The sequence below is a fragment of the Haliotis rubra genome, unplaced genomic scaffold (genome assembly GCF_003918875.1).
Source record: "Haliotis rubra isolate DU_JTF1 unplaced genomic scaffold, ASM391887v1 Scf231, whole genome shotgun sequence".
In the NCBI taxonomy this organism is placed as follows: domain Eukaryota; kingdom Metazoa; phylum Mollusca; class Gastropoda; order Lepetellida; family Haliotidae; genus Haliotis; species Haliotis rubra.
Genome location: NW_025766348.1, coordinates 407,188 through 479,276, shown reverse-complemented (window position 1 = coordinate 479,276; position 72,089 = coordinate 407,188). Strand labels below are relative to the sequence as shown.

The 72,089-nt window shown below is 39.5% G+C and overlaps 1 protein-coding gene across 3 annotated transcripts; it reads right to left on the bottom strand.

The window, feature by feature from the left end:
• Positions 1–13,575: 13,575 nt before the first annotated feature.
• On the bottom strand, positions 13,576–57,033 carry LOC124278108 (protein odd-skipped-related 2-like). 3 transcript variants are annotated; one of them, XM_046713854.1, is made up of 7 exons: positions 56,685–57,033; positions 50,766–51,046; positions 49,944–50,094; positions 32,123–32,215; positions 31,844–31,999; positions 15,370–15,469; positions 13,576–14,808 (listed from the first exon to the last, which is right to left on the bottom strand). In XM_046713854.1, the coding sequence occupies exons 2-7, from the start codon at positions 51,025–51,027 to the stop codon at positions 14,623–14,625; spliced, it is 948 nt and encodes a 315-aa protein (XP_046569810.1). In that variant the 5' UTR covers positions 51,028–51,046; positions 56,685–57,033; the 3' UTR covers positions 13,576–14,622. The 3 variants fall into 3 exon arrangements, with proteins under 3 accessions (XP_046569810.1, XP_046569811.1, XP_046569812.1); XM_046713855.1 differs by having other exon boundaries at positions 32,123–32,203; XM_046713856.1 differs by having other exon boundaries at positions 50,766–51,020.
• Between the last annotated feature and the right edge of the window lie 15,056 nt (positions 57,034–72,089).

Here is a 72,089-nt window from a genome sequence, read left to right as displayed (position 1 = left end):
CTTTTACAGCAACTTGACCGATTCCAATATCTCTCAAGACGATTACACGCACGCGATTAATGTGTGGGACAAACTAGGCTGCAAGAATTTGGGCGATTTCCACGACCTGTACTTGAATACGGACGTGCTGCTGCTGGCCGACATGTTTGAGATATTCAGAAAAACGTGCTCGAAACAGTACGACCTGGACCTGGACCCCGCGTGGTATTTCTCCTCCCCCGGTTTCTCTTGGGACGCCCTGTTGAAAAAGACCGGCGTGGAGCTGAAACTACTGACGGATTATGACATGCACCTGTTCGTGGAGAAAGGCTTGCGAGGCGGGATTTCCATGACCTCCAAACGATATGCCAAAACCAACAACAAGTATGTTCCCGGTCACGACCCAGGCAAACCGACCAAACACATACTCAATCTCGACGCCAACAACCTGTACACCTGGGCAATGAGTCAGTATCTCCCCACCGGGGGATTCGAATGGGTCTCCTCGCCCAAGATGATTGATGTTAATAGCATCACACTGGATTCGAACAAAGGCTACGTGCTCGAAGTGGACTTGGACTATCCCACGAAGGGCACAACAGCTATCCGCTAGCTCCCGAATGATTGACGGTGAACACGGACTGGATGTCCGAATATCAAAGAAACTTGCTGGGAGACAACAAGCTGGCTAACGTCCAAAAACTCGTGCCGAACTTGATGAACAAGTCAAAATACGTCGTTCACTATCGCAATCTGCAGCAGTACTTGTCGCTGGGAATGAAACTCATGAAAATACACAGTGTGCTCCAGTTCGATCAAAGTAGATGGATGGAACCTTACATTCGGTTGAACACGAATCTGCGAAATCAAGCCACGGGCGACTTTGAATTTTTTTTTACAAGTTTATGAACAACATGGTGTTTGGCAAGACGATGGAGAATTTGAGAAAACGCGTTAACGTTAAATTAGTCAGATCCAGCGATGAAAAAAACCTCAGGAAACTTATAGCCAGTCGAAGCAAGATATTCGAAGACGACTTGGCAGCACTGCACATGAACAAAAGCCACATCAGATTCAACTGGGCCGTTTACGTGGGCATGAGCATCCTCGACTTATCCAAACACTTGATGTACGATTTCTACTACAACGAGCTGAAAAAGCAGTACGGCGACAGGTGCGAAGTGCTGTACACGGACACAGATTCCCTGCTGATTGAAATTCACACCGAGGACGTGTACGAGGACATGAAGAACAACATGCACCTGTACGACACCAGCGACTACCCTAAAGATCACCCTATGCACAGCCAAGTCAACGAAAATGTGATCGCTGAGTACGTCGGCTTGAGACCCAAGATGTATTCCATCAAGAAAGCTGATGACGATGAAATCCGAAAGGCGAAAGGCGTGAAAAAACATGTGGTGAAAAAACACATCAAGCACGCCAGATTCAAGGAAGCCCTGTTCAAGAATAAAACGTTCAAACGCCAAATGAACATGCTGAGTAGCGACGGACACAGGATATACGGAATCAACGAGACCTCGCTGTCTCCCATGGACATGAAACGATGGATCGCCATCGATGGAGTCACCACTTACGCGTACGGGCACAAACGCGTATAGAAAAATTGAACGCTTACTCACGCATGCGTACATATATCATGGAGAAAATGTATTACAGCCCGCTCGGGTACTGGAAAGGCGCGGACGCCATCCCGAAACTTGCCAAAGCCGCTCACGTCTCGGAAAAGAAAGCCAAAGCCTGGCTTAAAAAACAAGCCATCTGGCAAGTCTACCTGCCGGCGCCTGGATTCATCCTGAGAAGAAAATTCGACATTTCAACGCCGAATCGCGTCCACCAAGCGACCTCCTGTTTCTCCCTCACAACAGGGTGAGCCGCAAAACCTACAAGTATGCCCTGACCGTCGTCGACGTCGCCAGTCGCTACAAGGGAGCCGAGCCATTGACGACCAAAGATTCGAATGAAGTCGCCAAAGCCTTTGAACGCATATACAAACGCAGTCGCTTGACCTGGCCTGCCGTATTGCAAGTCGATCCCGGACGTGAGTTCATGGGAGCTGTGTCGCAGCTGCTGGCCAAGCATGACGTCCAGGTGAGACGAGGTATAGCGGGAGCTCACCGTAGCCAAGCCATCGTTGAGAGATTCAATCGCACCCTAACCGAACGCCTGTTCTCTCACCAATACTCGCAGGATTTAATCGATCCCGGAAACAGAAACACGGAATGGGTTATACGCTTGCCACGAGTGGTGGATGTCATGAACAACACAGTCACCAGACTCGTGGGCAAAAGACCCATCGAAGCCATCAAAATGAAATCAGTCAAATTGCCACCAGCGGCGGCACGTCGCGATAAAACAGAGAAAACATTACCGGACCGTGTCAGCGTTAGGTACTTATACCAGCCGGTCGAATACGAGGGAGACAGCAGAAAATGCGCCACCGATCCGATATGGTACATGAAAACGTACAACATCGACCTGGTCGACATCAAAGACGGGGACCCATTGTGTATATTACTCAATCGGAACATTCCTGAAACCCACATTTCCGGACTGGTCTATGAGACAAACCATCAGCATTGCCATGCTTAGTGCCTGCACGATATTGGATCCGGAACCTATACGTTTCAATGACGCTTAACCACCTCGCCAAAATTCCCTATGGATCCTTAAAGTTATTCAACCAGATAAGTGGAGCATGATCTGTTCGGACCAAGAACTGCCTACCATACAAGTAGTGTCGGAATGTTTTCAGAAACGTAACTACTGCTAGCAATTCCCTCTTTGTAGTGCAATAATTCCTCTGTGCCGGACCCAGAGTTTTACTGGCATATGCTAAGACTTTTTCTGTCCCATCGTGCATTTGCGAGAGAACAGCTCCCATACCATAAGCACTGGCATCTGTATCCAGGATAAATAAGCCTTCTTCCCTTGGAAATGACAAAACTGGCGCATCTATAAGACACTGCTTTAATGGGCTAAATGCTCTATCACACTCCTCTGTCCACAAGAAAGCAACACCTTTCCGAGTCAGCCGATTCAAAGGAAAAGCTATTTGGGAAAAATCTGATATGAAGTGCCTGTAGTACCCTACAAGTCCGAGAAAACTACAAACCTCAGTACGATTTCCAGGAATTGGCCAAGTTTTGATGGAACTGATTTTATCAGGATTACATCTGATCCCTTCTTCTGACACGATGTGACCTAGATAAGCTACCTCTGTTTGAAAGAGTGTCACTAAGCAAACTGGAGCCGACCACGGACTATCACTAGGCTCTATGACACCATGATCCAACATTTTGTCAATTTCATCCTCTATCACCTGTTTCCTACTTAAAGGCAATCTTCTAGCAGGAAACTTAATGGGAACTGCTCCAGGAGTGACTATCCTATGAGTTTCCACACTGGTTTTCCCCAACTTCCCGTCCTCACCAACAAAAATATCCTCAAACTCAGAAACTAAATGGGTCAAAGCCTGTCTCTGTTCAACCGAAAGAGTATCTGAACTTTTATCAATCAAGGGCTGCAAGTGAGGAGGAAACTCCTGCTTGACTGTTTCAAGTTCTTGATCTTGACACTCAACCACCTGTCTAATAGCACTGATGTTACCAACTAATGATGAGCTGTTCAATGATACACCCTTATTACTGAGGTTTAAGACTGAAACCACAACCTTATCATTCTTAGGTCTGACTAAACTCCTAGCCACAAAAAGACCTCTACTACGCAACTGGTTATTTGGCTCAATCAAACCATGTTCATGTGAGAAGGGACCCACCATTTTACATTCAATAAACCTCTCCGTACCTTCAGGAACAACAATTTTGTCCTGCACAAAAATACGAGAACAGCTGTATGTTTTCTGCTTGTAAAGCTTGAGCTTACCCTGTGAAGTACTAAGTACCTTCTTTCTTATTTTGATTTCACAATCATACGTCTCAAAGAAATCCATACCAATGATACTACTCAAATGTTCTAGGTCCGCAACCACAAACTCTTGCACAAACTGTGCTCTACCAACAGTAAACTCAAATGTTGCACAACCATACACATGAACAGGAGTACCATTCGCTGTGAAAATGTCCCTATCAACGACACTCAAAGTGGAATCATTGAGACCCAACTTCAGGAAATCCTGATATGACAGTATTGAAACAGGAGAACCTGTATACACAAGTACCGTACATATGCCTGACCCAAGCTCAACGTCCAGAAAAAGACATGATTTTCCACTAGTACTAGCACGCAATACCACTGGCTTTCGCTTACCAGAACGTATGTCTCCAACATGTGATGACATCTTTCCTGCAGTGCACCTTTCAGTCGGCCTAACAGTTTGCTTGACATTGGCTGAAATCTCGGCCTCGATCCCAGCCTGACTTAGTTTCCCCCATTTGGTTTTGCTGCAGCAGGTCCAGGTAAGTCTAACTTAGCTAGATGTGGACATTTATCTCTCATATGTCCAGGATCCTGACAAACATAACACCCAAATTTCCTTGGCCTCTGAAATGATTTTGCAAATGCTTCTAAATGCTGATCTATTAACTTGACAACAGTATCCACAGTCAAACCCTCATTCGACACTGGTTCAGAAACCCTGGCAATCAGTTCACCCATTTCAGGTTTCCTGCTTTTATGTCCCTCAACTGCCTCAAACTCTACACCATGAGCAATAGCTTCCTCTAATGTTTAGGGATGTGCAAATGCAATGTGTTTTTTCATACTAAAATTCGATGACCCTGTCAAAAATTGGTCTATGACATGTGGCTCAAGCAAAACAAAGGTGGCATCTGGATACGCCAAAAGTGCCAATCTCCGCAACTGGTAACCATAGTCAGACACCGACTCATCCTTGCCCTGTCTACGGTTCCTAAACTCAGACTGAAAAGCTACACCTCTTTCTCTAGGATTGAACCTCTTAGTTAGTACACCTTTAATTGCAGTGTAGTCACTCAACTGTAATAACGTAAGGCTGTTGAGAAGTTTTTGAGCAGTACCTCACATAGTTAACTGTTGTGCTTTTTCTCCGCTAGACCACCAATTCCATGTAGCAACTTGTTCAAAATGAACAAGAAAATCCGGCCATTCACAACTTTTATCATCAAAAGTACCTGGAATAACTTAACGACGGGTAGGTTTCGTCACGAATGGTAGCACAAATGAGCTATCACAATCACTATGATAAACCCTATCACCTGTCCAGTTAGAATCTATCAAAGAGATATTCGACGTTGGACCAGGAACCAACCCTGCTGCTGAAGGTGCCCTCTGATTGTATCTACAGAATTCATTCTGCCTCTCAAAGTGTCTATCTGCAAGTGGAACACCAAAATGTACAGAACGACTATCTTGTCTACCACTTCTACCATAAGCAGACCCTTGCTGAAAATTCAGCAGTGGTTCATTCACAGTTGATGAAATACCCATTATCTCACTATTAGCGGTTTGTGTACTAACACTTGGGAGTACATGAGATGAACCAATGTTTTCAACCGAACGACAAACATAAGGTGTAGAGGTTGCAAATCCCGCTTGACCTAACTCTGACAAATCAATAAGAGCATGATCCAGATTATCTGGAGGGGACTCAACCTGATCATGTGTCATGGAATATAAATCACGTGTCTCCTCTGATGCCATCATGTTTGACAATAGATGCTGCAAAACCAAAAACCTTTCAACTCTACCTTCTAGATATACTCTATGACCAATCAGTTTCAACAGGATACATCTGTGTGATGAAACAGACCGTAATTCACATATTAAAGCTACAAAATGTAATACTTCATTTGTTTTGGGAATTTATTTTTCTTTAACAAAATGAGAGTACATATTCTGCCAAGAATCAATTAGGTTTCTCTTAGAAAATGACAAAACTAATCCGGGTCACGGCACCAAATCTGTAATAGGCGCCCTCTGGTAGGCAGCCCAGTGACATGTAGAATGTACCTCGACGTTTCCCTGTTCATAGTTTTGTTATAGACTATGCGTTGTGTACTTTTATTAAATGATGGAAAGCTTTAAAAAAACCAGCGGAACAGTGTACAGTCTTCTTCGGTCCAGTGGTATCTTTCAGCAACATATGACACAAGGCAGAAATGTAGATAGTAATAATTTATTCTGTTAAATAAAAATAAGGAAAACAAGCAAAACAAATGATAACAAAAACTAAACAAAAGTAGCTCTCTTTCACTCACTAAATAAACCCTATTCCCTACACTAATTCCTAAAACGCTAGCCCCACAGGGGCGGTGGGGTAGCCTAATGGTTAAAGCGCTGGCTCGTCACGCCGAAGACCCGGGTTCGAATCCCCACATGGGCACAATGTGTGAAGCCCATTTCCGGTGTCCCCCGCCGTGATGTTGCTGGAATATTGCTGAAAGCGACGTAAAACCAAACTCAGTCAGTCAGTCAGTCCCCCAACCCACACTACCTACATGTTAAACCCGAGAAAAAAACTATGTCATAATCTATTTTTTCTTACCCCACCCGACTACAGTATAAAACTACTGCAACAGTACGAGTCTTAAAAAACCCAAACCAACCCTAACGAGCCGTAGGGAACATCCCCCGTATAGGCAGTGGACTTACTTGTTCGGAACACCGATACGCAAGACAACGATATCAGTCGCATCAGGCTCTTATATACCCCGTAAGCTAACCTCCGAAAGGTCACGACGAAGTGTTATGATTGGCTACGCAACATCACTGCGGCACTGCGCACCCTCCGCTTCCGCTCCCAATATGGCGGACAGCGAAGGGATACAACAGATACCCAGCTACATTACATGACCGACGAAGGAAATTCCAACGGAATTTTACTGCTAAATGTGAGTAATAAGTAGAATAAATGACTACAAGATAACGACGTCAATACAGTACTTGCAAAATAGGCGGAAACGTAATTATAAGCCACCCAACCTATTTGTTTACATTAGCAAAACCACGTATATAAAAAAACAACCAACCTGCCTATAAATAAATATAAACAACCCATAACACTATTCTATACCACCCAACAACCCATTTCTAAAGTATAAATTATCCGATCTCCTACACTTATTTGATTACATTTGTGCCTTATTCATACACATTTGATCAATAATGGGGAACATTCCTGGAGTTGCACCCTCTTGCCCGCTTGGAGCGCTGCGGTAGTTACGGTCCAACAGTAGCTGTCACTCTGATACTGGCATATAGGCCTGCCTATCGGCCAGGCCTAAACTTAAATCGACATTAAACCTACTTTTAACTTTTAACGTATTACGGAATCTGGAAGTTGTCCCGACTGACGACTGTTGTCAAAGCACGAAGAACTAGCGTGTCTGGACGAAAAATAATGCTAATAGAACGGTACTGCAGTTATTGTAATATTGCCGTTTCTCGGAATTTCTTATTGAGTAGTTGCTTTGTAAATTCGTCAAACCATTTACTCCCCATTATGTCACATTAAACAGAGCATTAATGGCGTCGTAATAGTTGTTAGAACATAGGATAAGTGTACACTGAAATTAGCGTTACACAAATAACGTTAGCACTGACCTGATTACGAGCACAACATAAGTGCCTCAGTTTTCGTTCACGTAAACAACCTATTCCCATAGCCTATAACCTTTGGGATGCAATGGAAAGAGGAAATGCTATGGCAACGGATCGTTTTCGAAAGGATTTTTGTTCAACAAAATATTTTACACCCATTACACACGATAAATAAGCTAACAACTTCCGGTTTATAGTTTCTACATACATATTTAAGGACCGTTCATAATTAATGGGGTGGGTGTTGGTGATGATTTTTATGGAGAAGCATGTACAATGTGAATGACCTCCCTACAATTCATTTTCAAAGTAAGTGACACCCCCTTTGCATATGTCATATTCAAAATCAATTAAACCCACCCCCCACCCCATAATTTTAAGCATAATCTTTTTTATGTACAAATTTGCTTACCCCCCTCTAGTACATGTGTACAAAATTGATGACCTCTACCTTTCCAGAACAAAATAGGTGATCCCCCTTAAATTCATCATCACCTCACACCCCACATCCCCCCAATATATTTAGGCCATTATTCAATCCCCAAAATGTACAGTAAATTGGCATATTGCTTGCACAATATATTTCTAAATCATTTGGGACCCCGTCCCAATCTGTACCATTTTTAAAGGCTGTCTCTTCTCAACACAAATAACCGGTATCTAAATGATAGATCACATTTTGAAAACACAAGAATATTATTTGAAATTGTGTTGAAATTGTGTTGTCAAATAATGTAACTAAGCATGAGTGAATCACTGAAATATTATAAACACATTGAACCATTACTGGAGGTCTGAAGTATCTGATGCCAGAAGCAAGGGGGTATCGGGTTCATTGTCTTTTAAGGTGGGAGCCTTTTAAATTTGATTACAAATATTTCACATTTGTTATTCCAGCATGTGTGAAGGGTTTGCAAATTACATCAGGGCTCATCACAATTATAATGGACTCACAGTGTCAGTGAACACAGTGTGTATTTGAAATACTGAAACAAGGAATAATTTAGCTTTTGAATGGTAGTCTAAATGGTACAAAATTTGAGATTCTACAATACTTACGATTATTATCATGTGTCAATTATCATCAGACAAAACTCAACAAAGTCTGGGTTGTCATTTCAGTTTTTATTGTTCAACATATTATATTCTGCATGTATGGACATTCATAAATATAGACATACATACAGTAAACAATGATGGTCTCCTTTGAAGAACCTTGATTAACACTTACATCAGATGCATGTTGATGTTTTCCACACTGACAATCATACTGTCAATATTGCTGTACAGATAATTTAGGTGACATGCATATGCACCTAAAATGGAAGTACAACAGTGAAGTCTGAATATTTTGACAGTCCTGTGTATATGAAAATTGCTGCAGCACTAAGCATAATAGTTAGTACTGGAAGCACTGCATGTTTGTCTCTGTGTTGATATACAGTTACTTTCATATTTGGCCTGTGCCCAGTCTGGAGAGAAAATGTTTGGCTCAATATTCTTGCAATCAAAATCATCATGGGTGATTGTTTCCTCCCCAGCGACCTCACTGATGTTACATTCAACATCACAAGTATCCACCAGCATTAAGTGGGTCAGCTGATACAGTCCAGGGAAAGAATTGGTCATACAACATCTGTTTCTCTCTGTTGCCTCAGACGTGTTCATCCTGGAAAACATCAGTGGAGTATTACTATCCAAACTGATACAGGGTAATATTATCTCATCATGACTGCCAGTTATGAGAAAATGTATCATTATCAGATGTAAGTTACTATTGTAGAGAAAGACATGTCACATAATGAACATATTCATTCCGATAGGTCAAAGGTGGAAAACATTATTCTTAACAGATGTTTCAACTATGGAGAAGCATAATTTAAATATGCTGACATTTTTTCTTTCTCTGGGTGGCATTTAGAAGTTGGTGTGATGAGCAACAAGGAGAGTTCTATGGATATACAACTTCTTTAATATAATATGAGCGACATTGTGGTGTAGCTACTAACACCGTTATCAAGCAAGTAACTCTCCTGGTTAATTTTTTTTCTGATACAAAGAAGTGTGTTCAACAAGTACACCAGACATTATTCAGACAAATTATACCAAAAGTAAACAAACACTAACCTGTAGCATGTGTATTCTGGAATCACCTGGGCCTCATCTTTGTGGACAACAGGCACCGATAGGGAGATGCATTAAAGGTAAAAAGTCAATTGTGTATTAGCATTCTTGGTAAACTTTAATTCAACAATGAAGGGAGCAAAGGTGTTATTGCCAAACATAAGCAACTTTGCAAACATGTATATAATGATGCTAACTTGCTTTTTAAAAGCAAGAAGCAAATGAAAGTTAACCAACTTGCCTACTCTACCTGTCATCAGGAGATATAAGCATATGTGAAAATATCACATACATTAGAAGTTTAAGTAAATTACTCAATGTAACTCAGTGTCAAACTGACAACTGTATTTAAGATGCATGACCAGGTGTTGTATGAGAGAAGACAAGCAGGTAAAATCAACAGGCCATATCAAGTGATGAATGATTTGCTAAGATATAATTGAAATATAGTTGAAAATAAATTCAATAGATTAACCTGAAATTAGAATGCAGTAGCTGTGTTCAAGTACGGTAGAAAATTTTGAAACAATGTTAACAATGAATAAAGCCTAACTACTACAGAAACTGTTTTATCATGTTTATAGCTAATCTTCACTGAGGTGCCGATAACATCAGTGGCATTCTACAGATTGTGACGCCTTTGGCTGCACCCTTTGTAAAGCGAAAAGATTGTGTACTGTACGTTTTGATGATTACTACAGTGAGAGGCCCCTAATGTTTCGCGTGAAAAGTTTTGTAAAGCATGTGTCCCTCTTAAGCAACACATTCTTTTTCCCTGAGTCGATTCAAAACCCCTGCTCGTAATTTCGGTTGGCATGCACGTTTACTAAATTTACATCGTAATATTGCTGCGCATTTGAAATCGACCGTGCAACAAACTTTGAACGCCATCATTATGCCGGAAGTATACTTAGGACCGTACACTCTCCTACCCAGAGTTTCATGCGGCAAGCCAGCATAGTATCTCTGCCACAGGCCAGAAAAATGTGACGATTCGTCACATCTTGCACCGTCCATTCAATACAATTTACATATTTCTAAACTCTTTTATTTTTGACGAGTCTACACAACTAATTAAACATCTTTGATAGAATGGTTTAGTTTCATTGAGAAAATATCCTAAAACATGTAACACTATTTCGATTTGCGTAGCGATCCTTTGTTTACATAGGTTGTACGGCTCTACGTGCTGTCCTCGAAGCTGATGGAGAGCAAACGATGCAGCCAGTTCGATATCTAAATATGTACTGTCATAGACCTTACTGTCGCAGTTGTGGAATAATATATATGTAACAATGTAAAACATTATGAGGAGAGCGCCGAAAAGCTTTCGTGAGTCCAGTCTCTTCTTATTATGAATATGCGCGTTTGATTACAAACAAGAGAAAAGTCCGGTCACGTGATATGCAAATTAGCCTGTGGCAGTGATGTTATGTTAAGTCATCGCTGTGCCGGAGTGTGAGGACCGTAGTGATTGGCGCCATCTATTGGCAAAGCTGTAAAGGGAGATAACTGAGGAATGTTCCCCATTAGTTCATTAGTTAAAGTCTGTTTCCACTTAATGTTCAAGACTATTTACATGAACGTTGGATCTTGATCTGGTTTGTGCTGTGTATCTACTTTAAAATCTCACGTGATCTTACGTGATCGGATGCCGAAGGCGAATTTAAAAAGTAAACGAGACTTACCTGTAAGATGAAAGTTGGTCGTAATTCTCCAAGGCATCCGGGAACAGGGAGATCAAGTGCCACACCCTCCAACCCGTAATTAAACTCTGCTGAAGACACTGCACAAAGTTGAAAACTGAACCGATTCCTCACGCGCAATCTCACTTGATCTCCCTGTTCTCGGATGCCTGGTAGAATTACAACCAAACTTCAACTTAAGGTAATTCTCGTTTACTTTTTAACATATAAGGTGAGGTGAGGTGAGGTGAGGTGAGGTGAGGTGAAATTGGGGTTAACGTCGTGCTTGAGAATATTTCGCTCATATGACGACGTGCATGCGTGTGTATGTGTATGTGCGCCTGCTTGTACTAGGCCAGACTGAAGATAGTTTTATAGCGCTAGCCCACTGAGATACCATGCCGCAGTGAAGCATGAATACCCTACTCAGACACATTATACTGACTCCGAGCCGACCAGACCTTGTTGTACCCATTAATGCCGAGCGCCAGGCAGGGACCAACAAGTACCATATTTTAACGTCTTTTGGTATGACGCGGTCGGGCATCGAACCCGCGACCTTCCGCTCTCCGGGCGGACGCTCTTACCACTACACCACGGAGGCGGTCTTTAAAATATGATTTAGTTAAAATGTTTAGTAGTTTTTCTGTATACAAAGTGTTGTATGAGTTAACGTATTTGGTACTTAATTCTATGATATGTTTGGTTGTGTAGTATGTAGTGCATATATTGGGTAAGTATTACTGCGTGCGTATGCATGTGTGTATGAAAAAGTATGTGTGTGCGTATAATACATATTGTACTTTGTTGTGCCATTTCATTATTAGGTATTGGAGGCACATATTCTTTACTGGTGTCTTTACCGTGGAGCACCTGCATCCCTTAGACGATTTTAGTATTTATTCGCCAACATGCATTTGTATATGTTATATTTTGGATGAGTATGTCATCTTACATATGGGCTTTGTATCTGTAACAACATGCTGGTGTCTGGTATATATGATTGTAGTATGCAATATATAATTAGATGAAGTAATACTAATGGGGTAAAGCAAATGCAGATATCAGTAACTGTATACCAGTAATTTAACCATATGTTTATGTTTTGTTCAGGGTATTTTTTCACCATTCACCATATCTACTGTGAGGGATTATCATATCCTAGATAACAGTTGATAAATCCTATGAACCTCGAACAAGCGTCTGTCGTTTTTATCCTGAGACGTAATACCTCTGTTACATGTGCAGCTTATTCACGGATTTGTTCATTGGACAGTACTACCGTGACAACATCCTGGTGCCATTTACCCCTGACATGGATGTTGTTTCGTGTTTCAGGATGACAACGCATGAACACACATAGCTCGTATGCTGAGTACCTCCAACAGGAGAACATGACCACCTTACCATGGCCAGCACTTAATCCAGATTTGTCAGCCATCGACTATATCTAGAATATCCTTGTATACATCACTGTCAACAGCCACCGAACTCTTTCAACGGACGTTGCGCTGCCCTGCAGGAAGAATGTGATAAAATAAACCGACTTGACATTGGACGTTTGATTAGGAGTATGCCTTGTCAAATCAACTGGTATTGTCTTGAAAATACAGACGGATTCACTCCATATCTGTTTTACTTTTCATGATAAATGACATGATGGACAGTAGAGCTCTTTAGATTGAACTAATATATAATTTTAAACCTACAATTAATTATATGATTGTTCATTATCAAATATTTTTGTCTTATTGATATTTCAGGTATTATCAAGATTTGTGTGTATTTGTCCACTAGATGGCGCTCTCATAAAAGTGATAAGTAAAACAATAATAATATTTCTCTTTCCGGGATTGGGAATACCATTCGGTTTACTGCAAAATATGATGATAAGTTCAAAGGAGGTCTTTTATTGGTTGATATTGGTTCTGCTGACTGGTTGACTGAAACACATTTATTCTCCAGGTTCTCAGTCAGAACATGCTGGAAAATGGATGGAAGTGTCTGCTGAGATTGTTGAACGCACGTGTCGGTCGCCAAGGTCCTGTCAAGGCGTCATCAGTCGACTCTAACAGAATTATCTCAATCTGCAAGGGTCACCTGGATATTAAAGCCAACATCCTTCCTGAGGGTTTAAGAGATATTTTGCTGGTAAAACCAATCATTAGGGCTTCACGAAACGTAACCCGCCGAGGTACTCGACAATGGAGCATCGCTTTCAGACAGATTGTCAGAAAAAAATCATTTATTACAGTATACATGTGTATATTGAATACATATAAATGTCATACAATGTACATTTGCCCTCCTAAGGAGTTAAGAAACGTAAAAAAACTTCTGTACACTTCCATGTCAAACAAAAGATGTGAAAGGTAAGAGGGCGCCTTATCAAGACGAAATCTTACACTCTGGCAATATTACAAGATATAAAGAATAAAAAATATGTTTCGATGAACATGTTGGAAAAGGTTCCATTCACAGGACAACTGACAAAAAAACACAGTGAAAATGTACTTTTTCAAATACACATCCCGGACATCCCATCCTTACCTTCAAATACCGAATGTAAATAATGAGGCTCTAATCATTTACCCTGCAGTAGTCGTATAGTCTGACGTCGACGTTATATGATGTGTAATGCGAGATGATCATTAATTTTCCAGTGTTACCGAAAACAGGATGAATTCAGTGTAGATTATGTTTCCTTTTTACTACATGGCAACATATTTCACGCACATGTTTTATAATTATCTCAGTCAAGAAGAAGAAGAATGATGTTTGCAAAGTGGACACGTGTATGCGTTTTATTGCTTTTTGCGAGTTATGATTTACCATGTTCCTGTCGCTTTCCATAAACCTATTTATCTTGCAGTATAATCTATAATTACGCTTATCTTATTACAAATCAAAACAATATCTTATTCAAAATGCAAAATGATATATGTGTTACACTGTTTGATAGGATGTATCTGAAGACACTGATATCAAATCAGAACATAACTGAACCCATCAAGACGTTGTTGGTATGATCTATATATAAGCATGTGCTGAGCCGACCCTGCATGTCTGTGTGCATTGTCTTGTTCATTCAGATGATCATCGTTGATACAATGTCTATAAAATTGTGACGGTTAACCACGGCTGCGTCTTTATATGTTAATACAAATGATCAAGTGTGGACGAACAAACACAATTGTGGTTTAGTGGTATTATATGTAATGTTCAACACTGATCCAACTATTCAGTGATTCAAGTATCAGTTGTATCATCAACTTCATCTTTGTGTTTCCTCTTTATGCATGGCTATGTGTCTCCGCAGGTCACTGTTTCTGCGGAAGATCTTGGCACACACTCTGCAGGAGTACTGCTTGTCATTGGAGTGAGTAAGCAAGTGTGTCTTCAGGTTGCTCCGCTGACTGAAGGACTTCTCACAGCTTGGACACGAGTGACCGGGTAAACTCTGTGTATGTAGACAAAGAAAAAACAATGTAGAAGAGCAAATTGTTAATATGTTGATAAAAGCTCATTTATTGCTACTAGTCGCACTGTCTAGCTATCTAATTGGCCAGTGGAGAGTTTGAGAAGAAACAATAACAGTTACATCTAAAACTGTTCGCAATCTGAGTTGGAAATTGAATATCTATGTCCTGTATTCAGCATGGGACCACTGTACTCACAAAGGTTATCCCATCGTATCTATGAGAAAATATCAATTATAAAAAAACCTCAAAACAAACAAACGAATTCCTGTATTGAATCTGTGCACAATGGTCCCATGCTGCATCCATAGGATAGAAATCAATCTTCAGATCTGCATATTTATCTTGGATATTTTTTAAATGAAAGGTCTACATGATAGGTCTAGTTCTTACAACTGACACGGTTTCAGATATTTTTGCCCATTCACAGATGCAGCTGATTTTAACCATACATCCCTACACTTGTAACTTGTCCGCCATTTCGCGGAATAGTGAAAGATGAACCTGAGGCAACATGACTAGCAGTTTGAATATATTTTCACCTGAATATGAAGAGCCTTATGAACAGCAAGTGTACGGGACTGACAGAAGCCCTTTCCGCACTCCATACACTTGAAAGGTTTCTCTTTGGAGTGGATATACCTGAAAAGCGATAGCTGAGAGTATGAATCTCTGTGTGCAACATTTCCTATTAAGTTGAACTAGAAATGAAATACGAAATCCAGAATATGTGGGTAATGATTACTTTAATCGGATTTAAAGTTAAAACAAAACTTTGTACAAGTACTTTGATCGAGAGGCAAGAATATCGATATATAGACACAAGATGTGCATATATAATATTACATGATATTACATGTACATGAGTAGAAGCACGAGATGTAAATATGTACAACGGACTGGTATTTAGCAGTCCTGTGTCACTCTTCATTGTTCAAACAGTTAACATGAACAATCTCCCAATTTAAGTACACCATATCATTCATTGTTCAAACAGTTAACATGAACAATCTCCCAATTTAAGTACACCATATCATTCATTGTTCAAACAGTAAACATGAACAATCTCCCAATTTAAGTACACCATATCATTCATTGTTCAGAAAGTTAACATGTTTAATTCACAAATGTGAAAGTTGTCCAACTTAAAATACCCGCTCCCTAATATTTACATACATACATTTTCAATTATATACATCTTAGGAAAGAATGCAGAGAAGAGATAGGAAAGTAAAAGAGGGAAGAGACGAAGGGACACAACGTATGATATCACTCAAAAAGTTTTGATTGATGAATACAATTTGAAAACGTATTCCTTCTGTTGAATAGTCATATCAGGACTTCCAAGTAACATTCATGACAATGTGATCGGAGAGTCACGTTTTACAATATTTTTAAAATGTAACATTAATATCTATGAATGTTGTATAGTTTACATTCTACTAGGAAGTGATGTGCATTTCCACAAGCATTGCCACAGTAACAAGAAGAAGAATCTTTCATGTTGAAACGATACAGATCATAATTTAGCTGACTGGTCATATATCTCAACTTTGTGTGTATAATATTAAATTTTCTAATTCCAAACGAGTAATATGATGGAGCTACAGGTTGCCCACTCTTTAAATACGACTTGAAACTTTGTAATGAAGGTCGATTCAGAAATATTATTCCATAATCTTACAGTTGATGGAAAAGAAAATCATACGAAAGTCTTCACCTTGCAGAAGGTAGGATAATATTGTTAGCATTCCTAAGGTTATAGTTAGATCTGGATCCAACACTATCTTGAGTAATATCTGTTAAGTATACAGGAGCTAAATTATTTTGAATTTCATAAAATTGACAAAGTTTTCTTCTTTTTCTTCGGTCATCCAGTCTTTCCCATCCTGTCTCATAATATAGAATTTGCCGTGAGGTATATCCAGGAAGATCCGTAACTATTCTGGCAGCTTCTCACGGAAGTTTTTCTAAGTTTTCCTACAACCATCCCATAATTCACAAGCATATTCAAAGTGTGGTCTGATAAATATCTTATAAATACTGTTGATTGTATTTCTGTTTAGTAAATATTTCAATTTTCGCATTGATGATATCATTTTGGAGCATGACTTGATAACTTTATTAGTGTGACAAGAACATTTGCTGTTTGCTTCAAATGTTATTCCGAGATGTTTATGATTGTGTACCAAATTGATTTGCTTTCCGTCACAAATAAATTTCAATTATTCAGTTTCATCAATCATGGAAAACAACACTGCTTCTGTTTTTTCAGGATTATATGAGAGACAAACCAGTTTTTGCTCCAGCTATATAATGTCTAAACTGGCATTAAGAGAAGTTTCGATTTCTTTAGTACTTTTCGATGATTTTCCAAGCGAGGTGTCGTCAGCAAAAAGTCTTGTTACACAATCTAATTTATCATCAACATCGTTAACATAGACCACGAACAAAAAGGGTCCCAATACTGATCCCTGGGGGACACCAGCTGTTAAATACCTGGGCTTGGATATAGCTCCATTTACAAAGACGTGTTGACTGCGATCCTCTAATACCGTACTTCTCTCATTTAAGTACAAGCCCTTTGTGCCGCACACGATCAAAAGCTTTGGATACATCGCAAAATACCATACAATATTTTTCTTTGAGATGTACAAATATGATGTTAAAGTTCAATTAATTGATGGACAGTTGAATGACCTGCTTGAAACCCTGATTGGTACTTATATAAAAGTTTGTTAACATGGAAATAGTTATACAAGTGTTTATATAAACTCTTTCAAAAAGGTTTTCTCATATGCAACTTATAAGAGAAATAGGTCTATAACTGGAAACAATAGAGTGATCACCTTTCTTATACAGTGGCATGACAAATGCACTTTTCCACATAGTTGGATACACACTATATTGCAATGATAAGTTGAACAGTAAACACAGGCTCAGATATAGAATCAACAGTGTTCTTCAATATTTTATGACTTATTCTATCCGGCCCTGAAACTTTCTTTAGCTGCAAACATTTTATAACATCAGATATTTCCTTCTTAGAAATTACTATTTTGTCTAACTGCGTTTTGGTCCCTGAGGGAAAGTGTGGTAATGGTACATCTTTATCATTCAAACGACACATTGATTCGAAATATGTATTAAGTTTTTCAGCTTTTTCTAAATCAGAAAACTATGGAATCCGAGAAGGGACATTGTCGCGTTGTCGCCCTCTCAAAAACAAGTAAAATGAGGCAAAATTAACCAAAGCGCGACAATGCGACAACGCGACATTTTGCCCATTTGTCGCATTGTCGCGATGTCGCGTTTTGAATAATATTTTTTTTATTCCCCCAAAGGGCGACACGCGACATGGCGACAATTTTCAATGTCAAAATATGTCGCGTTGTCGCATTGTCGCCCTATCTAACATGAGTAAAAAAAAGCCTAAAAATTGACTAAAACGCGACACGCAACAGGGCGACATATTCAATATGTCGCATTGTCCCGTTGTCGCCCTTTTCGATTACCGGTGCGCATGCGTAGAGAGTCAATTACACTACGCATGCGCAGGAAAAGTTATACTCTATTTCACACTTCACTGGTCTTTTGTTACCTCCAGTGGTTTTTAAAATGAAGTAGTACTGGTAATGGTAATGGGGGCTGCTTTTCTTGAAATTAATACACATCTTTCATTGTTGCTTTATTCTTTTATACATTGTAAATGTATTTAGCCAATCAAGTGTGTTTTAGCAGCAAGACAAATTATTAGCGCTACTATTCATTGTAATGACGGCCCTGTCATTCAAGGCGGGTCAATTTGCTGTGCAGAGTTGTGTCTCTTAGTCACACCAGAAAACTATGATCATAGGTTCGAATCCCAGCACCATACACATTCATCACTTTGGACATTTCGCCGATATCAAGCTGGCAGGTTGTGAAAAAATGAAATATTGTTAAAATTCAGGCCACATCAGCAGATACATCAAGTGATGTCCACGAATGGGTGACTATGTTCGACAGTTTGGCGCCTAAGAGAGTTTCTTGGTACAGTCCTGTCCGACGCTGATGAATTTGTCCGACATCTGCCTCTGTTCAGCCAGCAGTGGATGGATACCATGTAGAATGAGATAGTAATATCACTTAACCATCCAGCACCTCAAAGACAGTTTAGGTCGACTTTGAACGTGATATTCTTCTTGGGAAAACGCCATTCAGATGGACAGTTACCATTATGATATTACAACCGGTGAAATCGCTTGGCAGAGTTGCGTACCCTTGGATTGCCAGAAATCAACCCTCGCTCGCTCGCTCCCTCCCTCCCTCCCACACTCCCCGCTGCACTCACTCCCTGCTCCACTCACTCACTCATTGTCGCGTGTCGCGCTTTGTTAAAATATCGATTATAGTATGCATTATAACCACAGGAGTTCGAATCACTGTTTGGACAATAATTTTTACAAATAAAAATCTAGACTTTTGCAATCGTATGTGTTGTTTTTTTATGTAATGATTAACCTTTATTTCAAATTTCAACGGGATTGGTGAAGAAATGAATTTTTAACAAAATTCTACCGCTACACTCATTACATAAAATACTCAATGGGTGACACTCGCGATGCTCAAAACCTGATCGAAAACCGGACAGCCCGACTATTTTAACGTGCGGTTCAATCAAAACTTACGTTTTTCACAAAACATTGTGTTGTGCTTGTAGGTTATTCTTTTACCTTTCTGCTCATTGTATTCAATTTGTCTACCTGCTTTGATATTTGAACCCTGACCCTCGCATTAGCACTACCCTCTGCTTTGAATACACGTCTGGCATCTCTTCGGTAAACATCGACAGTTTCCGTAAATCTTTCAGTGTACGAAAACGTTATTTATGCAGGTTCGAGACACGAAAATCGTTACAATAACAAAGACCCCATTTTCAACACCGACATGTGCGTTGATATTCCGTGTCAGCTCACTATTGTGTCGAAATCGTACACATAAAACATGGATCTGAACGACCACATTGATTGAATATAGTTAGCATCTTTATTTTAGCATATTTGATGACGTATAATTTGACGATTTGGCCCCATTTTCTCCTGTTGTATGTTGGAAAAAAAACTGAACACCCAGTAATAGTAACTAGAAAATTGTTGTTTACCACATTATGTAATTAATAATAAATAGATCCAATACATGTATAACACATAAGTGATTAATTCAACCATGTATTTTTCAAAAAGGGAATAATAATAAAGAAGAATATATTCATTATTTACTCATTTTGCATATATACTCTCCCCAAAAAGAAACGCATATAGGCATTTCAACTGTATTTATATGTTTATTTTGAAACATCTTGTAGGCTTTATGAGTCAATGAAATATAGCGAAATTGCACACTGGGAATGCAGACTTATCCGTCTTTGGCACCAACTCGAGGAAAGTTTGTTTGAGTGTCACATGGAGACGTGTGGTGGCGCTGAAGTCAATACCTCGTGTGACCACCGTGGGCATCCAGAACTGAACGGCATCGCCTCGGCATCGAACGAATAAATCTCAGAATCTCGTGTTGCCCAATCGCAGCCCACTCTGCCTGTAGTGCCTGTGCGAGTTGCTGAAGTGTCTGGGGCTGAGGGTTACGGCGTCGCACCCGTCTGTCCAGGGCATCCCACAGATGTTCGATCGGGTTTAAGTCCGGTGATCTTTGGAGCCAGGGAAGCACATTGATGTTGTGGTTCTGGAGGAAGTCTCTAGTGTGACGTGATGTGTGGGGCCTGGCATTGTCCTGTTGAAACAACTCCCTCTGGCGATCAATGATTGGAAGGAGGTGACGGCGTAGGATTTCGTCACAGTAACGTTGAGCTGTCAGGTTGCCCTGGATCATCACCAAATCACTTCTCCTACGGCAGGTGATCTCTCCCCACATCATAACACTTCCCCGGCCGGGGAACGCAAGCGTCGGCGAAACGTTCACGTCGACGTCTGTACACACGCATTCTTCCATCGCGTCGTTCCAATAGATATCGTGATTCATCACTGAACCAGATTCTACGCCAATTCGGTAGGTTCGAGGCCTGAACGTTGGTGCACCATTGAACTCGATGCCGACGATGTTGTTGTCGAAGCACAGGGCCAAAATAAGGTCTTCTGGCACGTAATCCAGCCTCTCTCAACCTGTTCCTGACGGTCTGTGCAGAAAGCCTCTTCAATCCGGGTATTTGTCGAGCGGTACTGGTCGCCGTAGCTGTTCGATGACGCAGGTGATGTACCCGGATGTAGCGCATCTGCTACCGAATTCTGCCGGCGATATCTCTCCCAGAGCCGTGAAATGGTGCTTTGGTGAAAATTCATGCGTCGGGCAACTGCACGTTGAGACTGGCCAGCTTCAAGCAAACCAATGGCGATATGACGGTTGGCTTCACTTAGACGTGGCATTTTGCGTTCGTCAACAATATTCCAAATACAGTGAATAATCGACAGACAGCGATCAACCTTTTTATACCTATCATTGAGACTATCTGATCCCCAACTTTCACGTGCATTGCATGTGAATTGTGTATTCTGTGACACTACACGCCGAAATTGAAAATCATGCTGTTAAATACGGGTATTTTACGGATGGTGCGTTTTGTTGTGATGTTTCAAAACATAAACACCATTGGACTCATCAACAGAGCAAAAAAACTTTTGTAAAATGGATCACGTTTTAATTCATTGCTACATGAAATTGCTATTTTCATGATGCGTTTTTTTGTGTGGAGAGTATATTATTATGTATCATTTCAAAATAACATCCATTTCTATTCTTCCATTTTGCATGAGGTTGAACGTTGTGATGCAATAGGCATAATGATCTTACGTGATCATGGTATTACAACATCTGCGTGATGCCCGTTATCTACTGGATATGTAAAATCACATGACTATGATAAAACTAAAACTGAATGTACCCCATTACCTATCGCAATCCAACTCCAGATACAGCTACAGTTTTTTTTTATGTAATAGAAAAACGGACACATTATGGAATATAAATAGAAGGAATCAGATAAACTGTTAATAGAACAACACCATGATAGTTGTAGGTTGTTAAATAATCATGGTTTAAAAAAGTAGATTAAATATCTTCACATTTCCCACATCTTGTGTTAACCAAACATATTCAAATCCAAGTCTAAACAGAATATTTTTTATATGAGTAGCCCATGTGGTGCAGCCAGTCACCAATTAGGTAGCATTGGCAGTCTGCGTTCATCCAAATGCAGTAGCCTGCACCAATACTTAATAAGCCCTTGTGGTGTTGAGAGGGCCTGTGCCACATTCTTCCCAAACCATATAGCATTGTTTTGAGAAACCATTTACACATTTTATAAGGAAAATCTTCAATAGCTCAAAAATAATGAGGTTCCATATACTTTTGCACCATAACACACTATAGGAACAATCATAGCATCAAATATCTGAATGAAACTGGAAATGGTATATTTCCAACTTTCTTTTAATATCTGTACAATGTCATAATAGCCTTTTCACTCTGTACACCAAGAGTGGTTAGTGCTTTAGTCCATATAAGTCTAGGTGTTAACACAATACCCAGATATCAATAAAAAGACACACTTTCTAGATACACACCAAAAATATCAATAGTGCACTTGTCAACAAATTCAGAGCACTGTCATTCTCCAAAATCCAAAGCACAATCATTGATTATGTGTTGAACTATGGTTGTATGCACAGCCCTAAAGTATAATAAAGTAACATCACTGATTATGTGTTGAACTATGGTTGTATGCACAGCCCTAAAGTATAATAAAGTAACATCACTGATTATGTGTTGAACTATGGTTGTATGCACAGCCCTAAAGTATAATAATAAAGTAACATCACTGATTATGTGTTGAACTATGTTAGTATGCACAGCCCTAAAGTATAATAAAGTAACATCACTGATTATGTGTTGAACTATGGTTGTATGCACAGCCCTAAAGTATAATAAAGTAACATCACTGATTATGTGTTGAACTATGGTTGTATGCACAGCCCTAAAGTATAATAAAGTAACATCACTGATTATGTGTTGAACTATGGTTGTATGCACAGCCCTAAAGTATAATAAAGTAACATCACTGATTATGTGTTGAACTATGTTTGTATGCACAGCCCTAAAGTATAATAAAGTAACATCACTGATTATGTGTTGAACTATGGTTGTATGCACAGCCCTAAAGTATAATAAAGTAACATCACTGATTATGTGTTGAACTATGTTTGTATGCACAGCCCTAAAGTATAATAAAGTAAAGCAAAAAGACTCCATTGCAGCATTTAATCAAAATTGTTAACTGCTGAATAATTGCTGATATCAAATTATATGATTATTAACATGTATCAGATCTATTCTAATATCCCCAGGGTTATCATGCTCAAAATGATCAATATACATTGTACATGTATAGCAAATGTATACACTGATACTGGCTTCAAGCCATAAAAACAACAGTACTCAGGGCAAGTTTCATTGGTAAAAATCACAAATAGCAGAATGTACATCTGTCTTAAAAGTTCATCTTAAAATATATGTACTTTTAAGGCAATGTATGTATTTTTATGGCAGTGTATTAGCATGCTGATCATGCTGTGTATTTTTATACATTCATTTTAGTAAAATAGTGTGTCAAATTCATTGTATTCAGCAGTATAATTGTGTGTGTTTTTATGTACAGATCATTGATATATTTCAATCATAAATATGTCTGAATAATATTGGTAAAACCTTTTCATTATAAATCCACGGAAACTGTCGATGTTTATCGAAGAGAGGCCAAACAGTGATTCGAACCTATGTGGTTATAATACATACTATACTCAATATTTTAACAAAGCGCGACCCCGACAATGCGACAACGCGACATTTCATCAAAATATGGCTTTGTCGCATTGTCGCGTGTCGCGTTTAAGTCAAATACGTTATAATACATACTGTACTCAATATTTTAACAAAGCGCAACACGCGACAATGGGACAACGCGACGTTTCATCAAAATGTCGCGTTGTCGCATTGTCGCGTGTCGCGTTTTATTAGTTACGGCGGAATTTAAAAACTGTCACAAGCAAGATCACTTTTCCATTTTTTTTAAAGGGCTGAGATACCCAGGGATCGAACTCAGAACAATAATAAATGAACGTCCATGTGGCCGTGAAGTATGTGGGTTAAGAGTCCTTGGTTAATGGAATGGATGTATTCAAACTGGCCATTTTGCTGAAAAATATTATGATTTAGTAGGTGTATGTTTGAAGCGATACAAGTACATGTGTATCGCTGGGTATAGTATGAGAAAATTATCGATATACACTAACGTCCAAAAGAAACGATACAAAGAATATTGTGACTATAACATAAAGAAACAACACATAATGTTTGAAAAGACATTTGTATTTGATAAACAGATGAATAATCACCATAATTTTCAGAGATTCATCTAATTATCGATGACAACAAACTTGGAAACAAGAGTCATCAGAAGATGACATATCCCCCCGGCCCCCATATCTTTGAAAGAACAAATCATCTGACAGTTACTTAAAGTCCAGCTTGATTTTAGACTAAGTGCAAATCGTTTCCATGGAAATCATGAAAAAAATAAATGACAAAAATCTGCAAATAGCAAAAGGCACCACTTTGGGATCTGCCTCACATATCTGCCAAGTTTTGCTGAAAGATATTAAGAAGTTTTCGCGTTGTGCTCCGGAAACAAAACCTACCCCTCCCTTTTGAGACTAAGTCCAAATTGTTTTCATGGAAACTGAGAAAATAATAAATCACAAATATCTGCAAATAGCAAAAGGCAGCACTTTGGCATCTGCCTCACATATCTGCCAAGTTTTGCTGAAAGATATTAAGAAGTTTTCCAGTTGTGTTCCGGAAACGAAACCCATCCCTTCCTTTTTGAGACTAAGTCCGAATCATTTCCATGGAAACCGAGGAAAATAATAAATCACAAATATCTGCAAATAGCAAAAGGCACCACTTTGGCATCTGCCTCACATATCTGCCAAGTTTTGCTGAAAGATATAGAGAGGTTTTTGAGTTGTGCTCCGGAAACGAAGCCCACCCCTCACTTTTGGGATTAAGTCCGAATCGTTTCCATGGAAACCGGGAAAAATAAAAATGCCAAAAATCTGCAAATAGCAAAAGGCACAACTTTAGGATCTGTTTGATATATCTACCAAGTTTTGTTGAAAAATATTATACGGTTTTTGAGTTGTGCTCCGGAAACGAAAGCAATCCTTACTTTTTGAGACTAAGTCCAAAATGTTTCCATGGAAACCAAGAAAAATAAAAATGCCAAAAATCTGCAAATAGCAAAAGGCACCACTTAAGGTTCTGTTTCATACATCTACCAAGTTTTGTTGAAAAATATTGAACGGTTCTTGAGTTATGCTCCGGAAACAAGCCCACCCCTCACTTTTGGGATTAAGTCCGAATCGTTTCCATGGAAACCGGGAAAAATAAAAATACCAAAAATCTGCAAATAGCAAAAGGCACCACTTAAGGTTCTGTTTGATATATCTACCAAGTCTTGTTGAAAAATATTGAACGGTTCTTGAGTTATGCTCCGGAAACGAAGCCCACCCCTCACTTTTGGGATTAAGTCCGAATCATTTCCATGGAAACCGGGAAAAATAAAAATGCCAAAAATCTGCAAATAGCAAAAGGCACAACTTTAGGATCTGTTTGATATATCTACCAAGTTTTGTTGAAAAATATTATACGGTTTTTGAGTTGTGCTCCGGAAACGAAAGCAATCCTTACTTTTTGAGACTAAGTCCAAAATGTTTCCATGGAAACCAAGAAAAATAAAAATGCCAAAAATCTGCAAATAGCAAAAGGCACCACTTAAGGTTCTGTTTCATACATCTACCAAGTTTTGTTGAAAAATATTGAACGGTTCTTGAGTTATGCTCCGGAAACGAAGCCCACCCCTCACTTTTGGGATTAAGTCCGAATCGTTTCCATGGAAACCGGGAAAAATAAAAATACCAAAAATCTGCAAATAGCAAAAGGCACCACTTTAGGTTCTGTTTGATATATCTACCAAGTCTTGTTGAAAAATATATTGAACGGTTCTTGAGTTATGTTTCCATCCGGTTCTGTTTGAATATCTACCAACTTTTGTTGAAAATATTGAACGGTTCTTGAGTTATGCTCCGGAAACGAAGACCACCCGTCACTTTTGACCGAAGCCCACCACTTTTTGGGATTAAGTCCGAATCATTTCCATGGAAACCGGGAAAATAAAAATGCCAAAATCTGCAAATAGCAAAAGGCACACTTTAGGACTTTAGGATCTGTTTGATATATCTACCAAGTTTTGTTGAAAATATTATACGGTTTTTGAGTTGTGCTCCGGAAACGAAAGCAATCCTTACTTTTTGAGACTAAGTCCAAAATGTTTCCATGGAAACCAAGAAAAATAAAAATGCCAAAAATCTGCAAATAGCAAAAGGCACCACTTAAGGTTCTGTTTCATACATCTACCAAGTTGAAAATATTGAACGGTTGTTGAAAAAGCCCACCCCTATTGAACGGTTCATGAGTTATGCTCCGGAAACGAAGCCCACCCCTCACTTTTGGGATTAAGTCCGAATCATTTCCATGGAAACCGGGAAAAATAAAAATACCAAAAATCTGCAAATAGCAAAAGGCACAACTTTAGGATCTGTTTGATATATCTACCAAGTTTTGTTGAAAAATATTGAATGGTTCTTGAGTTATGCTCCGGAAACGAAAGCAATCCTTACTTTTTGAGACTAAGTCCAAAATGTTTCCATGGAAACCGGGAAAAATAAAAATGACAAAAATCTGCAAATACCAAAAGGCACCCCTCATGGTTCTGTTTGATATATCTACCAACTTTTGTTGAAAAATATTGAACGGTTCTTGAGTTATGCTCCGGAAACGAAGCCCACCCCTCACTTTTGGGACTAAGTCCGAATTGTTTCCATGGAAACCGGGAAAAATAAAAATGCCAAAAATCTGTAAATAGCAAAAGGCACCACTTTAGGATCTGTTTGATATATCTACTAAGTTTTGTTGAAAAATATTGAATGGTTCTTGAGTTATGCTCCGGAAACGAAGCCCACCCTTCTTTAAGACTAAGTCCAAAACGTTTCCATGGAAACCGAGAAAAATAAAAATGACAATTATCTGTAAATAGCAAAAGGCACCACCTTAGGTTATGTTTGACATATCTACCAATTTTGTTTAAAAAATATCGAACGGTCTTTGAGTTATGGTCCGGAAACAAAATGATTACGGACGGACGGACGGACGGACGGACGAGGCGACGACGACTTTATCCCACCGCATTACATGCCGGTGGGATAACAAGAGAGTGTCATTTGTCCAGTATTCGATCAGGTCACAATGTATATACACATACTGTGTATCAGAGCGATCAGTATCTGGTATGTCCACCTCGTGCATCAATACATGCGGCAACTCGACGTCGTACTGAGTAGACCAAAACCCGGATAACATGCACGGGTATCCTCCTCCGCTCCTCCTCGAGAGCCTCAGCAAGCTGCTGTTTCCTGGAAGCATAGGTCTTGCACGCACTTGTCGACCCAAAAGGTTCCAGATATGCTCAATGGGTGACATGTCAGGTGACCGAGCAGGCCTAGGCAACACGTTGACGTTATTTCTTTGGAGAAAATCTGTGGTAATACGAGCTGTATGTGGAGGGGCGTTGTCCTGTTTAAATATGATGCGGTTTTGGTGTTGTTGCAAGAAAGGCATGACAACTGGGCGCAGTATCTGGTCGATGTACCCTTGAACGTTCAAATTACCATTCACCACAATCAGATGTATCTTCACATCACCACAGATCCCACCCCAAACCATGACACCGCCTCTGCCAAATGGAACCACCTCCTGGACGCAGTTACGTTGGTAACGTTCGCCTCGTCTTCGATAGACTCGAGCCCTGCCATCATTATAGAATATGACGAACTTGCTCTCGTCAGAAAACATGGCCGTTTGCCAATGCCTGTTCTGCCATTGTCGAACTGTGCGTGCCACTGCAGACGTCGACGTCGATGTTGATGCGTTAAAACTACGCCACGTGATTCACGCTGCACGCGGGAGCAATTTTCGTGCTTTAAGACAGTTAGCACTTAAACGTTGCGCCCAAACACCACTATTTTCATGATTCTTGACTGTTGAATTGAGGCGATTGTTTCAATGTCATGTATAATAAAAAAACGACATTTTTATTCAGAATATTTATATTTTTAATTTTGTATCGTTTCTTTTGGAGTATTGTGAATCAAGGCATGTGCAGGATTAATAATATAGGTTTCAAATAGAATTGAAAAACAGACATCACAACACATTATTGTAATGAAATTTCTTGTAATTTACCAAGCTACCTAAACCTTCAGTGAGTGAGTAAGAGGAGGGGGGCGGAGAGGAGAGGAGAGGAGCGGTGCGAAGCGGAGGGAGGGAGGGTTGGTTTCTGGCAATCCAAGGGTACGCAACTCTGCCAAGCGATTTCATCGTTTCTAATACCCGGGTATCATAATGATAACAGTCCATTTGTATGGCGTTTTCCCAAGAAGAATATCACGTTCAAAGCCGACCTAAACTGTCTTTGAGGTGCTGGATGGTTAAGTGATATTACTATCTCATTCTACATGGTATCCATCCACTTCTGGTTGAACAGAGGCAGATCTCGGACAAATTCATCAGCGTCGGACAGGACTGTACCAAGAAACTCTTTCAGGAGGCACACTGTCGAACATAGTCAACCATTCGAGGACATCACCTAATGTTTATGCCGATGTGGCCTGAATTTTAACAATATTTAGTTTTTACACGAACTGCCAGCTTGAAATCGGCGAAATGTCAAAAGTGATGAATGTGTATGGTGCTGGGATTCGAACCTATGATCATAGTTTTCTGGTGTGACTAAGAGACACAACTCTGCACAGCAAATTGCCCCGCCTTGAATGACAGGGCCACCGTGTGCCGTCATTACAATGAATAGTAGCGCTAATAATTTGTCTTGCTGCTAAAATACACTTGATTGGCTAAATACATTTACAATGTATAAAATAACAAAGCAACAATGAAAGATGTGTATTAATTTCAAGAAAAGCAGCCCCCATTACCATTACCAGTACTACTTCATTTTAAAAACCATTGGAGGTAACAAAAGACCACTTGAAGTCTGAAATAGAGTATAACATTTTCTGCGCATGCGTAGACTAATTGACTTTCTACACACCGGTAATAGAAAAGGGCGACAATGCGACAACGCGACATTTCATCAAAATGTTGTTGTACTGTCGCGTGTCGCGTTTTAGTCAATTTTTAGGCTTTTTTTACACATCTTAGATAGGGCGACAACGCGACATAATCTGACCTTGAAAATTGTCGCTATGTCGCGTGTCGCCCTTTTGAGGAATAGAAAAATATTATTCAAAACGCGACATGCGACATCGCGACAATGCGACAAATGGGCGAAATATCGCGTTGTCGCATTGTCGCACTGTCGCGCTTTTGCCTCATTTTACTTGTATTTGAGAGGGCGACAACGCGACAATGCGACACTGTCCCTTCCAAGATTCCATAGAAAACAGCGTCGGAAATTCATCATCAATATTCTGCTTGAGAGGAGGAATATGCGAAGTAGAGCACGACATTTTAACAATATAACGTAATAATTTCCAATATAAAGATTTATTTTCAGCATATAATTCCAAAAGTAGGCCATTAACATTAGAATAAAAGTTTTCTTTCGCGTAACATTTCATATTGTTTACTCTATTTCTAAGTTAACATGAACATTGCCAATCTCCCAGTTCAAGTATACCATATCATTCATAATGGAGTAATGGTTAGAGCGTCCGCCCGGAGAGCGGAAGGTCGCAGGTTCGATGCCCGACCGCGTCATACCAAGAAACGTTAAAATATGGTACTTGTTGGTCCCTGCCTGGCGCTCGGCATTAACGGGTACAACAAGGTCTGGTCGGCTCGGAGTCAGTATAATGTGTCTGAGTAGGGTATTCATGCTTCACTGCGGCATGGTATCTCAATTGGCTAGCACTATAAAACCAGCTTCGGTCTGGGCTAGTACAAGCAGGCGCACATACACATACACACGCATACGCGTCGTCATATGAGCGAAATATTCTCAAGCACGACGTTAAACCTACTTTCACCTCACCTCACCTCATTGTTAATCTGTCATTGTGCAACTTCATATTGGGCAAATACAACTTCATTAGCCTGAATGACCTAAACTTCAATGTCACATCCAATCACATGCGAGAACAATACTGTTGCAAACTTCGGTGTCACAAGGACCAGGTTTCCATATTATACTGACAATACCTATTTCGTGAGCCAATGATCATGATCTTCAAACTGAACAACAATAAATTGCAACTGATGATTCAACTATGTTTTGCATTAGTTTCAAAGAAGTCCTTTGATAGACATACACCATTTAGTGACCACTTGAAAAAGTTTACGGTGTCTTCTAATCTTTGTCACATTCTGCCAGTTGTCAAAACATCCCATAGTACTCAAATCATAGTACTCATTCCCTCTGTGTGTGTCTTTGTCAGTATCGGTCTTCTTCACACTGATACCTGGGTACATGGCATGAAAACCGATAACCGTCATTCAGTTTACCATTATGGGAAATTCTGTCTATTTCAGCTATAACAACTGTGACATAATTATAAAACCTGGGCATTATCACCAGAGGGAATTCGGTCAGGCTGCCCAGTTAATGGCAGACCTGTTTCTGCCGAATAAATACCAAGTTGCTGAATTTTAGTTGAAGTCATATACATTTTTATTCCACAAACCTCAAACCTGTTTGTGTTTAAGCTTTCTCTTCAATCATTTTGTGCCATGCCAAATACAGTAACCGAACAATGCTTCATCCCTGTGTAATCACCACATCATTCCCAATATTTAATCAAACATAATGGAATAATATATTTCTTATATGAGTAGTCCTATGTAGGCTTTCCCTACAGGTTCTGCTCACTAACATTTAATAGTATTGAAATGTCTGTCTCTGATGGGACATGTCGAGAGGCGAAGGCAGTAGCTAACATGTTTGTATTATATATGTTTGTATATAGTAAACAGAAACCATGTACCAGTTCCATCATATAGCGTATTTGGGGGTTCTATATTCTATTGGATCATTTTCATTAATAGTAAATCCGTTGACTTATGAAGCATATGTCAAAATAGTAACAATTTCTAACATCTGAATATGCGATCGTATTTCTTCATAACAATTACATGAGATTTTACAAGAAAACTTGCTTTATGGCTTGTTTGACCACACTTTTGAGTCGTGAGTTATGCATTGACAACTGCAATTGGTTTATCATTTATCTCCATTTCACAAACTTACATAGTAGTCCGTCCAGCGTTAACATTTTTCGTAGCTGATATCCATACTGTACATTATAGAACAGTCTTGAATAGTTTGCAGACAGTTTATACGTAATGTAAAGAAATTGTCCACTGTCTGATGGTCCTTCCTAACGTCGCCTTCATATTCTCTAATTAGCGCATATAGTTATTTTGGTCATTGTCTTTCATGTGTACAGGTATTCTTATTGCAGTTGACCATGACCTTCAAAGTGGACTTCTGATTAAGAGATATAGATTCTTATACCGTTGTCTATGATAATTGAACAATCGGAGCATGGTACAGATTTAAATATCGTTTGTGAAGTGATAACAGCAATGTACACATATGAAAGAAGCGAACAACATAAGGATGAATATGGCAGACAGGGGACGCAGGGACACACACCGGTGATGACAGGATTGATGACATGGCGCTTTTGCTTAATGAGTAGGCTGGTGGGATGAAACACCTGATCATTTCACAAAAAGAAATATATGAGAAGCGGTCTATCTTCGCCATCATAAGCCATAAACCAACAGTGTTCAAGACTATTTTATTCCACCCGTCTACAGTGAAAGATACCTTACTTGTGATCTCGGAGATGATCCTGCCTCCTAAATGCCTTGCCGCAGACATCACATGAGTATGGCCGCTCGTCAGTGTGAGTACGTTCGTGTATCAGGAGGTTGTACGACTTGCTGAAGTGTCGGCCACAGTATTTGCATATGAATTCCTTTTTCACTCTAAAACATTGAGATCATTTCCTTTAGTTTCGGCGTCAACGTTATTTGTTAGCATCACAAATAGCTGTTTAATGTTAAAGTTATACCAGAATGATGAAGTTATACCAGATAGCTTGTACAAACCTAGGTCCATGTCTCCGTGTCTTCTTAACAAATGATGGGCTCGAGAAAACACAGTACTTGCTACACGGCTCTTCCTTGTGACTGAAAATATACCTATATATAATTATGCACATACATATATATACATATACATATACACACACACACACACACACACACACATTTAAGTGTGTATATATGTATGTATGGATAACAATCTCCCTGAAGAGTAAAGAACGAAACATGTTGGAGAAACAGGCATTCTGTTTTTATTTATCTATGTAATATTTATGACTGAACACCTGTACTATTTTGGACATTTTGTGCGTATGATATTTGATGTAAAGAATCGCGCGTGGCACGTGCACTTTTGTGAACAATGAACTTTCAACCTAAACTGCGGGTACGGCATGCCACGGCGGACAGAATATCAGAGTCTCCGTGCCGTAGGTATGCATGAGACTGGAATGGCCCAACATGAATTGGCCAGACATTTTGGTGTCTACCGAAACACGATCTCATCTCTGTGGAGACGTTTTTAACAAAATTGGAACACGAAAGATTTGCCTCGGACCGGCCTTCCACGCGTGACGTAACAACCATATTCGGCTCACCCATCTAAGGAATCGATTCCAGATTGCCAGTTTGGCTGCTCGGACCATTCCTGGCTTACGTCCAGTCAGTTCCAGGACTGTACGGAAGCACAACATCAGGCCCCGAAGAGAGCAAGCACAACCTTCGGCCCCGAAGGCCTGCAATACGTTCAGTTTTGCTCCAACGTCACCGACGGCACGTCATGCCTGGTGCAGACAACATCTACAGTACAGGAGACCAGAATGGGATGGTGTTTTGTTCACTGACGAGACATTTCATCTGGGTAGCTCAGATGACAGGGCAAGGGTGTACAGACGGCGAAGTGAACGGTATGCTGACGCGTGCGTTGTTTAACGTCGACGGCTTGGTGGAGGCAGCGTTATGGTATGGGGAAACATCACATTTCATGGTCGGACACACCTTGCCATTGTCAATGGCAATCTGACAGGTCTGCGATACAGGTATGAGATGATTCGGTCTCATGTGCTTCCATTAATTCAAGGACAGAGACGTAACTTCAGCAAGTTAATGCCCGCCCATATGTCGCTCATGTTGTGACAGATTTCCTGAGACAGCAGAACATTCGGTTACTCCAGCTGTTTCTCCGGACCTGTCCCCTATCCAGCACACATGGGGTGAAATGGAGCTACGTTTACTGAACGTTAGCTGAATTGGGACAAGCGTTGGTTTTAGACATGGAACAACACTCCCCAAGCTTTCTTCAATCGGTTAGTGTCGTCTATGCGTCGTCGTTGCCACGCCTGCATCAACGCCAATGGTGGACACGCACGATACTGAATTTGTGAACTGACATTTGACACCACATCTCTTCAAGGGCGTGTCACGATGCCACGGTCAAATCATACAGATTATAACATCAAATAATGCACAGTTACTTTATTCCAGTAGTAGACAGTTGTGCATTATACACAATTGGTGTACACTTACACACAGTATATAATGTTTTATACACAGCGTGTCGTCCTACACACAGCACATAATGTATTATATAGGGCTGTAACAATGCATCGAACTATCGATGGATTACAATTGTTGAGTCGATAGCAATTAATCGATGGTAGAAACGAAAAACTACCGATGCATGTGTGACTATCGATAGTTTAGTAATTGCCTTCCGTTGATAATTGCGCAGCGCTAAATACAGGAAGTACCAGATGCGTTCACTTTGATTTAGAGTTATCCGTCACTGTTACCTCTTAAACAAATATGACGACAAACAGGGCATACTACTCGAAATTTGCGAGTTTGAAATTGTGAATAACAATAGGTTTACGCTTTAACTTTTTACAAGATCTGGCTTTCAAGTTTCGTTCCAATTATCAAAAGAGACTGAAACTACTTCAGCTTGTTTTTATTTCATATAAACTATACATTCATTTGGGAAATGACTTCAAATGAGACAATTCAAAGGGAAAAAACTATTGCAATAGTATTGCAATAGTCAGTCGCAATAGACTATCGCCTTCGCAATAGTATGTTGCACACAGTATGTAATGTATTATACATGTTCCTCAAACCTACCCCACCCACCCCACCCCAATAGTCACCCCAGTGTAAAGAATTATATAATGTGTGAAGGAGGGCATACACCGTGTATAGAGCATTACATACTGTGTGTAGGAGGGCACACGCTGTGTATAGAGCATTGCATACTGTGTGTAGGAGGGCACACACTGTGTATAGAGCATTGCATATTAGGTGTAGGAGGGCAGACACTGTACATGTGTATAGAGTATTACATATTGTGTGTAGGAGGGCAGACACTGTGTATAGAGCATTACATATTGTGTGTAGGAGGGCACACAATGTGTATAGAGCATTACATATTGTGTGTAGGAGGGCAGACACTGTACATGTGTATAGAGTATTACATATTGTGTGTAGGGGGGCAGACACTGTGTATAGAGCATTACATATTGTGTGTAGGAGGGCACACAATGTGTATAGAGCATTGCATATTAGGTGTAGGAGGGCAGACACTGTGTATAGAGCATTACATATTGTGTGTAGGAGGGCACACAATGTGTATAGAGCATTATATTTTAGGTGTAGGAGGGTATAATACATCACCTACTGTGTGTAGGACGGCACACACTGTGTATAGAGCATTGCATGTTAGGTGTAGGAGGGCAGACACTGTGTATAGAGCATTACATATTGTGTGTAGGAGGGCACACACTGTGTATAGAGCATTATATTTTAGGTGTAGGAGGGTATAATACATCACCTACTTTGTGTAGGATGGCACACACTGTGTATAGAGCATTAAATATTGTGTGTAGGAGGGCACACACTGTGTATAGAGCATTACACATTGTTGTAGGAGGGCACACACTGTGTATAGAGAATTGCATACTGTGTGTAGGAGGGCACACACCGTGTATAGAACATTGCATACTGTGTGTAGGAGGGCACACACTGTGTACAGAACATTGCATACTGTGTGTAGGAGGGCAGACACTGTGTATAGAGCATTGCATATTGTGTGTAGGAGGGCACACACTGTGTATAGGGCATTACATATTAGGTGTAGGAGGGCAGACACTGTGTATAGAGCATTACATATTGTGTGTAGGAGGGCACACAGGGCACACATATTAGTGTATAGAGACATTATATATTGTGTGTAGGAGGGCACACACTGTGTATAGAGCATTACATACTGTGTGTAGGAGGGCAGACACTGTGTATAGAGCATTACATATTGTGTGTAGGAGGGCACACACTGTGTATAGAGCATTACATACTGTGTGTAGGAGGGCACACACTGTGTGTAGAGCATTAGATACTGTGTGTAGGAGGGCATACGTTGTGTATAATGCATTACAAACTCCGTGTAGGAAGGCACGCACTGTGTATAACACATTACATACTGCGTGCAGTAGGTCAGACATTATATACATATTGTGTGTAGAAGGGAACACACTGTGTATGATACATTACATACTGTGTGTACGAGGACACACACTGTGCATAACACATTGCATACTGTGTATAGGACGACACACGCTGTGTATAATACATTACCTACTGTGTGTAGGAGGGTACACGCTGTGCATAACACATTGCATACTGTGTATAGGAAGAGACACGTTGTGTATAATACATTACATACTGTGTATAGGAGGGGTACACGCTGTGCATAACACATTGCATACTGTGTATAGGAGGGAACACCCTGTGCATAATACATTACATACTGTGTGTACAGGGGTAAAAACTCTGTGTAATACATTGCATACTGTGTGTACAGGGGCAACACTGTGTATAATACATTGCATACTGTGTGAAGGAAGGTACAAACTGTGAATAACACATTACATACTGTGTGTACGAGGGCAAACACTGTGTATAATACATTGTATGATGTGTGTGCCAGGGCAAACACTGTGTATAATACATTGCATAGGGTGTGTACGAGGACAAACGCTGTGTATAATACATTGCATACTGTGTGTACAAGGGCAAACACTGTGTATAGTACATTGTATAATGTGTGTATGAGGGCAAACACTGTGTATAATACATTGTATAGGGTGTGTACGAGGGTAAACGCTGTGTATAATACATTGCATACTGTGTGTACGAGGGCAAACACTGTGTATAATACACTGCATACTGTGTGTACGAGGGCAAACACTGTGTATAATACACTGCATACTGTGTGTAAGAGGGCAAACGCTGTGTATAATACATTGTATAATGTGTGTACGAGGGCAAACACTGTGTATAATATATTGTGTAATGTCTGTACGCGGGCAAACACGGTGTATAAGAAGCTACATACTCCTTTTACTAGGACACACTGTGTATAATACATTATATACTGTATCAGGATCGCACGCGCTGTGTGTAAACCATTAAATATTGTGTGTAGGTGGGCACACACTGTGTATAATGCATTACATACTGTGTGTAGGACGGCACAAACTGTGTATAATACATTACATATTGTGTGTAGGACGGCAGACACTGTGTATAACAAATTACATGCGTGCAGTAGGTAAGACATTATGTATAATTACTTATTGTGTGTAGAAGGGAACACACTGTGTATAATACATTACATACTGTGTGTAGGAGGACACACGCTGTGTATAATACATTATTTACTGTGTGTCGAAGGGAACACACTGTGTATGATACATTACATACTGTGTGTAGGAGGACACACGCTGTGTATAATACATTACTTACTGTGTGTCGAAGGGAACACACCGTGTATGATACATTACATACTGCGTGTAGGACGACACACGCTGTGTATAATACATTACTTACTGTGTGTCGAAGGGTACATGCTGTGTATAATACATTACATACTGTGTGTAGGACGGCAGACTGTGTTTATCACATTGCTTACTATGTGTAGGACGGCACACACTATGTATAATACATTACTTACTGTGTATAGGACGGCACACACTGTGTGTAACAAATTACCTACTGTGTGTAGGACGGCACACACTGTGTATTATACATTATTTACTGTTTGTAGGACGGCAGACACTGTGTATAACAAATTACATACTGTGTATAGGACGACACACGCTGTGTATAATACATTACCTACTGTGTGTAGTAGGGTAAACGCTGTGTATAATACATTACATACTGTGTGTACGAGGGCAAACACTGTGTATAATACATTACATACTGTGTGTACGAGGGCAAACACTGTGTATAATACATTACATACTGTGTGTACGAGGGCAAACACTGTGTATAAGAAGCTACATACTCCTTTTGCTAGGACACACTGTGTATAATACATTATATACTGCATCAGGATCGCACGCGCTGTGTGTAAACCATTAAATATTGTGTGTAGGTGGGAACACACTGTGTATAATACATTATTACCCACGTGGTCAACGTATGGGTAGTTGCATACTAATCTCGTACGTCACACGAGTGTCGTATCGCGTTGACCTGTGTCGTAACGACTTGACCTGAGATTCTAACGAATTGATTGGATAACCGATGACCTCTCAATTAGGTCACATTCTGACGTAACTATTTTTTCATTCATAACAAACACGTGAATCCATTCATTCTACAACTTAATGCATTGTGGGAATGTAAACATCGCGAACGTTGCCGTGTCGCTGTTTAATTGTGAGTCGAACTGAGACATTATACCTGTCGAAAAACGTAAACGCAATGCTTCCACCAGTGATGTTAGCCGAATGAAGCAACTGCAAACCAAGAAACGGGGTGCTACGGAGTAGTTTACTATAGGAGGCTGTACAAGGCGATGACAACCGACATGCATCGTGACGTCGGTTACCAAGGCAGTGACGTCATTACAGTGACGTCATGCAAATATTGTACAACAGTACAAAACTCTTCCGCAACCTCTTTATGAAACCGGTTTCGGTTTGAAACCAAAATATTAACAAAAAATACGCTATTTTGTCAATTTAATGCATGTAAGAAGTGGGTAATAAATAAAATACCACACTCGGTCTCATTACATTCGAATTATACGAAACTCGTGACCTTCCTATGGTATCTGACCTCGCTTTCGCTCGGTCAGATACCATAGGAAGGACACTCGTTTCGTATAATTCATATGTAATGAGACCTCGTGTAGTATTCTCTATTTACATACTGTGTGTAGGAGGGCACACACTGTGTATAATACATTACTTACTGGGTGTAGGACGGCACAAACTGTGTATAATACATTACATACTGTGTGTAGGACGGCAGACACTGTGTATAACAAATTACATGCGTGCAGTAGTTAAGACATTATGTATAATTACATATTGTGTGTAGAAGGGAACACACTGTGTATGATACATTACATACTGTGTGTAGGAGGACACACGCTGTGTATAATACATTATTTACTGTGTCGAAGGGAACACACCGTGTATGATACATTACATACTGTGTGTAGGAGGACACACGCTGTGTATAATACATTACTTACTGTGTGTAGGACGACACACACTGTGTATAACACATTGCCTACTGTGTGTAGGACGGCACACTCTGAGTATAATACATTACATACATTGTGTAGGAGGGGACACACTGTGTTTAATACATTACTTACTGTGTATAGGACGGCACACACTGTGTGTAACAAATTACCTACTGTGTGTAGGACGGCACACACTATGTATAATACATTATTTACTGTTTGTAGGACGGCAGACACTGTGTATAAGAAATTACATACTGTGTATAGGACGACACACGCTGTGTATAATACATTACCTACTGTGTGTAGTAGGGTAAACGCTGTGTATAATACATTACATACTGTGTGTACGAGGGCAAACACTGTGTATAATACATTACATACTGTGTGTAGGACGGCAGACACTGTGTATAACAAATTATATGCGTGCAGTAGGTAAGACATTATGTATAATTACATATTGTGTATAGAAGGGAACACACTGTGTATGATACATTACATACTGTGTGTAGGAGGACACACACTGTGTATGATACATTACATACTGTGTGTAGGAGGACACACGCTGTGTATGATACATTATTTACTGTGTCGAAGGGAACACACCGTGTATGATACATTACATACTGTGTGTAGGAGGACACACGCTGTGTATAATATATTACTTACTGTGTGTAGGACGACACACACTGTGTATAACACATTGCCTACTGTGTGTAGGACGGCACACTCTGAGTATAATACATTACATACATTGTGTAGGAGGGGACACACTGTGTTTAATACATTATTTACTGTGTGTAGGACGGCAGACACTGTGTTTAACACATTACTTACTGTGTATAGGACGGCACACACTGTGTGTAACAAATTACCTACTGTGTGTAGGACGGCACACTCTGAGTATAATACATTATTTACTGTTTGTAGGACGGCAGACACTGTGTATAAGAAATTACATACTGTGTATAGGACGACACACGCTGTGTATAATACATTACCTACTGTGTGTAGTAGGGTAAACGCTGTGTATAATACATTACATACTGTGTGTACGAGGGCAAACACTGTGTATAATACATTACATACTGTGTGTAGGACGGCAGACACTGTGTATAACAAATTACATGCTTGCAGTAGGTAAGATATTATGTATAATTACATATTGTGTGTAGAAGGGAACACACCGTGTATGACACATTACATACTGTGTGTAGGACGACACACGCTGTGTATAATACATTACTAACTGTGTGTCGAAGGGTACACGCTGTGTATAATACACTGCCTACTGTGTGTAGGACCGCACACACTGGGTATAATACATTACATACGTTGTGTAGGAGGGGACACACTGTGTATAATACATTACTTACTGTGTACAGGACGGCACACACTGTGTGTAACAAATTACCTACTGTGTGTAGGACGGCACACACTGTGTATAACACATTGCATACTGTGTGTAGGACGGCACACACTGTGTTTAATACATTACATACTGTGTGTAGGACGGCACACACTGTGTACAACACATTACATACTGTGTATAGGACGGCACACACTGTGTATTACAAATTATCTACTGTGTGTAGGAGGGCACACACTGTGTGTAATATATTTCTTACTGTGTGTAGGACGACAGACACTGTGTATAACACATTGCATACTGTGTGTAGGACTCCACGCACTGTGTATAAAATGTTAAATACTCTGTGTAGAACCACACACACGGTGTAGGATACATTGCATACTGTGTGTAGGACGGCACACACTGTGTATAATACATTACATACTGTGTGTAGGATGGCACACACTGTGTACAACACATTACATACTGTGTATAGCACGGCACACACTGTGTATAACAAATTACCTATAGCTACTGTGTGTAGGAGGGCACACACTGTGTATAATACATTACTTACTGTGTGTAGGACGGCACACATAGTGTGTAACACATTACCTACTTTGTGTAGGACGGCACACACTGTGTGTAATGCATTTCCTACTGTACACACTGTGTATAGAGTACAGTGTGTATAAAACTGTACATGTGGTGCATATGACGGTGTACAGTGTGTATAAATCTCTGCATACTGCATATTGAATTTGACACTTTGTGTGTAAGACGGGAGAACTGTGAACGTCGTGGTCTGGTATACATTAAACGCCATAAGAAACGTTACCCTCCTATCTTTATGAATTACTGAAAAACTATCAAAGATATGTTAGAAGGTATTAGGTTACAGGAAAGTTTAACAACACAGCTTTATGCAAATCACAAGAACAAATTCTCAAATGCATTCATATTTAGGTGAAATGCATTTTTTTCAGAAGAGTTAAATTGTCCTATATTCGTCCATGCCGAAATAAACCAATGACAGTGATTTAGATGTCTAGAGGAAATGTTGAAATACAATCCTGCTTTGAGGCACAGATAAACCATTTAAAGTCACCATTTTTCAACTATTAAAACAAGAAACAACTGTTGTAGAGTGTGTAACAGTGTATAATCATTCCTATGATTTCAGGCTTTTAAAATATTTTCTGGTGATTTGCATTAGTGAAAACAAGTAAAACGTGTCTTTGATATTGTGAAAAATTGTTTAGGAACATCTAAAATGATCTTTGTTAACAATTTTGCTGTGCAAAGTAACGTTTTTCTATTTTCTGTTTACACACAGCAATATCAATCGCCGAAACGCAGCAATAGTCAAGCAGTATTTGCATCCATTTCACATGTAGAATTATTCTAAAGGGTATGAAGAGGGATTAGAATACATTATATGATACACAAGTACGATAAATATGCCACGATTAACAGCTGAAGAGAGAGATAGAGCCATTGGGATGGTGCAGATGGGGTCGACATACAATGCTGTTGCCACCATATCACGGTTATAAGACTTATTCAGGGCTTCAGACAGACTGGGGTCACCGTAGACAGACCAAGAAATGGACGTCCACGCATCACAACGCCAGCTGAAGATAGGTACCTCCGTCATTAAGTAAGGAGGGTAACGTTTCTTTGGGCGTTTAGTGTATATTGTAGATAGGACGGTCCACGTAGTCAATAAGAGTGAAATACTACGTATATGACGGTACACAAGATCAACGTTTGAATTTAGATAATATGTATAGTTCACACCGCTTATGAGACGGTACAGACTGTGTATAAGACGGTACACACCTTTTTTTCAGCGTCTGACGACAGGAAGACACACACCATGTACAACACTGACCATATTGTGTTTGGGATGACAAACACTAATAAGTATGACATTGTATATGTATAGAGGATACTAAACGACCTTCCTTGTAATACCAATTCTATTAAACAAGTTAATGATTTGATACTAAATCTGTCACGAGTTTAATAAAAGTGGTATTTCACGGAAGCGAGTTTAGTATTTTGTTTATTATTCTAGAAACTGCCTACAATGTGATGACTCTTATATCAATTTTCCGCGAGTCAAACAAGGTCTAATAAGACTGCGACAGAGGTATTAGGATTGTGACGTCCGATACGCAATATGTAACTTTAACCAATATGACATATTGTGTATGGGGCGGTAAAGTCCGTGTATGTGACAGTATATATTGTATATATGATGGTAAAGTCTGTGTATGTGACAGTATATATTGTATATAGGATGGTAAAGTCTGTGCATGTGACAGTATATATTGTATATATGATGGTAAAGTCTGTGTATGTGACAGTATATATTGTATATAGGATGGTAAAGTCTGTGTATGTGACAGTATATATTGTATATAGGATGGTAAAGTCTGTGTATGTGACAGTATATATTGTATATAGGATGGTAAAGTCTGTGCATGTGACAGTATATATTGTATATAGGATGGTAAAGTCTGTGCATGTGACAGTATATATTGTATATATGATGGTAAAGTCTGTGTATGTGACAGTATATATTGTATATAGGATGGTAAAGTCTGTGTATGTGACAGTATATATTGTATATAGGATGGTAAAGTCTGTGTATGTGACAGTATATATTGTATATAGGATGGTAAAGTCTGTGTATGTGACAGTATATATTGTATATAGGATGGTAAAGTCTGTGTATGTGACAGTATATATTGTGTATAGGACGGTAAAATCTGTGTATCTGACAGTACATATTGTGTATAGGACAGGTAAAAGTCCGTGTATGTGACAGTACATATTGTGTATAGGACAGTAAAAGTCTGTGTAAGTGACAGTACATATTGTGTATAGGACAGTAAAGTCCGTGTATGTGACAGTACATATATTGTATATACGGATAAAAGTCTGTGTATGTGACAGCATTATATGTGACAGTATATATTGTATATAGGATGGTAAAGTCTGTGTATGTGACAGTATATATTGTATATAGGATGGTAAAGTCTGTGTATGTGACAGTATATATTGTATATAGGATGGTAAAGTCTGTGCATGTGACAGTATATATTGTATATAGGATGGTAAAGTCTGTGTATGTGACAGTATATATTGTATATAGGATGGTAAAGTCTGTGTATGTGACAGTATATATTGTATATAGGATGGTAAAGTCTGTGTATGTGACAGTATATATTGTATATAGGATGGTAAAGTCTGTGTATGTGACAGTATATATTGTATATAGGATGGTAAAGTCTGTGCATGTGACAGTATATATTGTATATAGGATGGTAAAGTCTGTGTATGTGACAGTATATATTGTGTATAGGACGGTAAAGTCTGTGTATGTGACAGTACATATTGTTTATAGGAAGGTAAAGTCCGTGTAAGTGACAGTACATATTGTGTATAGGATGGTAAAATCTGTGTATCTGACAGTACATATTGTGTATAGGACGGTAAAGTCCGTGTATGTGACAGTACATATTGTGTATAGGACGGTAAAGTCTGTGTAAGTGACAGTACATATTGTGTATAGGACGGTAAAGTCCGTGTATGTGACAGTACATATCATATTGTGTATACGACGGTAAAGTCTGTGTATGTGACAGTATATATTGTATATAGGATGGTAAAGTCTGTGTATGTGACAGTATATATTGTATATAGGATGGTAAAGTCTGTGTATGTGACAGTATATATTGTGTATAGGATGGTAAAGTCTGTGCATGTGACAGTATATATTGTATATAGGATGGTAAAGTCTGTGTATGTGACAGTATATATTGTATATATGATGGTAAAGTCTGTGTATGTGACAGTATATATTGTATATATGATGGTAAAGTCTGTGTATGTGACAGTATATATTGTATATAGGATGGTAAAGTCTGTGTATGTGACAGTATATATTGTATATAGGATGGTAAAGTCTGTGCATGTGACAGTATATATTGTATATAGGATGGTAAAGTCTGTGTATGTGACAGTACATATTGTGTATAGGACGGTAAAGTCTGTGTATGTGACAGTACATATTGTTTATAGGAAGGTAAAGTCCGTGTAAGTGACGGTACATATTGTGTATAGGATGGTAAAATCTGTGTATCTGACAGTACATATTGTGTATAGGACAGTAAAGACCGTGTATGTGACAGTACATATTGTGTATAGGACGGTAAAGTCTGTGTAAGTGACAGTACATATTGTGTATAGGACGGTAAAGTCCGTGTATGTGACAGTACATATCATATTGTGTATACGACGGTAAAGTCTGTGTATGTGACAGTATATATTGTATATATGATGGTAAAGTCTGTGTATGTGACAGTATATATTGTATATAGGATGGTAAAGTCTGTGTATGTGACAGTATATATTGTATATAGGATGGTAAAGTCTGTGTATGTGACAGTATATATTGTATATAGGATGGTAAAGTCTGTGTATGTGACAGTATATATTGTATATAGGATGGTAAAAAGTCTGTATGTGACAGTATATATATTGTATATATGATGGTAAAGTCTGTGTATGTGACAGTATATATTGTATATAGGATGGTAAAGTCTGTGTATGTGACAGTATATATTGTATATAGGATGGTAAAGTCTGTGTATGTGACAGTATATATTGTGTATAGGACGGTAAAGTCCGTGTATGTGACAGTACATATTGTTTATAGGAAGGTAAAGTCCGTGTAAGTGACGGTACATATTGTGTATAGGATGGTAAAATCTGTGTATCTGACAGTACATATTGTGTATAGGACAGGTAAAAGTCCGTGTATGTGACAGTACATATTGTGTATAGGACAGGTAAAGTCTGTGTATGTGACAGTACATATTGTGTATGGGACAGTAAAAGTCCGTGTATGTGACAGTACATATCATATTGTATACGGACAGTAAAGTCTGTGTATGTGACAGTATATATTGTATATAGGATGGTAAAGTCTGTGTATGTGACAGTATATATTGTATATAGGATGGTAAAAGTCTGTGTATGTGACAGTATATATTGTATATAGGATGGTAAAGTCTGTGCATGTGACAGTATATATTGTATATAGGATGGTAAAGTCCGTGCATGTGACAGTATATATTGTATATATGATGGTAAAGTCTGTGTATGTGACAGTATATATTGTATATATAGGATGGTAAAATCTGTCTGTGTATGTGACAGCACATATTGTATAGAGGATGGTAAAGTCTGTGTATGTGACAGTATATATTGTATATAGGATGGTAAAGTCTGTGCATGTGACAGTATATATTGTATATAGGATGGTAAAAGTCTGTGTATGTGACAGTATATATTGTGTATAGGACAGTAAAAGTCTGTGTATGTGACAGTACATATTGTTTATAGGAAGGTAAAGTCCGTGTAAGTGACAGTACATATTGTGTATAGGATGGTAAAATCTGTGTATCTGACAGTACATATTGTGTATAGGACGGTAAAAGTCCGTGTATGTGACAATACATATTGTGTATAGGACAGTAAAGTCTGTGTATGTGACAGTACATATTGTGTATAGGACGTAAAAGTCCGTGTATGTGACAATTATATCATATTGTGTATACGACGGTAAAGTCCAGTCTGTGTATGTGACAGTATATATATGTATATAGGGATGGTAAAGTCCGTGTACGTGACAGTATATATTGTATATAGGATGGTAAAGTCTGTGTATGTGACAGTATATATTGTATATAGGATGGTAAAAGTCTGTGCATGTGACAGTATATATAGGATGGTAAAGTCTGTGCATGTGACAGTATATATTGTATATATGATGGTAAAGTCTGTGTATGTGACAGCATATATTGTATATACGATGTAAAGTCTGTGTATGTGACAGTATATATTGTATAGGGATGGTAAAGTCTGTGTATGTGACAGTATATATTGTATATAGGATGGTAAAAGTCTGTGCATGTGACAGTATATATTGTATATATGGATGGTAAAGTCTGTGTATGTGACAGTACATATTATGTGTATAGGACAGTAAAGTCTGTGTATGTGACAGTACATATTGTTTATAGGAAGGTAAAAAGTCCGTGTAAGTGACGGTACATATTGTGTATAGGATGGTAAAATCTGTGTATCTGACAGTTACATATTGTGTATAGGACAGTAAAGAATCGTGTATGTGACAGTACATATTGTGTATAGGACAGTAAAAGTCTGTGTAAGTGACAGTACATATTGTGTATAGGACAGTAAAAGTCCGTGTATGTGACAGTACATATCATATTGTGTGTATACGACAGTAAAGTCTGTGTATGTGACAGTATATATTGTATATAGGATGGTAAAGTCTGTGTATGTGACAATTACATATATATGTATATAGGATGGTAAAGTCTGTGTATGTGACAGTATATATTGTATATAGGATGGTAAAAGTCGTTGTATGTGACAGTATATATTGTATATAGGATGGTAAAAAGTCTGTGTGATGTGACAGTATATATTGTATATAGGATGGTAAAGTCTCTGTGTATGTGACAATATACATATTGTGTATAGGACAGTAAAAGTCTGTGTATGTGACAGTACATATTGTTTATAGGAAGGTAAAAAGTCTGTGTATGTGACAGTACATATTGTATATAGGATGGTAAAGTCTGTGTATGTGACTGTACATACATAGTGTATAGGACAGTAAAAAAGTCTGTGTATGTGACAGTACATATTTTGTGTATAGGACAGTAAAGTCTGTGTATGTGACAGTACATATTGTGTATAGGACGGTAAAGTCTGTGTAAATGACAGAACATATTGTGTATAGGGTGGTAAAGTCTGTGTATGTGACAGTACATATTGTGTATAGGACGGTAAAGTCTCTGTGTAAGTGACAGTACATATTGTGTATAGGATGGTAAAGTCTGTGTATGTGACAGTACATATCATATTGTGTATAGGACAGGTAAAGTCTGTGTAAAGTGACAGTACATATTGTGTATAGGACAGTAAAGTCCGTGTATGTGACAGTTACATATTGTGTATAGGACAGTAAAGTCTGTGTATGTGACAGTACATATTGTGTATAGGACAGTAAAGTCCGTGTATGTGACAGTATTATCATGTTGTGCATAGGACAGTAAAAATCCGTGTATGTGACAGTACATATTGTGCATAGGACGGTAAAATCTGTATATGTGACAGTACATATTGTTGATAGGACGGTAAAGTCTGTGTATGTGACAGTACATATCATATTGTGTATACGACGGTAAAGTCAGTGTAAGTGACAATACATATTGTGTATAGGACGGTAAAGTCCGTGTATGTGACAGTACATATTGTGTATACGACGGTAAAGTATGTGTATGTGACTGTACATATTGTGTATAGGACGGTAAAGTCTGTGTATGTGACTGTACATATTGTGCATAGGATGGTAAAGTCTGTGTATGTGACAGTACATATTGTGCATATGATGGTAAAATCCGTGTATGTGACAGTACATATTGTGCATAGGACGGTAAAGTCTGTGTCTGTGACAGTACATATTGTGCACAGGATGGTAAAGTCCGTGTATGTGACAGTACATATTGTGCATAGGACGGTAAAGTCTGTGTATGTGACAGTACATATTGTGTATAGGATGGTAAAGTCTGTGTATGTGACAGTACATATTGTGCATAGGACGGTAAAGTCTGTGTATGTGACAGTACATATTGTGTATAGGATGGTAAAGTCTGTGTATGTGACAGTACATATTGTGTATAGGACGGTAAAGTCTGTGTTAGTGACAGTTCATATTGTGTATAGGACGGTAAAGTCCGTGTATGTGACAGTACATATCATATTGTGTATACGACGGTAAAGTCAGTGTATGTGACAGTACATATTGTGTATAGGACAGTAAAGTCTGTGTATGTGACTGTACATATTGTGCATAGGATGGTAAAGTCCGTGTATGTGACAGTACATGCTGTGCATATGATGGTAAAATCCGTGTATGTGACAGTACATATTGTGCATAGGACGGTAAAGTCTGTGTATGTGACAGTACATATTGTGCATAGGATGGTAAAGTCCGTGTATGTGACAGTACATATTGTGCATAGGACGGTAAAGTCTGTGTATGTGACAGTACATATTGTGCATAGGATGGTAAAGTCCTCGTATGTGACAGTACATATTGTGTATAGGACGGTAAAGTCTGTGTATGTGACAGTACATATTGTGCATAGGACGGTAAAGTCTGTGTATGTGACAGTACATATTGTGTATAGGATGGTAAAGTCCGTGTCTGTGACAGTACATATTGTGTATAGGACGGTACAGTCTGTGTATGTGACAGTACATATTGTGTATAGGACAGTAAAGTCTGTGTATGTGACAGTACATATTGTGTATGTGTATGTGACAGCACATATTGTGTATAGGACGGTAAAGTCAGTGTATGTGACAGTACATATTGTGTATAGGACAGTAAAGTCTGTGCATGTGACAGTGCATATTATGTATAGGATGGTAAAGTCTGTGTATGTGACTACATATTGTGTATAGGACGGTAAAGTCTGTGTATGTGACAGTACATATTGTGCACAGGATGGTAAAGTCCGTGTATGTGACAGTACATATTGTGCATAGGACGGTAAAGTCTGTGTATGTGACAGTACATATTGTGTATAGGATAGTAAAGTCTGTGTATGTGACAGTACATATTGTGCATAGGACGGTAAAGTCTGTGTATGTGACAGTACATATTGTGTATAGGATGGTAAAGTCTGTGTATGTGACAGTACATATTGTGTATAGGACGGTAAAGTCTGTGTTAGTGACAGTTCATATTGTGTATAGGATGGTAAAGTCCGTGTATGTGACAGTACATATCATATTGTGTATACGACGGTAAAGTCTGTGTATGTGACAGTACATATTGTGTATAGGACGGTAAAGTCTGTGTATGTGACTGTACATATTGTGCATAGGATGGTAAAGTCCGTGTATGTGACAGTACATGCTGTGCATATGATGGTAAAATCCGTGTATGTGACAGTACATATTGTGCATAGGACGGTAAAGTCTGTGTATGTGACAGTACATATTGTGCATAGGATGGTAAAGTCCGTGTATGTGACAGTACATATTGTGCATAGGCCGGTAAAGTCTGTGTATGTGACAGTACATATTGTGCATAGGATGGTAAAGTCCTCGTATGTGACAGTACATATTGTGGATAGGACGGTAAAGTCTGTGTATGTGACAGTACATATTGTGCATAGGACGGTAAAGTCTGTGTATGTGACAGTACATATTGTGTATAGGATGGTAAAGTCCGTGTCTGTGACAGTACATATTGTGTATAGGACGGTACAGTCTGTGTATGTGACAGTACATATTGTGTATAGGACAGTAAAGTCTGTGTATGTGACAGTACATATTGTGTATGTGTATGTGACAGCACATATTGTGTATACGACGGTAAAGTCAGTGTATGTGACAGCACATATTGTGTATACGACAGTAAAGTCTGTGCATGTGACAGTGCATATTATGTATAGGATGGTAAAGTCTGTGTATGTGACTACATATTGTGTATAGGACGGTAAAGTCTGTGTATGTGACAGTACATATTGTGTATAGGACGGTAAAGTCTGTGTATGTGACTGTACATATTGTGTATAGGACGGTAAAGTCAGTGTATGTGACAGTACATATTGTGTATAGGACAGTAAAGTCTGTGTATGTGACAGTACATATTGTGTATAGGACTGCACACACCGAGTGTAAGACTGTGCAAACTGTACAGGACCGTACCCGCTGTAGGTAAATATATAATGTATTACATCGACGTATATATGAATGAAGACATGGACAAAGTTGAAGCATGAGACGTCAAGGAGTCGCGAAATGCATTACACAAGTACCTGACGCTGCAACAGTTTGCCATCACGTGACTTATTATCTGGGCATCCCTGTTCTTGTGCACTGAGTGAGTCCTGCAGTCATTTTCTTCAGACACTGATTTAGCCAGGTGAGCAAAGTCGAATCTTGCTTTCCTGTTTTCTTCGTCAAAACCTGCAAGCGAGTGGACCAAGTTCGATTAATATGTTTGTCATGGAAAAGGAATGAAGACTTCTACAAGTAATTAAGCGTTCAACAAACATATATATCATATGATACACTGTGTTGGGTTCAAAGTAACATTGTGCCATTCCAAACAGTACTTTTCTGAAACCTGTACATATATCAGTGGAAGAGTATGTTTAGTCGTTTCCTGGGAGTAGCAATGTAGCATAAGCTTCCCATCTGAAGGAGTGCGTCCATGTGTCAAGCCCTATTGTATATTATTATCGGTAGCAAGTCCCAAAACCTCTCATATAATCCTTTTAGTAATTCTTAGCCCCACGCAGAAGGTTTTCTTGCTGTTCAGTTCTGTTACATGGTGATTTATCCCATCATGTATGTCTATCCATATAACGATAGAGACAAACAGCAGCTTTCAACCTCATTCACTACTATTTACATCCGCTGGTCTAAAACACATTCCTCCTTTTGCTGTTTCATAACGAGACAAATTTTGAGGAATGCTATTTATGATAAAAAAAACACGTTTAGAGATCCCCCCAAAAAGATAAGGCGACACTGCAGAATATTTCTTATTAAGAAAACCTTTGTATGTTTGTATACTAGTATTTGATAGCGTACTGGGCGTTTGTAGAATCTTCTGTTAACTGAGAGGAGGCTACCTTGCTGGGCTGCATTGTAGGGTTTGGAAGATGCTGACAGGTCCATGGCCAGGGTGCCTGCTGAAGATGGTGGTGCCCGCCATTGAGACCAGGTGCTGACGGTGTAGCTGCTGACATACTGAGACGGTGCCGTGTAGAAACGCTGACCATGGAGGTCCGTATGTAACGAGGGTGTTGATGGAGTGGTAGTCCATGGGTAGATTGGCACAGGAACGCATAGAGATGGATACTGGGGAACCGGCATCGCTATCACACCTGCCATAATTCAGGCTTTTGGGAACCTTCAACAATGTCATTGTAAAATTAATAACGTCATGATATCGTCTACACATGAACCACGTATGGCAAGTGAACAGTACTGGGTATTTTATCTTGTCTTCTCCAAAATCTTGATATGTCGATGGAATATTTTAAACACACGTACCCATTTCCATTTCCATCGCAACTCGTGAAGTTAACGACTTGGAACTACGTAAGCGGTATTTATACCAAATACTTTGAAACGTTCGCGGTGATTTATTCAAAGATAATACCATGCAAGGCTGTTTTCGCCTAACTATACTCCTCACCAAAAGTTCAGCAACACAAATTACATTTTCTCATACATTTTCATTTATTGAAATTGCAAATCATGGGATGATGCAATAGAAAGGTGAAACATATGTACACACGATTAACAAAATGAAATGAAATGGTATTGAGCAATAATAGACTTACAAATCATCAAAAGCATGTACCCGTTAAACAGTCGTGCAACATGTGCTGCATTGATGGAGTAAAATGTTAACATTAAGGTTCAAGTCAGTTTTGGACAGTGAAGCAGTGTTCAGTAACGTGTATGACCACCATGAGCACAAATGCAAGCTTCTACACGTCTTTGCATTGACCAAATGAGCCTTTAAAGTTGCTGTGGTGGATTGATCTGCCATTCTCTCTGTAACGCCTGCTCAAGGTCATACAGAGTCTGGAGGTGAACATGGGCATGGTAAACACGACTTCCAATAATGTGCCAAGCATGTTCAATGGGATTCAGATCAAGTGACCTTGCAGACCAGTCCATATGTGTGATGTTGTTGATCTAAACAATATCGTTAACAACTCTTTCTCGGGCATTATCATCCATAAACGGGCAGCATCATCCATAAAAATGGAGTTAGGACCCGTTTGTTGTACCAGAGGAATGATCACAGGCAGGTTTACACCGATCAGGGTGCATGGGTGAAATGTGGAGAACATTCATGCCACACATTCTGCATGTTGGTTCTGAGGGTGGTTGTGTTCGGGTGATGTTGTCAATGTTATCAAATGATAAATCAATTTGACAGTCGCTAAAGGTTATGTATTCTTTGATTATGTACCTTTCAGTAACATGTCGGCAAAATCGCTATCGAGATTGATAAAGATATTACACTGAAAATACTTGTTGCTTAATGTTTTGTGAGGAGTACATATTTACATACATACATGAAAATAATGATACTAAAAGAAGGTCCTTTCCTCCCTAGTCAAGCTGACACACCTTGATATATTAAATACTGTTCAAAGCTACGCAAACCTGAACTCACCGACTCTCTCACTAACAGCCACTCGCTCGCTCTCTGATTCATTGAAAAAACTGATACAGGACATAGAATGATCCGCATGTGCCGAGTGTACATGGACAGGATCAGTCATAATGCACTGCATTTCTCGAAATAGAAATAATCATAATATGTGCAATACAAGTTCTTGTATTGATACTTATGTCTCTCCGTTTTTAACAAATCTCTAATTCTGCTTCGTCCTTGGTCTTAAGAATGATGTGAGATTGCTGATGAACATCAACATAACAGCCACGCCTGTATACGACCTGTTTCAAACAATGAAACAATCTGATGTATATCCATCCTTCAATAACTCCTCCTCAGTTACTAAATTTACACATCTATTAACACACCAGACATAGTCCATCTCCTCTGTGATACAGTTACAAACATGTATAAACGACGTCAATCATTATCTTAAATATTATACACTACTTGTATCTTAGTTTTAAATGTATTAATATTCTACTCTTTCATTCATTAACACTAGGGTGTGTGAATGTTAGGCATTGTAACAGCAGTACGAATGTACGTAACTATATTGTACTTCATTGTATTGTTTGTATTGTGTTAATGATATTGTGTGCAGGGTATCTGTATTCTGCATACTAGTATATGTGGGTATTCAATGTATGATTATAATACATGTATATTTATGTGTATGTATGTATGTGTGTATGTGTGTATGTATGTATGTATGTATGTATGTATGTATGTATGTATGTATGTATGTATGTATGTATGTATGTATGTATGTATGTATGTATGTATGTGTGTGTGTGTGTGTGTGTGTGTGTATGCGTGCGTATATTGGGTATGTATGTGTGTGTGTGCATGCATGCATATGTGTCTATGTGTGTATGTGGGTGCATGTGTGTATACGTGTATTAGGTCTGAATGTATGTGTGTGTGTATGCATGCATGCAAGCATGCATGTATGCGTGTATGCGTGTATGCGTATATTATGTGCGGTTGTATGCTGTTTTGTATATGTGATTTTATGTTTGTTTGTATGTATGTTTGTTGTATATATGTTATGTATGTATGCATACCTGTACGTGTTAACTTCAAATGTATACGATTTTACGTGTGCTGATATTTGTTGGTTCACAATGTTTTTATTGATTTTATATAGTCTCCCATAACCTAACGGGTGGTTTCTGTACTATTAACTTTTGTACAAAACGCATGCATTTTATGACAATGTACAGAAAGTGAGACTCAAATAAACATTATCTCTCTCTCTGTATTAATCATCGAGACAAAAAGTCGCTGTATGGAGCAAGTGGATCTCACAGAGCTAAAATGTTCTTTTATGTGAGGAAATAGTTTGTTAAGTTTCATGATGTAACGACATATGAAGCGCGGAGATACCTTGGATGGGTGACCATGTTTGTCAGCTTGACTCTTGAGAGTTTCTAGTTGCCTCACAACGAAGGAATGTGGTCCCACCTTAGGCAAGTGAGTTTGTTACAAATTGCCTCTGTTCAACCAGAAGAAAATGGGTTCCCGGTGGGGTGATTCATGTGACTATTAACCTTCTAGCGCCTTAAAGGCAGCTTGGGTTATCCGGGGTAATAATAATCAGATTGTGATTGTCATCACTTTGAGCGTTGCCCATGTGTGGTGGAAGTCAGCACTATACAAATACTCTTATTATTATTATTATTATTTATACAGATGAAATGGTCGATCTCACCATTTAATATTTTGTTTTTCCAAATGTCAATGATTGAATGAAATGATTTAAAAGCATTCTTGTGGTAAATAAGCCTACATGATCTTTTGTCTGATTAATCAGTGGTCGAAAGTTATTTTAACTTTATCATTGTTTTTGGATCCCGTTATATTTTGTGGAATACTTGAATGACATCACCAGCAAACAATAACATGATTATCTGGAAACAACTGCACCTACTGTTAAGGTGTAGTTGATGGTTCGCTCATAAACAAGGAGAATAACACAGGTGGTAACATAGAGCGCTGCCCAAGACCAGTCGGATGATATAAAAGTTATAACTTCTACCGCCTCGGTGGTGTAGTGGTTAGAGCGTCCGCCCGGAGAGCGGAAGGTCGCGGGGTCGATCCCCGACCGCGTCATACCAAAAGACGTTAAAATATGGTACTTGTTGGTCCCTGTCTGGCGCTCGGCATTAATGGGTACAACAAGGACTGGTCGGCTCGGAGTCAGTATAATGTGTCTGAGTAGGGTATTCATGCTTCACTGCGGCATGGTATCTCAATTGGCTAGCACTATAAAACCAGCTTCGGTCTGGGCTAGTACAAGCAGGCGCACATACACATACACACGCATGCACGTCGTCATATGAGCAAAATATTCTCAAGCACGACCTTAAACCCAATTTCACCTAACATCACCTAGTAACTTCTATGATTTAGGGAGCCAGTGAGTTAAGTCTTACGCCACCTTTAGCAATATTCCAGCAATATAACAGCGGAGGACACACATTATGCTTTCACACATTGTACCGATGTGTGGAATCGAACCAGGGTCTTTGGCGTCACGACCGACCGCTTTAACGATTAGGCTACCCCCTTTCCCTCTATGATTTAGAGACCGTACTTCATACTTGTGGTCATTTAGATCTAGAGAGACCATGTCTCATACATTGTGTGATCAGAAATAAACCCACATTTCATATGGTTATTCAGAGAGAGCACATCTCTTATCTATGGTGATTCAGAGTGAAAGCATCGCAAACCGCCGATTAAGAGAGACCATGTCTCAAACCTCTAGTGATTTAGGTACGCCCACACTCCCATCTACTAGAACTATCCAACGCAACACACGACCACCAACCCCTCACCCCGATCTGTGTGTGGTTTGTATGCCCATACCCTCTCTATCTGTGTGTGCCTTGTACGAACGTCAATACTCCTGCTTATTTGTGTGTGTCTGGTACGTCCATATTCTCCCTATCTGTGTGTGTCTGGTACGTCCATACCCTCCATATGTGTGTGTGGCTTGTACGGCCATATTCTCTCCATCTGTGTGATACCTAAAACGTATGACTGGCACGCCGCTAGCCACCTATCTGCGTAACAGGTAGTCTTATCTCTTTCGAAGTCATTACAAGCTTGCTTGTCGTGGGAAAACAATACCCTCCATTGTCCCCCTCCCTCCTCACTATCAATTCCGCCCCCCATTTCCCCCCTCGGTCACCCCACCGCTCCCTCCTCGTCTGTAACATATCGAATTCGGGGGGCGGGTACCCATTGCCCATTTTCGTGCGACCCAACTATACACTGCCTCGAGGGCCAAGTAAAGGCTGCGCTACCCAGATAAGTGGCGCTTCCGAAATACGAAATATTCAGTATGATAAAGTGGATCTGTTCCACATCAAAGGAACCTTTTCAGACATTGCATGGGCGTCCATGTGTGGCAATATGTTATATTGAGGGTTAATAAAGTATGTATATATAACATAAATTCTTGAGGTTTTGTCTAATATAGTCAATCATGTCTGAAAACTTTAATTTCACTGTGTTGCAACCTGATTACAACTTCATGTGGTTCAGCACATAACGTGACCAACAATAAAAGACAATGTATGTACTTCCATACATTGAGAAATATCTTATAACTATATCCAAAACACAACAGTAAGAATAATTACACAATTTCGTTTCTGCAGGTTTACTTCAATAAGAAAGAGTTCAGTTTCATATGATTTAAAATGTACGTCTGTGATGGCGACCAGAAGAGTTTAAACTGATACCTATATACACACAAAGCAGCCCCAGTGCATTTGTACGAAGAATAAAACCCGAAAGACTGCCGTGGTCGGACAATGAATATAACCAAATATTCATTAACCACGTTAATTAATCGTGTTGGTATCAGTGTATCTCTGTGCACAACGTAAGCAGGTGCTTGTTAAGCAATACACCACATGGACGAAAGGTACTGAGTTACATTGCAGATTGGCCGAAACGACTACATGACTAGGACATAAGACATGCGTTTACAGGACATTGTGGCTGCCGATGTCCTTAGAGCATAGAAATAAATCGCGTATTTTAAGGTCATCTTAACTGATAGCGTCATATTATCTAACCGACTTTACTGTAAGACAAGTTATTTGTACGTGATGTCCGACTTTCTCTCTCTACAATGTTCCAGCTGACAGTTATGGAAATGCTATATGAGAACTTAACCAAGTGGATAAAAAGCGATAAGATTTTCTGAATAATGTTTAACCAGGGAAGTTCTTTTATTGACTGCTTCTCGTCAAGTTTTTTTGGTAATGTAATACCTTCTTTCTCACAATAACTGCCTTTCGTTGATCAGTAGATTTGCATGCTGCTTACATACCTGTACTTCACTGTCGTCCAGAATAGCGTCCACAATAAATGCAGTAAATGGACATAGTAAGGAAAGGGTAGTGATGGCCTACTGTTCGGTCTGTTTGCTGTGGTAGGCAGTGCTGCCCCACGCCGCGTCTCGCTGTCAACTCTTCCCTGTCCCTCCACTAAAACAATGCAATTGGAATTCCACACTAGAAACATGATATGCCCGCTCATGAAAGTACAAGTGGCTGTCGGAGCCCGCAATTAATGTTTAATCAGAATACACGGTTGGGTCTGGCACGATATGACAGTGCAGGGGGATAGGCCGGGACCCCTCATTCTCCCTACGTCCATCCCGTCTGGCCCCACCCACTCCTCCTGACGTCAAGATAATGTGTGCTGGGCTCGTTGCATTCCTTATTTCAGTGGTCATACGACACGGTTAAACCCACCCAAAGTACTTTTCGTTACTGCGCATACCAACCTGATGCTTTTCCTTTTGTGGAAAAACGGATACAAGGAAGCACAATTAGTCCGGAAATCATGCTTTCCAGACAATACCCGTTAGGAACCTTTTCCAAAATACAGCGATCATTGTCATTTTAAATAATGTGGCCTATGTACCTAAAACATTTGTACCTTATAACAGTTTTAAGCATTTTTGTTTTCCTTTTCAGTTTAAACCATGTTCTCAGGTGGATTTTGCATTATAAACACTCGTGTGGTGTAATAAAACCATGTACATAGCAACGGAATTATTATGACAAGTTAAGAAAATTTATTGTGATAAATATTTATGATCTACTTTGGTAGTAGCAATTCCATTATACACAATGCAGTTTTGTTGATGCAGGGAATGACTCGTGATTCAGGGAATTGTGACACTGACACAGAATTCAATTAGTGGTGAAGTCTGAGACGAAATGCAATGACTTGGGAACGTGGTGCATCGAGATGGGAATACTGACACTTTTGATGCGTTAGTCAACTAGTGAAGACTACTGACGCGTTAGGCAATTAGTGGAGAATACTGATGTGTGTCAACTAGTGGGGAATACTGAACACGTGATTAAACGAGTGGAGAATATTGATGCGTGAGTCAACTGGTGGAGAATACTGATGTGTGTCAACTAGTGGGGAATACTGAACACGTGATTAAACGAGTGGAGAATATTGATGCGTGAGTCAACTGGTGGAGAATACTGATGTGTGTCAACTAGTGGGGAATACTGAACACGTGATTAAACGAGTGGAGAATATTGATGCGTGAGTCAACTGGTGGAGAATACTGATGTGTGTCAACTAGTGGAGAATACTGAACACGTGATTAAACGAGTGGAGAATATTGATGCGTGAGTCAACTGGTGGAGAATACTGATGTGTGTCAACTAGTGGGGAATACTGAACACGTGATTAAACGAGTGGAGAATATTGATGCGTGAGTAAACTGGTGGAGAATACTGATGTGTGTCAACTAGTGGAGAATACTGATGCGTGAGTCAACTAGTGGAGAATACTGATGCGTGAGTCAATAAGTGGAGAATACTGATGCGTGAGTCAACTAGTGGAGAATACTGATGCGTGAGTCAATTAGTGGAGAATACTGATGCGTGAGTCAACTAGTGGAGAATACTGATGCGTGAGTCAATTAGTGGAGAATACTGATGTGAGTCAACTAGTGGAGAATACTGATGCGTGAGTCAACTAGTGGAGAATACTGATGCGTGAGTCAATTAGTGGAGAATACTGATGTGTGTCAACTAGAGGAGAATACTGATGCGGGAGTCAACTAGTGGAGAATACTGATGTGTGTCAACTGGTGGATGGAGAATACTGATGCGTGATTAAAAGATTGGAGAATACTGATGCATAAGTCTACCAGTGGAGACTCGGGAATGATTAAACGAGATATGAATACTGACTCGTTTACTGCACGTTGCTGTACCCGCAATTAGGTGTTTGCACGTTTTCATGTGACCAGCATCTGGTCATTTACCAACGGATTCGTGTGTTCTTTTGAGTGCACAGGGTTGTATACTGTACACTAGGGGTTGTGACAACACTGAAAGAGACTGCACTCAAAGTTGACACAAAGATTTTTACAACCGGTCACAAGTGGGCTCGATTCCGGCATCTTATGCTCGCTGAATCACGAGCCTGGCGCCTTATACAGCTGGTCCCGCACGCCCCACATGCGTGATGCAGTAAGTTTAAATTATTGAGTCAACGACTTGGGAACTCTGGCGCAGGATGCAACAATATGAAATAGTGTAACAGGGTTCAAATACTTGGGATCTCCGGCGCAGGATGCAACAATATGGAATAGTGAAACAGGGTTCAAACACTTGGGATCTCTGGTGCAGGATGCAGCAATATGGAATAGTGAAACAGGGTTCAAATACTTGGGATCTCCGGCGCAGGATGCAACAATATGGAATAGTGAAACAGGATTCAAATACTTGGGATCTCTGGCGCAGGATGCAACAATATGGAATAGTGAAACAGGATTCAAATACTTGGGATCTCTGGCGCAGGATGCAACAATATGGAATAGTGAAACAGGATTCAAACACTTGGGATCTCTGGCGCAGGATGCAACAATATGCAATAGTGAAACAGGATACAAACACTTGAGATCTCTGGCGCAGGATGCAACAATATGGAATAGTGAAACAGGATTCAAACACTTGGGATCTCTGGCGCAGGATGCAACAATATGGAATAGTGTAACAGGATTCAAACACTTGGGATCTCCGGCGCAGGATGCAACAATATGCAATAGTGAAACAGGATTCAAACACTTGGGAGCTCCGGCGCGTGATACAACCATCTGGAAATACTAACACGTGAGCCTTCCCCGAAACGACCACCCCCACACCCCACACCCCACACGCCACACCCCACAATAACCCCCAACCCCACACCCGACCCCGTCTCCCTTTAAATACCTGGAATATTACCTTAATAGGTATGATTGAGATTTAAATACGTATATACATGCAGAATCACTGTTCATTGGGCCATGTATGGGCATATATAGCCTGTTGACTAGAACTTTGCGCACGTTAACAGCTGAGTGAAAGAGCTTTAGTGGGTTTAGCAGGCCAGTATCGCTGGCTTAAAAGCAGCCACTTAACAAGTATTTATTCACACTTGTTCTTGCAAGATCCACAATTTATAGGTAAAGTGGTTGGACAACAACTCGCCTCTTGAAGAAATTTTATCACAAGACAATATCTACACCCGTATATATAGTCCAGTAAGCGCTATACTATACTGACTTGCCATGCTAACTGTTAAGTTGTTTACCTTCATTACAAAATATACAAATACTGGGAGGACATAATCAGGTCTAGGAATGTATGACTAAATGTATTGGCTGACATGGTAAACAGCTGTGCATGAAATGAATCTCTTCTGACAAGATGTTCGTTGACTGCACTTGAGTGACGTTGGTCTCAATGATGACCTTGGGTCTTTCACCTTCTGTCGAACAATAAACACTTGACACTTTCAAGTAAGTGAAAGTTTAGTGGTGAACAACAAAGGCAGACGATAATTAAACCAGTTGCTGCATTAATTAACACAGGGTGGTCGTGATAGTGAATTCATTCAGGTACACGCTTGTGGTGGCCACTCCCAGTCTAAGAGAGCGCGGTAGAGAAATAACCGTTGTGATTAAACCAAGGGTCAGGAAAACTTGACAATTATAAAGTAGTCTAACCTGTCGAATATATAGTGGGAAAAAGAAGTGTTGTGGCCTTCCCTTTGTGCAGCACCATACCAATGTACATGCATAAGGAAGCTTGGGTAGCATTATCATTCGTTCAGCGTTGAGTCCTGACATAATTAACGTATATACTTTTGTCTTGTGGACTTCTGCTATGTTCCGTGTCGTGTTTGTGCCGAGTTGTATGGCACAGTTTTGATCCGCTACGTGTAATGCCCTACCGTTTGTTCATGATAATATATTGTGATTCTGTACTAAAGGTTCTGTGATCGCGAGGAGTTTTGCTAAAGGTATACAAAGGTTTAGGGTCTGTATGATGCCTTACCCCTGTCGAGTTTTGAGGTATATCCGGATGCTTGCGATCTATTAAAACATTCTCTGGTGTTTCCTAATACAACAGGTCGCATATTTTTGTTCGCTATAATTCATCAGCATAACATTATCTTTCTGATTAAAAGTTAGCTGCCTTGGGTATGTAAATAAAATGAGCTGGAGGCCTGTGTTGCATATCGACAGGGAGATTGTAAGTATGAAAGATGACCTATCTTGCATGACAAAAACGCTATATCGGCCTATTATAAACGGCTCCCCGAGATCACTCATACTTCAAGGAAATCCTTAACAGTAGGACAATAATTGACCTTAATGTCTTTTGATATTAATTGTATATGTTAGTGGGCGTTGGCGTATGTTCGATTTTAATGAGAATGTCATAAGAGAAACGATTTGGTGATCGATCACCAGTTAGCCTACTTCCACATGCGTGTAAACATAGCCCAAGGTTACCGACAGTCCTCAAAGTGTTTACCTCTGCGAGTCACTGAGAAGTAGCGTTGCTGAAGTTCAGGTAGAGAACGCCGACGTGCATTCACGTAGGGTATAGGGTGTAGGGTGTAGGGTGTAGGGTGCTATGCATGTCATTATGTGTGTGCGAAAGTGTATTGAACTATAACAGGTTTGTGCTAATGTGCTTGTATGGAGTAAGTGTGCAAGTGGGGTGGAGTGTATATCAATATTTTTGCGTTAATATGTTGTAGGTTGAGTATGTGATGTCGTATGTGTTGAATATTTGGAAGGTGGTGGTGGATAAGGGTTAATATGTGGTGGGTTGAGTCTGTGTTGTGTGTGGAATATTTGGAAGGTGGTGGTGGATAAGGGTTAATATATGGTGGGTTGAGTCTGTGTAGTTGTGTGTGGAATATTTGGAAGGTGGTGGTGGCTAAGGGTTAATATGTAGTGGGTTGAGTCTGTGTTGTGTGTGGAATATTTGGAAGGTGGTGGTGGATAAGGGTTAATATGTAGTGGGTTGAGTCTGTGTAGTTGTGTGTGGAATATTTGGAAGGTGGTGGTGGATAAGGGTTAATATGTAATGGGTTGAGTATGTGTTGTGTGTGGAATATTTAGATGGTGGTGGTGGATAAGGGTTAACATGTAGTTGGTTGAGTCTGTGTTGTGTGTGGAATATTTGGAAGGTGGTGGTGGATAAGGGTTAATATGTGGTGGGTTGAGTTTGTGTTGTGTGTGGAATATTTGGAAGGTGGTGGTGGATAAGGGTTAATATGTGGTGGGTTGAGTCTGTGTGTTGTGTGTGAATATTTGGAAGGTGGTGGTGGATAAGGGTTAATATATGGTGGGTTGAGTCTGTGTAGTTGTGTGTGGAATATTTGGAAGGTGGTGGTGGACAAGGGTTAATATGTGGTGGGTTGAGTCTGTGTTGTGTGTGGAATATTTGGAAGGTGGTGGTGGATAAGGGTTAATATATGGTGGGTTGAGTCTGTGTTGTGTGTGGAATATTTGGAAGGTGGTGGTGGACAAGGGTTAATATGTGGTGGGTTGAGTATGTGTTGTGTGTGGAATATTTAGATGGTGGTGGTGGATAAGGGTTAATATGTAGTGGGTTGAGTATGTGTTGTGTGTGGAATATTTAGATGGTGGTGGTGGATAAGGGTTAATATGTAGTGGGTTGAGTATGTGTTGTGTGTGGAATATTTAGATGGTGGTGGTGGATAAGGGTTAATATGTAGTGGGTTGAGTATGTGTTGTGTGTGGAATATTTGGAAGGTGGTGGTGGATAAGGGTTAATATATGGTGGGTTGAGTCTGTGTAGTTGTGTGTGGAATATTTGGAAGGTGAGTGGTTGACAAGGTTAATATGTGGCTGGAGTTGAGTATGTATGTTGTTGTATGTGGGAATATTTGGAAAGGTGGTGATGGATAAGGGTTAATATATAGTGGAGTTGAGTATGTGTTCTTGTATGTGTGGAATATTTGGATGGTGGTGCTGGACAAGGGTTAATATGTAGTGGGTTAGTCTGGAAATGTAGTTGGTGTGTGGAATATTTGGATGGTGGTGGTGGATAAGGGTTAATATGTGGTGGGTTGAGTATGTGTTGTTGTATGTGTTGAATATTTGGAAGGTGGTGATGGGTAAGGGTTAATATGTGGTGGGTTGAGTATGTGTTCTTGTATGTGTGGAATATTTGGAAATTGGTGCCGGATAAGGGTTAATATGTAGTGGGTTGAGTATGTGTTGTTGTATGTGTTGAATATTTGGAAGGTGGTGATGGATAAGGGTTAATATGTGGTGGGTTGAGTATGTGTTCTTGTATGTGTTGAATATTTGGAAGGTGGTGATGGGTAAGGGTTAATATGTGGTGGGTTGAGTATGTGTTCTTGTATGTGTTGAATATTTGGAAGGTGGTGGTGGATAAGGGTTAATATGTGGTGGGTTGAGTCTGTGTAGTTGTGTGGAATATTTGGAAGGTGGTGGTGGATAAGGGTTTCATATGTTATGGGTTGAGTATGTGTTGTGTGTGGAATATTTAGATGGTGGTGGTGGATAAGGGTTAATATGTAGTTGGTTGAGTCTGTGTTGTGTGTGGAATATTTGGAAGGTGGTGGTGGATAAGGGTTAATATGTGGTGGGTTGAGTTTGTGTTGTGTGTGGAATATTTGGAAGGTGGTGGTGGATAAGGGTTAATATATGGTGGGTTGAGTCTGTGTAGTTGTGTGTGGAATATTTGGAAGGTGGTGGTGGACAAGGGTTAATATGTGGTGGGTTGAGTATGTGTTGTGTGTGGAATATTTAGATGGTGGTGGTGGATAAGGGTTAATATGTAGTGGGTTGAGTATGTGTTGTGTGTGGAATATTTAGATGGTGGTGGTGGATAAGGGTTAATATGTGGTGGGTTGAGTATGTGTTGTGTGTGGAATATTTAGATGATGGTGGTGGATAAGGGTTAATATGTAGTGGGTTGAGTATGTGTTGTGTGTGGAATATTTAGATGGTGGTGGTGGACAAGGGTTAATATGTAATTGGTTGAGTATGTGTTGTGTGTGGAATATTTAGATGGTGGTGGTGGATAAGGGTTAATATGTAGTGGGTTGAGTATGTGTTGTGTGTGGAATATTTGGAAGGTGGTGATGGATAAGGGTTAATATATGGTGGGTTGAGTCTGTGTAGTTGTGTGTGGAATATTTGGAAGGTGGTGGTGGACAAGGGTTAATATGTGGTGGGTTGAGTATGTGTTGTCGTATGTATGGAATATTTGGAAGGTGGTGATGGGTAAGGGTTAATATATGGTGGGTTGAGTATGTGTTCTTGTATGTGTGGAATATTTGGATGGTGGGGCTGGGTAAGGGTTAATATGTGGTGGGTTGCGTCTGTGTAGTTGTGTGTGGAATATTTAGATGGTGGTGGTGGATAAGGGTTAATATATGGTGGGTTGAGTATGTGTTGTTGTATGTGTTGAATATTTGGAAGGTGGTGATGGGTAAGGGTTAATATGTGGTGGGTTGAGTATGTGTTCTTGTATGTGTGGAATATTTGGAAATTGGTGCCGGATAAGGGTTAATATGTGGTGGGTTGAGTATGTGTTGTTGTATGTGTTGAATATTTGGAAGGTGGTGATGGATAAGGGTTAATATGTGGTGGGTTGAGTATGTGTTCTTGTATGTGTTGAATATTTGGAAGGTGGTGATGGGTAAGGGTTAATATGTGGTGGGTTGAGTATGTGTTCTTGTATGTGTTGAATATTTGGAAGGTGGTGGTGGATAAGGGTTAATATGTATTGGGTTGAGTCTGTGTAGTTGTGTGTGGAATATTTGGAAGGTGGTGGTGGATAAGGGTTTCATATGTTATGGGTTGAGTATGTGTTGTGTGTGGAATATTTAGATGGTGGTGGTGGATAAGGGTTAATATGTAGTTGGTTGAGTCTGTGTTGTGTGTGGAATATTTGGAAGGTGGTGGTGGATAAGGGTTAATATGTGGTGGGTTGAGTTTGTGTTGTGTGTGGAATATTTGGAAGGTGGTGGTGGATAAGGGTTAATATGTAGTGGGTTGAGTATGTGTTGTGTGTGGAATATTTGGAAGGTGGTGGTGGATAAGGGTTAATATGTGGTGGGTTGAGTCTGTGTTGTGTGTGGAATATTTAGAAGGTGGTGGTGGATAAGGGTTAATATATGGTGGGTTGAGTCTGTGTTGTGTGTGGAATATTTGGAAAGTGGTGGTGGACAAGGGTTAATATGTGGTGGGTTTGAGTCTGTGTAGTTGTGTGTGGAATATTTGGAAAGGTGGTGGTGGATAAGGGTTAATATGTGGTGGGTTGAGTCTGTGTTGTGTGTGGGAATATTTAGATGGTGGTGGTGGATAAGGGATTAATATATGGTGGTTGAGTCTGTGTTATGTGTGGGAATATTTGGAAAGTGGTGGTGGACAAGGGTTAATATGTGGTGGAGTTAGTATGTGTTGTGTGTGGAATATTTAGATGGTGGTGGTGGATAAGAGGTTAATATGTAGTGGGTTAGTATGTGTGTTGTGTGGGAATATTTGGATGGTGGTGGTGGATAAGGGTTAATATGTGGTGGGTTGAGTATGTGTTGTGTGTGGAATATTTAGATGGTGGTGGTGGACAAGGGTTAATATGTAATGGGTTGAGTATGTGTTGTGTGTGGAATATTTAGATGGTGGTGGTGGATAAGGGTTAATATGTAGTGGGTTGAGTATGTGTTGTGTGTGGAATATTTGGAAGGTGGTGGTGGATAAGGGTTAATATATGGTGGGTTGAGTCTGTGTAGTTGTGTGTGGAATATTTGGAAGGTGGTGGTGGACAAGGGTTAATATGTGGTGGGTTGAGTATGTGTTGTCGTATGTATGGAATATTTGGAAGGTGGTGATGGGTAAGGGTTAATATATGGTGGGTTGAGTATGTGTTCTTGTATGTGTGGAATATTTGGATGGTGGGGCTGGGTAAGGGTTAATATGTGGTGGGTTGAGTCTGTGTAGTTGTGTGTGGAATATTTGGATGGTGGTAGTGGATAAGGGTTAATATGTGGTGGGTTGAGTATGTGTTGTTGTATGTGTTGAATATTTGTCAGGTGGTGATGGGTAAGGGTTAATATGTGGTGGGTTGAGTATGTGTTCTTGTATGTGTGGAATATTTGGAAATTGGTGCCGGATAAGGGTTAATATGTGGTGGGTTGAGTATGTGTTGTTGTATGTGTTGAATATTTGGAAGGTGGTGATGGATAAGGGTTAATATGTGGTGGGTTGAGTATGTGTTCTTGTATGTGTTGAATATTTGGAAGGTGGTGATGGGTAAGGGTTAATATGTGGTGGGTTGAGTATGTGTTCTTGTATGTGTTGAATATTTGGAAGGTGGTGGTGGATAAGGGTAAATATACGGTGGATTGAGTATGTGTTGCTGTATGTGTGGAATGTTTTGATGGTAGAGAGTGGTGGGTTAGTGTTAATATGACTGTGTTGTTTGTGAATGACGGAAGGGAACAAAGCATCGATGAATATATTCGCGTAGCACCCATGATGTCACAGTATGACGATATATCCTGAATAAACAAAAGCCATTTGTGGAGTAAGAAAGGCAGACTAAAGGCTTCTTTGAACTTGAGATCGATGTGATCAAGAAGAAGCCTGATGACGATGATATGTTTGACATTTAAATGAAAAACCACCACCCTCTGGTGGAAAAACACAGGGCTCCCATCGAAAACATTGAAAGGAATAGCAGTCTATCCACTTTGATTGTATGAGATGGAGTACTGAGGGCTCGAAATCAAAGTTGTGTGGCCGGTTATTCCAAGGACGTACACAAAACATCTTGGTCTTTACTATAGCTGGGGCAATGAATCTGATATCTGCTCATTACTGAGGATTCTCAAAGATCACAAGAACTTGAGGAGAAATAAACATATGAATACCACATTAATTTAATCATTTCAAATTTGAAACCTAAATTGAATCAAGTCGTTCTGTACAGTTTAAGTTACTTATAAATATCAAAGCTCATCACCGTCGACGCTTAATCACGTGGAAGGGGAAACAATAGTCAAATTTCTGTAATGACTGGATCACTCAACACAGGATTGCTTCGTTTAGGTAGTGATAATCTTGCCATTAAGAATGTTCACCTGTTCCGGAAACAGCGTAAAGCGCTCTAATAAGTTTGGAAACCATGTAAACATAAAATGGGAAGAAGCTGGTAATGACCATGATGGCGACGGTTCATGTAGATTGCTCCACACGTTTGATTCAGACAATAAACACTAAGAGAAGTTGGCATCACCATGGAAATGACCTATGTGTTACCAAATCAATACATTGCCGAACTGTAATAATGAAGTAAATACTTGTCATGACTAAAGAGTAATATCGTATGTCATTCTGGTCATGTGTAGCTAACAAGCAGTTTGTCTTCTCTAAAGATACAGCAACCAGATGGGTCCTCCTCAGGATGACTGCAAACACAGACGTCACCTTCAGCAGCAACACCCAGATGTCAAAGGAAACTCTAGTAAGTCATATAGATAAGAAAACATGAGCAGTCATGAACTGTGACCGGGGCATTGATTTGCAAAGTGCTTGGGACTTGGGATTGTCTGAGTAAACTGTTGAACTAGTAAACTAAATCCCTTGATTGCTCCCTATCAGTACAATATACCAATCAACGTTCATATCTTTGACTCATGTTCATCACTTCCAAATGCACCATGAAGAACCCATGATGACATTAAGTTAGGTTTATGACAGTGGTCATACACTATGCTTCCTATTTTCAACTCGAGGACGAGTCGGGTTTAGCTGGACTCGAGTCCATATTCTAGGACTCGAGGACTCGAAAAGGCGAGATAACTCGAATTATTGGGTTACGTTGACAGACGGTCTGCCATGTGCTGAGCATGAGCGGCCGTTAACGTCTAATATTAAGATAAGATATAACTTTATTATCCCGGGAGGAAATTCTTATACATCCAAACTGTCTCAAAATGAATATGTACACAATTCACAAAAATATACACAATAATTATATGCACAAAACGAAATCTATTTACACAATAAAACTGACATGAAATAATTCAATTAACCACATAGGTAAAGAGGCTGAATAAAATTCTAGTTGTTATCACATGGTGATAATTCAAAATATGTGTTGCATTCACGAATACTTGAGGGTATGAAAACACTTACGAGCTCTGTTTGTTTTAAGGGAAGGTAATCGACAGCAGCGTCCAGAAAGAAGAAATATTTTCACACTCTTTCAAAATGGTGAGATAAAATATGTTAACTATCAAATCTAATTTAAATTGCCTTTTTGACAATCTGGCGCTCATAGAGAAAGGGAATATACTCGAAATTTAGTCGGCGGTATTAACCATTTTGAAAAGTTTGTTTTTGTTGCGATCAGACAGGCCCCATACCAACATAGAAAATTGTAGGTCAACACACTTTGAATAAAGGTTTGATAACAACTGTCATTACGGTTTTGTCAATGCCTTGACGATAATAAGCTTCAGAATCAGAAATTAGGCCAGTAACAGTGGCGTCATCTGAGAATTTCACAGTAAACAAGTCATTTAATGACAAGTAACAGTCATTGGTATACAAAACGAAGAGTACGGATGAAAGAACACAGTCCTGTGGAGCTCAAGTAGAGGTTGAGAGTAAAGAAGATTGATAGCCATTGACACTGACACACTGAGTTCTATGTACCCTGAATTCTTTAACCCATCTAATAATGTTTTTATTAAGGCCTATATTAAGTAGTTTACTCCTCATAAGGTGTGGCTGTATGGTATTAGTTGTTAAAGTCTGCAGATGAGAGTAATTATCATACATCGTTTGAGATTTCACTTCTTAAAATGATTAGGTAACTATCTTAACAAACATGGAGAACGATCAAAAATCAAATGTATGGGCGTGTCTTGATCTGGATAGTGAAAAGAGAAAAATAACCAAATGCCGCCTGTGCGGTATATCACTGCGTTATGCATGCAGTACAACCAGTACGATGAAAAAAAACCATATGACAAGTAAACATCCAAATACTGATTCTGACCAATAGGAAATGTTAGTCACACGACGATATGAAGTCGGAATGAAGTAAGTGTACACCTGTGTGATCGGAACACATGCCATGTCGGTTACGCTATCGTTTGTTTGAAAGGTATGAATTTCGAGTACTCGGGTCCGAGTCGAGTCTCACCCCTCGAGTACTCGAGTCCAAGAAAATGGACTCGTTGAAGCCCTACCCCACGGTATATCGATGAAGTGCTGAGGCCCACGGTCCTACCATGTATACAGCAACAGCCACAGGGAGTCGGATTCCAACACGAAAATGCTCGCCCACACGTTGCTACGGTTGTACAGAACTGTCTGAACGCCAACAACGTCAACATTTTGCCATGGCCAGCTCGCTCCCCTGACATGTCACTCATCGAACAATTGTGGGATCAACTCGATAGAAATATTCGGGGGTGACGGAATCAGTTACAAGACAGGAGCTGGCAGATGCCCTCGTCGAAAAATAGAGGCTGACGTCATCAGACGCTTGACCACTTCAGTCAGAAGACGTGTTCATTCATGCATCCAGGCCAGGGCCGGACGTACTCGCTATTACAGACTTCACTGTTCTCATTATTTCTGTTTCTTGTGTTGTGTTAGTGTTAGGGAAATCTCTTATTTTCACCCCATGTAAGCATTTTCATGTGTTATGGCTGAATATTTTGTTTGGAATTCGTAATATTGTGTTTAACACGTGTGTGAATGATTTGTTGAAAGAATACACAGTTTACTTTTTACTTCGTTATTGTTGCTTTTGAATATATTCAATATCAAAGAACAGAAAGTTTCTCTTGCATGTCAGTATCTAGTAAGATTTTTCATGCATTTAGAATAAAAGTATTTTGATTGAAGTTTGTATGAAACACAGACTGTTTTCCTTTAGTATAGTATGACAGTCCATCATTGGTATAGCTGCTCGGATAGCTATAATACAGTGTGGTGAAATGCTTTTTATCTTGTGCATGATATTGCCAATTGATTGAGGTGTAACCAGCACGAGGTCTCTTCTGATCGGTCTGTCTATTAAAACTAGTTAAAGTTTACTTTTAATTTTACGATACAACATTTAAGAGCATAACTAAGAGCATGTTTTGCGAAAAGGCTGTATGTTAAACCTTTCAATTTCACTCCTTCTCTTTGATGCAGTGATAAAACCAACTGTGCTCTGTGGATGTAAAATGTTTGGGTTTTCAAAACTGGAAGGTAACAGAAAATAATGATATTACATTTGTGAGAAAACGTCTGCCATTAACGAACAGTAAACCTTTGCGTGTACTATATTGCAAATCTGGTCAATTCCTTGACATATTCCGGTTAAAACAAGAATGATTAGCTTTTGGGCAAAACAACAAACACGTATTTTTTTCTTGATTCTACCCTCTTCTAAGATAGAATTATTAACTTCAACCCTTTAACACTTTTATCTTGTGTATGGCTTATTGTTACGTAGTACTTCACTATCAACATTTAAAACGAGCATATACACATTAGATAACACAACCCCCATTGTACCTTTCTTACGGTATTAGAGAATTTAATATACAACATATGCACATACGTCACAGAGCTTGTAGATTAAGTTACGATCTGTACAGAGAAGGACTAATCACTTATCCATCCTGACCATGTGGTAACCCATGCGAAAATTATCATCATTATTTTTAGAGTGTTCATTATACAATCAACATAGAAAGGTCATGTTTGAAGCTATCCAAGATATATGTGCTTGTAATTCTGTGATTACACTACCTGTTATTTTAAATGGCATTTTAGATCTGACAAATCATAAAAAATGAAATTATATTCAAGATGGTACATCAGTATATAAGCAAATCTAAACGATTCCAGTAGTCTTCTTTCTATACACCTTTTGTATTATATTTCCCCAAAACGGTCAATCTTTTTCTGTGTCTGTTTCCTATAATTGTTTGTGCAGAAATTTTAACTATCTGTGGAGAGGAGATTTATTAGTTGTAATACATTGTCCCCGATCCTTTTCACTTTGTGAAATAAAATATGTTTGAACTAACGGCATATGTCGAATTTCATTTTCATATCTGGCTAAGCATTCTCTCAATTTGGTTTTAAACCTGCCCTTTTAACGATTTTCTGTCACCGCTTATCAGTTGAAGTGGCGAAATGGAATACATTACCCCTGCGAGAGCACTAATGTACTCTTTGCAAGCTAACCAGATACTGGAGGCGAGAGGTTGGAATTCGACCAGGAAGACCGGTATTTGTATCTGTAATGAGATGTTTAGACGGCAAACATATACGATGGAGAGACAATCGTGCTGAGTCTGATTCAGTGATGAATTGCGATTTCTTCTCCAACGCCGAGATGATAGACAGGGTGTCTACTGATTCGAACTGTTATAACGTATATGGTACGTTTCTTTTGATTTCTCCTGTAGATCGCCCGTATCTATTTCATGATCTCAAGACTGGACATACAGCAAACTGTGAGTTATTGAACATGCTTACCACCACTTACTGCTGCTATAACAACACCATCGTCAGAAACAAAGCAACTGTAAAAATAGCAGCACCGGGTAAAATTGGAGCTGCAGCCATAGACATGAGACATGAAGAGACATAAAAGCCCCCAACCCCCAAGCTGCACAGCCTGTGTAGGCTTAAGATTGAACACTTGACTGGATAAACGGAAGACACAATCTTTCCGAAGTTGAACTGGTCCCAAATAAACCCTCTCGGAATATTATGTACACCCCATCAAATGAGCAGAAGAAACGTGAGATATTCTTTGTTATAAAAGGATTTGTCATATCAGTAGTTATATTATAAACAAATAAAAACCGAAAATGTATGGATTGAGAGGATATTCAAGACTGAGAAAAGTCGACCCCTTTATTGTACAGAGATTACTATTGGTACTAAAACAGGGGGAACAACTGTCATCAATCTCAAATCCATAACAAAATGTCGAGAAGCCTATTAATGATACATTCCTAAATCATATTAATCACTGTTACCTTTTTCGTGACCCTGTATCTTGTATATATGTGTAGCACATAGCACAGCAGAAGACTGATTATGACTGCGCTGCTACCGCGAAACTTCATCTTGCCTGCTAAACAGTCTTCCTACTTCAGAAGCCAACGCCTCTAAGATCCTTCTTCATCCTCTTCATTGCCGTTTACCGCTGCGGTGACCTAACAGTTAACAAATAGCTTACCAGGTCATGGCTATAATACACATTGCGCTCAAGCTTGATGTTCCTGGCTGGCACTAGTGACCAGTTGGACGTATCACGCTGACCTTTAAAGGTGGTAGTGGTGACCATCAACAAGACTTTATCTCTTTCACGTCCTTCTGTTTTCTCTG

What these genes read in the sequence shown, in the direction of transcription:
- LOC124278108 (XM_046713854.1), bottom strand. Translation starts at nt 51,027, where the DNA reads ATGGCAGGTGTGATAGCGATGCCGGTTCCCCAGTATCCATCTCTATGC. An exon ending in CTACAATGCAGCCCAGCAAG is followed by an intron (nt 50,095 to 50,765) that starts GTAGCCTCCTCT and finishes ACTCGCTTGCAG; the next exon opens with GTTTTGACGAAGAAAACAGG. An exon ending in GCAAACTGTTGCAGCGTCAG is followed by an intron (nt 32,216 to 49,943) that starts GTACTTGTGTAA and finishes AATTATATATAG; the next exon opens with GTATATTTTCAGTCACAAGG.